Source organism: Bidens hawaiensis, unplaced genomic scaffold, assembly GCF_021521415.1.
Source record: "Bidens hawaiensis isolate Kalapana, Puna unplaced genomic scaffold, B.hawaiensis_p1.1 tig00027376_1, whole genome shotgun sequence".
In the NCBI taxonomy this organism is placed as follows: domain Eukaryota; kingdom Viridiplantae; phylum Streptophyta; class Magnoliopsida; order Asterales; family Asteraceae; genus Bidens; species Bidens hawaiensis.
In genome coordinates, this window is record NW_027494439.1 from 109,721 (window position 1) to 181,809 (window position 72,089).

The 72,089-nt window shown below is 38.4% G+C and overlaps 2 protein-coding genes and 2 pseudogenes across 2 annotated transcripts; all 4 read right to left on the reverse strand.

Annotated features, from left to right (window-relative positions):
• Positions 1 to 19,213: 19,213 nt before the first annotated feature.
• On the reverse strand, positions 19,214 to 21,451 carry LOC143575428 (ricin B-like lectin R40G3). The gene is made up of 3 exons (XM_077059812.1): positions 21,221 to 21,451; positions 20,572 to 20,694; positions 19,214 to 19,479 (listed from the first exon to the last, which is right to left on the reverse strand). The coding sequence occupies exons 1-3, from the start codon at positions 21,449 to 21,451 to the stop codon at positions 19,219 to 19,221; spliced, it is 615 nt and encodes a 204-aa protein (XP_076915927.1). The 3' UTR covers positions 19,214 to 19,218.
• Positions 21,452 to 31,430: 9,979 nt separating this feature from the next.
• On the reverse strand, positions 31,431 to 32,968 carry LOC143575429 (pentatricopeptide repeat-containing protein At5g15010, mitochondrial pseudogene; annotated as a pseudogene).
• Positions 32,969 to 35,799: 2,831 nt separating this feature from the next.
• Positions 35,800 to 38,805, reverse strand: LOC143575418 (apyrase 2-like; annotated as a pseudogene).
• Positions 38,806 to 43,791: 4,986 nt separating this feature from the next.
• Positions 43,792 to 56,763, reverse strand: LOC143575412 (apyrase 2-like). The gene is made up of 9 exons (XM_077059803.1): positions 56,473 to 56,763; positions 55,410 to 55,538; positions 55,262 to 55,318; positions 45,836 to 45,928; positions 45,528 to 45,733; positions 45,246 to 45,337; positions 44,947 to 45,162; positions 44,635 to 44,826; positions 43,792 to 43,967 (listed from the first exon to the last, which is right to left on the reverse strand). The coding sequence occupies exons 1-9, from the start codon at positions 56,743 to 56,745 to the stop codon at positions 43,852 to 43,854; spliced, it is 1,374 nt and encodes a 457-aa protein (XP_076915918.1). The 5' UTR covers positions 56,746 to 56,763; the 3' UTR covers positions 43,792 to 43,851.
• Between the last annotated feature and the right edge of the window lie 15,326 nt (positions 56,764 to 72,089).

Below are 72,089 nucleotides of genomic sequence, written 5' to 3' on the forward strand. Positions count from 1 at the left end.
CTACATTGAAAAGATCAAAACTCATCACGATGATGTAGCTAATCTTAGACTTGAAATTTTTCGAGAAAAACATAATGTCATTTATTATAAGGATATAATTAATGATTTAAAAGAAGAGATTAAGAAATTAAAACTCGAAGTTTCTGATAAGAAAGAATAGGAAAAACAAGTCGAAAGGTTTGAGGCATCATCTGAGAAATTAGATGATCTTATTGGAGCACAGAGAAGTACTAAAGCTAAAGCAGGGTTGGGGTACGATTACACTGCCGTACCACCACCATTCAATGATAACTACACCAGTTTGCCCCACTTTAGCTATAATACTTCTCCTGATGAAGAAATGGCCTACGATGTTGGTAGGATACCAAAACCTGTGACATTTATTCCCGCAGTATCTCAAACTGTTGCTCCAATCCAATCTTTTGACAAATCTAACATCAATGTGTCTTGTGAAGTAGGTGCTATAAACAATGGTGATTATGGGAAAGTTAATCAGGGTTTTAAGCAAAATGGAGGATTAGAACCACGTTTGGAGTCGTGTGTGGGTCTAACAAAAAGTATTAATAACCCTGTCTGTAACGAAGTTTGTGAATCCATGTTAGGATGTTTGATGTCGAAATCAAAAACTGTATTTTGTGAACCACTAGTGAAGAAAATTGTAATGATGTGTGTAATGAAAGTGAATGTTCTTCGTTTGATTCTGAGCGTGAAACAGTTTTTGATGAAACAAAAGAAGCTAAAGTTGATGTACATACAAGTTCTAGTTGCTCGTCAACTGATCGTGATTTTGAGGACTTAAGAAAACAAGAAACTGTCTTTGAAAATGAAAAACCAAGCACGTCGTGTAAATATGTGCCTTCAAAGAACACTTCATTTTCACAAAATACTAATAGTAATAGCTCTCAATTTCATGATCAATTTGATAGTATCTATTACTACTCTGGTCAGAAACCTAGGCAATCAAATTACTTTGCATCAAATCATTCAAATGTGTTCTCAAATAGAAGTAATCAAAATGTTAACCCTACCACATCACCTCACCCCACATATTTCAGTGATCAACCTGTCTATGACTGTAACAAAAGAAAATGTTGTTTTGTGTGTGGGAATCCGTCTCATCTTGCGAGACATTGCAAGAACTGGCATGTGCAACAAAGAGACGCTAAAAGTAAGTTTGGTAAGACATTTACTAAGTTAAATGTTCAACCTAAGAAAATGTCTTATCAAACTTATACCTCAGCCAGTAAGACGGATTCAAGAATTAAAAGAACCGACAAACCCAAGAAACCCTTCTGGCTAACACAAAGAGAAAGGAAGCGGTTAGCCAAGGGGTCAGAAGCTGAAAACCCTAAAAACCCCTCTAAACCGTTTTCCAAAGCAAACACAGAAGATTTGATGGTTAAATTCAAACCAAAACGAAGGCAATCAAGAAAATCTTTTCAGAACCGAGAAAATCTTAACTCAAGTTCCTCGAGTGATTGCAGTTCAGATTCAGATTCTCCAAAAGATTACATTTTTAAGAATCATAAAATAAAGTTGGGTGATTTTCTGTTTGCTTTTCCCGAGACAAGTTCGTCTCGGGACCCTTCTACTAACTAGCTGCTCATGTATGTAGGGTCAGCCTGAAAGACCTGTCAACAGTATTTGGTACTTGGACAGTGGCTGTATCCGACATATGACAGGAGATGAGTCCCTGTTGTTTGACATATAACTTTTCGATGGTGGACATGTTTCCTTTGCTGGTGACATAGGAGGAGAAATCACGAAACAAGGCAAGGTCTCAAATGGAAAAAGTGCTTATCGTGTCTTCAACAAGAAATCCCGAGTGATTTTTGGAGTCCTACAACATTGATTGGCAAGAACTAAACCCTACCGATGCACACAATGGTGCTGATTGGATGTTTGATTATGAAGGCTTGTTCAGGCAGTTTCGAGGAATGTATGTACCACCTTCTGCACCAGTGATGTCTCCTGTTGTTTCTGCACCAACTCCGACAAATGTTGATCAATCAATCTTGATGCACGCCGTTGTGAAAGGTCTGACAGATATTCAGATTGCTGCATCTGCACCCGCACTTAATGTTCCACACGTGGCTAATCAACCAGTCCCGGTAGTCAATGTGAAAACATCTGCAGAATCTACTGAACTACCCGCTGTCGAAGACACAGATGATTCGGACTCCGACTCATTTATGTCAGCTGACAATGTGGAAAATGTTCAGACCAATCAAGCGGTGGATCAACAAACCCACCAAATGGAAACTTCCCCAGCTGATGATCCAAGTATAGTTGAATCAGTTCCTACACCTTCCTCTGACGAAGACATTCATGGATCTGCTGAGGAAGCTATTCAAGAGAATGTGCAGAATGACACAGTTCCTATTGGAACTTCTCGCAGCACTGACTCATCGTCGGTACCTGCAATCGTCGTACCTTTCTACGACAACCTATGGGAAGGCACCATCGCTCAGGAACATTTGGTTGATCAAAAAGAAGATTCAAGCGATCCCCAACCAAATGCTGCTGTCGATGTGACTGCGGTCTTTCATCCCATAGAGAGCTTGACCATTGAGCTTGAGGCAACACCAGTCGAGAGTGTCGAACAGATTCCACAGTTACCGATCCATCGCCGACATTCAACTGAGAACATCATTGGAGATCCGTCCGCTGGCATCCAAACACGCAGCACCTCTGGTAACATTAACAGATGTCTTTTTGCTTGTTTTATTTCACAGGTAGAGCCCAAGGACTACAAAGTTGCGTTGAAGGAGAACTCTTGGGTTGAAGCAATGCAAGAAGAACTGTTGCAGTTCAAGAAGCTAAACGTTTGGAGGCTAGTGAAGAAACCAGATCACAAGAAGCCGATCGGAACAAAATGGGTGTTCCGTAATAAGAAAGGTGACAAGGGAGTGATTATTAGAAATAAAGCTCGGTTAGTTGTGCAAGGTTTTTGGCAACGAGAAGGACTTGATTACGATGAAGTTTATGCACCGGTGGCCAGATTGGAAGCAATTCGTATTTTTTTGGCCTATGCCTCGTACATGAATTTCAAAGTTTATCAGATGGATGTGAAGACTGCTTTCTTGTACGGGAAAGTAAAAGAAAAAATTTATGTGAGCCAACCACCAGGTTTTGAAGACCCAAATTATCCTGATCACGTTTACCAACTTGACAAAGCACTTTATGGTCTTCACCAAGCTCCTCGTGCTTGGTATGCCACACTGGCTGATCATTTAGTAAAGAACGGATACAAGAGAGGCATTGTTGATCAAACTCTCTTTGTCAAGAAAGTGAAGGGTGATTTGATTTTGGTTCAAGTGTATGTTGATGATATTATCTTCGGGTCCAAGAATGAGACTCTGTGCAAGGAGTTTTCTGAGATCATGCAGAAGCGATTTGAAATGAGTTCCTTAGGGGAGATGACTTTCTTCCTGGGCTTACAAGTTGAGCAAAAGAAGGACGGGACTTTGATTCACCAAGAAAAGTACGTTCATGACATTGTTCAGAAATTTGGATTCAAGGACTCAACAGCTTTCATGACACCAATCGCTACTCGTCCTGTTCTTGCTCTTGATCCATCAGGAAAACCAGTCGATCAACACCTTTATAGGTCAATGATTGGTTCCCTGATGTATCTCACTGCAAGCAGACCGGACATCATGTTCCCTATTTGTCAGTGTGCCAGATATCAGTCAGACACAAGAGAATCCCACATGACTGCTGTCAAGTGTATCTTCAGATACTTGAAAGGGAGACCACGTTTGGGTCTTTGGTATCCAAAAGATTCTCCCTTGGAATTTCATGCTTACACCGACAGTGATTATGGGGGATGTAACTTGGACAGAAAATCCACATCTGGTGGATGTCAATTCCTGGGAGATCGGTTGATCTCATGGCAGTGCAAGAAACAAGTCACTGTGTGTACATCCACAGCCGAAGCCAAGTACATAGCCGCATCCAGCTGCTGCTCTCAAGTGATATGGATCCAGCATCAGCTGCTGGATTACGGTTTGAATTTCTATGGATCAACAATCAAATGTGATAATGAGGCGGCCGTTGCTATTGTCAAAAACCCGGTCCAGCACTCAAAGACTAAGCACATTGACATCCGGATACATTTTATTCGTGATTGTTATGATCGCAAGCTTGTCGACATAAAACGGGTCCATACTGATTTTAACTTTGCAGATCTCTTTACAAAAGCTTTCTGTCATGCCCGATTTTTGTTTCTCGTTGAGTCATTGGGCATGATTTCCTTTCAGTAAATTTTTATCGTCTATCTTTTAGTTTAAAACTGTAAATATTTTTCAAATGTGTCACACTTTTAGAGGAAGAAAATGAGTTAACCTTAACTCACCAAAAAGATTTTAAATTTACTTTTAGTAAAACAAAAACAAGTCATTTGACTTAACAAAAAGATTTTATTTTTATATTTCAAGTAAACTCAAAACAAATTATCCCGTTTAGAGGGAGCTCCTGCTTAGAGGGAGTCGGATATTTAAAATTTCCAAATATAATTGATCCAACCAATGGAAAGTGATAGTACATTGGTTTGTAATGATTCTAGCGCGTTAAAAGAATAGAACAAAAGGCAACAAGGTCATTCATTGATGTGTAGGTAGGCTTGACAAACAAGTAAGTGTCGGGTGATATAAACTTAAAATAATAACGGTACTAGTGGATATACAATTATGAAGCGGTTGCTTGATTTCGTAAAGTCATATTCATGAAGGCAAAAATGTAACTATACATGTAATACCCAAGCCTCTCTTTACCTGATCACAGTCGTCTTATGAAAGTCAATGTCATTTTTAGTTTTCATTGAGTCAAGTAAAAAGTCAAGAAAAGCAAGAAAAAGAAAACAAAAGAGTCAGAAACACAAAAGAAAAGAAGTCAGAAAAAGAGTCAGTCCTAGGAATTTTAACTTCTGCTTTATTTCTTCATTTATTTTTGACTCAAGCCTTGGACTTTCTACGTTTGTAGTCATACAAGATCTGATTGTTCAGGCCCTGAGTCTTCTGCCTTGTTTTATTTTCTTTCTTTTGTTCAAGCCTTGGACTTTCTCTGCGCGATAATATGGTATTATCCGACTTGATTGTTATGGCCTGAACTTCAACCTTATTTTAATATTTCTAGATCGAGTCAAGTGTGCAAAGCACAAAGTGTCATATGTACAGTGTACAATAATTCAAGTTTGTTAATAAGATTATTGTAATCAACCAAGAAAGGTCTAAGTCAAGTTGAGGTGATATGTTAACACAAAGTAGGCCGGAGATATGATGGAATCAGTAACATGTCCGGTTAAGTGGGGACCACATAAGCACCGTGCCTAATTGTACTTTAAATGTATCACTTCTGGCATCAAAACACTTGTCAAGTTAAAAATGAGGTCAATATCTATAGTTAATGATGAACTTGTGTCACAATAATTTCAAAATGGAAATGCGATCTAGGGCTTTGCAAATCAATATGATTCCATATCGTGATCATTCTTTGAGAATTAACCAAAGAAAATTCTATGTAAATAAATTTAATATTATTGATTTTAACTTTAAAATTAATATTTTCAATTTTATTTTATTTTAATTTTATTTATATTTTCTTCTTATCTTTAATTTTAACTCTAATTTTAATTTTATTTTAGTGTCTTCTTTTATTATGTTTTGTTTTGACAAAAGAGATCAATAGTGCAACTGTTAACAATTATGGACCAACAAAAGAAAATATTATAAACAATCAAGTGCGTGGATTCGGTGGGTAAATGTTTTTCGGGTTTGAAAATGCAAACATTATTAAAGACCGAGGACTGAGAGTGTATTTTCGGTGAATACTCACGATGTTTTGACCTTTTCGTGAGATAGGCTGACCCTATATATAAGGGAAACTTAAAATATCTTTCACTATTCACCAAACACTTTTGAGTTTTTACTCTCTTCTCTCTCAAATCTTCAAACTCTCAACCCAGATCTTCTTCCATTTTTCAAAGAATCCGGCCCTCTTAATCACAAACGTGCCGTTGAATCCAGAATATCCACCTTTGGTATAACATCAAAACACCATAAATCATTTCATCTTCATGTTTCTGGGTTCTCGTGGATCAAGACGACGGTTCAGAGGAACCGTCGGCTAGATTCATGACTGGTCTTCATATGAAATTGGTTCATATGTTATGAATAGTCTGTTTTTGGAATTATTGATCTTGAGTATCATCTTTAAGTATTAGAATTAGGGTTGTTTGTATAAAGTTTGTAGATTTAAGTTTAGTTCATATGTTCTAAGGACAAATTGACATAGTAATCAAAGGAGTTTCAAGCTCAAACTTTCCAGAAACCTAATTCGCATATAGGCGACCTTGTGTAAAGAAAGGGATGGATCAAACAGGGGCTAGGTACTGGTCTTCGCATGAAAGGGTCTTTCGCTTCGCTTGACCATGCAAAGCGAAACACCATTCTGTTTCGCTTCGCTTGACCATGCGAAGTGAAACACCTTTCTGTTTCGCTTCGCTTGACCATGCGAAGCGAAACACCTTTCTGTTTCGCTTCGTTTGACCCTATGCGAAGCGAAACAATGTCCCATGCGAAAAACTCATACTTAGCTAAATTTTCAGGGTTTCAAACAATTTGCTACTGATCTGTTTTAATATACTGAACTGTCTGGTCTAGTGGACTGTTCTTAACTTGATCTTTGTACATTATGATCTAATTAACTTATAGATTGACTAAAATTAACTTATTAAGTTATTACATCTAGAATGTACATAATGGTGGTATCAAATCTAACTTATCTAATATGTACATACTTAATGTCTATGTACATATCTTGTTTGTTTTGTTTTGTCTTAATGATGATTCTCATGATCTTTTGATTTTCAATTTCAGGGTCATAACAACTTTTGTGCTCTAGAGTTGCCTAAGGCAAAGGGTGACAAGGTGTTCACTCCTATGGTCAAGGGGCTGAGGCAATCACCCCTTGCCTATGCCATCACTGCAAATTCAGCCATTTACTACAATTGGGTCTTAGATTTCTGGGCATTCGCCAGGATTGCTGACGATTCTATGTCCTTCACCACGACGGTTGCAAGACAGGGATTAACTATCACCAAAGATGACATTAGAAGGGTGTTAAAGATTGATGACCAGCCCGATTACAAGTATGAGAGAGGAAACAAAAAGAAGCTAGAAGATTTCGTTGCTCAGATGGGGTACGACACGGAATGGAAGAGCTTAGAGAAGAACCATCTGTCACCATACTGGAGATTTCTCTTCCACATTATTACTCATTGTTTCACAGACATTCGAGGTGGTTTTGATAGCATGAGTACGGACTGGGTTCGTATTATGTCCGCATTGACAAACAAGGAAAAGTTCAACTACTCAAGAGGGATATTTTTGTGCATGCTTGCGAACATCAAGAGCGGGGCTACATGGTTGATGTACCCAAGATTCGTGCAAATGTTGTTAGATGACCTGATTCCGGATATTCAAAGGCCGGGATTCAAGAAGGCAAAGGACAATAAGTCACACCCCGAGCCATTTCATGTTCACGAGATTAAGATATCAGTTTTTGGTGTGTTGTTGAGCACCAAGGGCAGAGGTCATCAGTATACGGGACCACGACCTGGGCCCAAGTTTGGTTTGTTTGAAGAGACAGAGCCTGCTGGGGAAGAGGCGTCTGGTGAAGGTGAAGGTGATGAAGAACCCATAGTTGAAGGCAATCAAGATTCATCTGATGAACAGGCCGAAGATCGAACAAAGGCCAAGCATGACTTGAAGAGAAAGGTGGCGGAAAAAGGGAAATTGATAGAACTTGAGGAGGAGGAAGAAGACTAGCCACCCCTGAAGCGCTTGAGGAGACTTGGAGACTCCCAGAAGTCAACCAAGTCTCATGTCAAGTCTCCCTCACAGGACAAGCCCTCAGACCAACCAAAAATAACCAAAGAAGCCCTGGCCCAAGCCCTCAAAACCCTAGATGTGACTAAAATACAAATCCCTGCCCAAAACCACCAAAAACCAGAAAGAAAACCAAGACCCTATTTCATGACTCACCTGAATCCTCACCTGAACCCTCACCCACAGACCAACCAATTTCAACATTCCTACCCCAAATACCTTCCTTACCACACTCACCACCACAACAACAAACCCAACCTGAACCAACTCAAGCCTCGACACCACCTGCACAACCAACCTCATCCATATTTACTTCGTTAGTCTTTAGGTCCCCAATACAAACAACAAGCATATGGAGCAAAACCGTCCTTACTTCCCCAACCCAATCCGTCACACCATCTGCAATAAGACCAACACCACCCACCACTATAACTCCACCAATCCTTACTCAAGCCATCACCTTACCATTGCCAACAACTTCACCACCCACAACAACCACCACCCCACCATCCACCATTATCTCACCCAAACCCATCTCCCGAGGGATGTCTTCGACACCTCCAATGTACGTTGATCCTATCCTCGATAGGATCATCGCACTGGAGGAATCAAACGCCAAACGGGCGGAACGAGAGATTGCGCTCCTTAAACTTATCAAAGATATGAAGCAAAAGGCTCTCGAGGATGAAAAAGAAAAGGCGGATCTGAGGGAAAGGATCCGGGTGTTGGAAGAACAGAAGGCAGCAAGTGATGAAATTGCTAAAAATCAATGGTTATTGACCAACACCTTCCACACCCGAATCCAGAATCTACAAACGTTGATGAATCATGAGGCCTTTGAGAACGCTAATCTAAGAGCCGATCACACTAGACTTGGAGATAGACTGGCCACACTTGAAAGAGACTTACCAGGTGCTAGTGCTCTCAGATTAAGCGTAAACAAGAAGATTGAAGATGCTACGAGAAGGTGGGATGTTGAAAAGGAAGCTACAAACTCAAGAGTTGCTGATTTGGAAAATCAACTTGCTTCCTCCACCTCTCTCGATTTGCTCAGATCAGACATGGAGGCCATTAAAGAAAGAATCAAGAAACAAGACCGTCTGAATGAGCTACAGCTCAAGACTAATGAAGAGATGGTGAGCAAGTACCAGGCGGCCTCAAACCTCATGGGCATTCAAGAAGATGAATTTCACGGTCTGGAGGATAGGCTTGACGCTGTGTTTAGAACTTGGAGAAGGTTTGCTGAGACTTCTCAAGTTGGTGGTTCACAACCCGCCGCAGGTCCTTCTGTGACCATGCGAGGCGTACAGGTTGCTGTATCAGAAGGAGAGGCGACTGTTGGTCAGTTAGTACAACAGGGCGCCATTCTAGCGGTATTGGTGGTGGTTATGATGGTGATGAAGAAGATGATGGTGATGAAGAGGATGATGATGATGATGATGAAGAAGATGAAGACTACGATGAAGTTCATGATAGCTTTGATGATGATGATGATGACGGTGACAACGGTGGTGGTGGAGATGGAGGGGCCGGGGCGGCAGGAGGTGGAGGTGGAGGTAACACTCAATCACCTCCACACTCTCAACACGATGCTCAAGACCCTGCTAACCCCGGCTCAGCCAGCAAAGTCAGAGAGGATGATTCACTACTTGACAGCTTGTACAAAGATATCATCTCTTCGACTGACAATACAGGTGTGATCGTTGATTTTATCAATGCAGGTATGAGCTTTGAGGAATTCATCGAGGGAACGGAAATGGAGAAGGCTGTAAATGAACAAGACGATGACATTAACTACTCGCCAAATCCAGATACTCCTCCCGCTCAAGCTTCACAAGCTCCTGCAACCGATCCTGTCTTTGCTCATCCGCCAAAGAAGAAGCTAAAGCCGCACATTGTCTCAAGCTGTGCGTCTGCCCGCATGCTCAACTATCCATATCACGACGACTCGTTGATCGTATATGCTAGGTATGATCAGCGGAATAAAGTTTGGGCCATCAGATGTTACAGCAGGGACCTCATCTATCTCAGTCATCATGAGATGAAGATTCTACCTGAGCTTGATCTGAACTATCTACAGAAAGCTCTAGGTCATGGTGCTACTGGAAGTACGTTGAAAAGTTGGGTCCCAACTTATCTACAGCGTCAATTGAGAGTCAACTACAAGGACTTCAAGCCGAATAAGGGTCGCATATACAAGAACCCAAGAGAGATAAACCCGGCTACCGGAGAACCTCGCACTATGTGGAGATACAAGGCGCCAAAAGAATGTCACGAGATTTATCATGGCGAGCCTTATCTTCCCAACACTCTTCGAGATTTCATCGATTGGGAGTTTGATAACACAACCGGCGAGGTTGTCATTCACTGCCGTGATATGTACGAGATCAGAGTGTTTGACGAGCTTGAGCTTATGGGACTACACATTGAAGATGTGAAGAAGCTCTACAACAAGCCGCTGGGAACCGTCGAGGATTTGGGACGTCAGAATACCGACCGGATAGTGGAAGTCTTCAACAAGTTCGTGCGTAGACTTGTTGAACTTCCACTAACCGAGGAAGAATGCCTGATATACGACACCGACGGGTTTCAATACTAAAGACTAGAGGGAGATTGTTAGGCCCCGTTTTATATTGTTAGTCTTTTGTATTGATTAAGTTATGTATTTAGGCCGATAGGTCATTTTGTACATTGTTGGGCCACGGTCCATTGTGGTTTACTTCTCATGCATGCTTCCCTATAAATAGGAAGCATGCCATGAGAAGTAAGGAGTTGTTGAAGTTTGATATACATATAGAAAACCTTTTGAAAAACCCTTTATCTTCTCATCTCTCTCTCGGCTCTCTCTCTCTCTCACTCACTCTCCTTTCCTTAACCGAAAATAAATTCAAGATCCGAGACCTCTTGGTTGCTTAGTGTGATTTCCGCTAGGACTAAGTTAGGTTGATCCAAAGACGTTGTTAGATCCACCCGAATAGGGACCTACAGATCTGTAAATATGTAATAGCATGCACATAAGTTCACTAAAAGTTACAAACACCTAAACCATACCACCTAAGATCACTCGAATATCATCCTTGATTTCATCAAAAATATTTACTGCAAATGAGATGAACGATCTCACGATTATGCAACCAGTTTCAACAGAAACCAGTTCAACCTTTTAATTCATTTTAGAACAGCCGACTCACAGTGTAAAATCGATATTCTCTACTTTACGTACTTGTTATTGATGGAGTAATCTACGTCCGGCTCATCAGCTCATAACTGAACCAATATATACCAACTTAACCGGTCTCGGTCCAGTTATCAAAACATCTATAAAACTAATCGAGTAATGATTTCCAAATATGTGGTAATGTAACATTAAAGTAATTTTATTCCTTGTTATGAAATACGTACGTCATTTCCAACCGTTTACTTTGTTTTCTAAATTCTTTGTGATATTTCTTGGATGATGATGCCTTGCAATTTCTTTTATCATATCTTATACTCGCTCGTTTTAAAAATTGATGCAACTTACATTGAAAGATTTAATTATTAGAGTTAATTACGTCGATAGAGCATCTGGTTTTTAAAAATTACAATATGTGGTTAATATGAATTGATGATTTCGATATATATCGCAAGTATACTTGAAAAGCTTACTTTTTGTGACACCGTGAAAATACCCCATCTAGTTTTGGGCCAAAAATGTCAAGATTAGAAGTTAAGGGGCTAAAAATGCCAATTTTGAAAGTTTAAGGACTTAAAATGAAAATTTTGGGTTTTTAGACCCATCACGCTACGCGATGGTTTCCTGACTAACTCGGTCGCGCTACGCGACAGAGAATCTCACATTTCAAGAAAAAGGTAGGCGTCGCGCTACGCGACGAAGAAGCTCACTGGTCTCATCGCGCTACGCGATGACCAGGTTAAGTAACTCAGGACACGTGGCCAACCACGTGTCAACACGTGGCAGCTTCTGATTAATTGCGGCGTCGCGCTACGCGACGGCCTTGGGGAAAAAGCCATTGCGCTACGCGATCGTCTGCAAAACTCGCCTATAAAAGGGCAGCTACGGGTTCAAGCCAATGCATCTCATTTTCACCTTCATTTCACACACTTAACCTATGTAATCGTGCCAAGGGTGTTCTAGGGTGTCGAGGGCTGTTTTCGTGAAGAACCGAGGTGTCATTACACTGTTTAACGCGCTGCTGATCTTGTAACGAAGTACAAGCTGAATTGGTGCTGATTTGTTAAGTTCTTAAGTTCCATCAAGCCGATTAAGTTAGGATTAAGGTTAAGTTACTTTACTAGTTACTTTAAATACATAAGATATAGCTTAGTTAAGGGTATAGTCGTTAAACTATAATTATTTTCCAATTAATGTTTTATAATGCAAAGACATTGCTTCCACGTGAAGTAATGTTATCAAAACTATTATTTTGACGGGCATGTAGTAACTGGAAGGGGGGTATCATTAGTAGACTCTTCTTTCCTAAGGAAAGCAATTCGTACAAATCCCAATCAACCGCGGGACCCGTTTGCTTACCTGGAGAAGTTTGCCAACGGGATATCCTTTATTAGGCCAAAGCGTGCTATTCCAAACGTCATATGTAAATTCAAAGTATTTTCATAAAACGACTATAATTATACTAAGGTTAGGTCAGACTTAAGAGTCTGCTGATCAGACCTCGATGCTGAACTGAATCAGACTTCAAGTCTGCTGATCAGACCTCGAGTCTGTTGAAACTGTAACAGACTTAAAGTCTGCTGAATAGTATCAACTAGATACTTATGCATGCCTATTATGAATATAGGTTGTTAAGCATACTGAGAAGAGGAGTTTGATATTATCCACTGATATACAAGGTGAATACGTTAACCTTTTACTGTCTGAACTGATTTTACTCTTGTAGTAGACTGGTTGTTTATTACAAAGAGTCTGATAAATGTTTGCATGAGATATAGTCTCTAAAATCGTTATAATACAAAATAGATAATAAAAGCAACTCAGACCGAATACACATGTGTCTGGATCCAAACATAACTGATAATTGGCATACAAAACCAAGTCAGTCATAACCAGTTCTCCAACAGGGTTACATAGCCTAGGGGAAGGTTGTCTCCGAACAGGGGCTATGTAGTCGGGGAACCTTTGAATTGTGTGTGTAGTGCAGTTGTACAAATCCCGGGAATGGACAGGCATTCCTGCTGAGATTGTGAACAGAAAACTATGTTTGTATGTAACGACTGTTATAAACTGTTTTATCGAGTCAACGTTTCACCAACATATAGCTGACGTGTTTTTTCCCATCCTTGCAGGTAACTAGATGATAATAGATGATATACAAGGATTGGAGTCATAGAAGATCGCTCAAGATGGCTTGTTTTTGAATATTACAAATCCTTGTATTATTAATATCACGGTTTTGTAAAACTGACTCGGGTGTTTAATTCCCGAGTAGTTTTGATAATGTAAATTAATATTTTAATATTTAAAGACTTCCGCTAAAATGAACCCGCTACTCTGATATATTTACAAAACAGGTACTAACTGATGGTCACACTCCTAGGCCCTGGATTGGGGTGTGACACTTTTTGTTAATTTTTTTTTGTATAACTACGTTGAGAAATGACAACGAAAAAAAAAAGAAAGAAAAGTTACGAATAAACCCATGAAACAAAATATTGGTACTTCGTCATCCTTTTACGTAATCGCACACAAAGTTAACAAAAATCTAAACTAAACTTTGTGAGTATACTTAGATTTATATCGAAATAATCCTTTCGGATTAGTCACATATTATGATCGTAATTGGAGCTTGACGTTCTTGAATGACGGTATTGTGACGAAAATGAGCATGGGTTTTTAAAAGGAGTATTTATTTTAAAAAAAAATGCTTTATTTAATTTGGGCAATTCAATAAAAAATGATGGGGCTTATCAATTAAGTTTTAACCGCCTCTTAGCGTTAGTACCTAAGTATGTTCAAAAAGTAAAGTATAATACGATACCCAAACATGTTCCTTGAAAATCTTAATAATGTTCAAACATGGTACTTTTTAAAACCACAAGCACTAACTACTTAATTAATGTATGTTTTTATCAATTTTATGTATATTAAAATTACTTTTATATCATTAAACTTTGAATTAGGTTATATTTATTTTATATATAATAAATATTGTGGATCGCTAGGGGCTCCGTCTGTCCGGACTCGTGGCCGGCTCGGGCTATCTTTAGCCAATGGGGACCGCGTACGGAGTATCCGGCGTTACTTAGTTGGTCGTTCAAAAAAAATTGTTTTGTTAAAATGAAAAAAAAGAAAGCATCGCGCCTTTTACTTTCAATCGTTGTTTTACGTATCAATATAGAGAGATCATATCTTTCATTTTAAAAAACTTTAACAACACTTATATTTTTTAATATGTGTTTAATTGAATTAAACATATACAGAACCAAATACATGTTTAGATGTTTTAATCGAAAATACAATCATTATTTCTTGTTACTTCCTATCACCTAAATTATCGGAACAATCAGAATGGATTTTAGGTATCCATTGTAAGCATTTCCTAGTATGAACATCGTTCATCATTTTAAGGCTATGTCATTTTAAGGTGTTACTAAATGAATGGATCTTATTAACGTCCATGTATGATAAATCATAGATCTATCCCATTGTTTTTCACATATCAATACTAATATATTTTTCTTTTTAATATTATAACATGTTTCTTTTTTCGAATTATGCATATAGTTAAAACTGAATGTGTTCTAAATGATTCGTAAAACTTAATTTTTGACGACAATATAGTATACTCCCCACCACTAGACTCGTCGACATTCAAGATAGGAATGATCACCTTAGTCCTTATAGCACATGAAGATATCATTTGATCAAATGGTTTTTGATAAATAGTTTTACTATATAAATTACCTTAAGTAAAAAAAAATGTAAAATTATGGAGTGTTTGGATATACTTAATTTTGACTTTATAAATATTTATGAAAAAGTTATGAAATCGATCGATAGAATTATTATTTAATAAATAGTTGTGAGTTTATCAAACTTTAAGTTTATGGATTAAATAATGCTTAAGCTGAAGTAAACACATCCATACGCTATTAAATTTTACTAAGTTCACACATTAAACTATGTTTATCCAAACAATTCCTTAGATAACATATGTACTTGAAGGGTTTTATTGGATTGTTTTCCTACTCGTTCCAACATTCTCGATAAAGGTTTTTGCATCATGTTTGCAATCTATGACCTGAGTCGAGTAATCATATCTTTGGTTATTGCCCTTCGATCCTTGGGACATGAAGTAAACTTACTGCTAACTGGCTGGGTATCACATTGCCATTTGATCGGGCCCATTCATCTCTTATGGCTTGGTTTGGCTCATTTGGTGTCATCTAAAAAAGATCTATTGGGATCAATTATTTTTATCACTGGGTTGATTACTTGAAGAATAAGAAATGACATTGTCTTCCAATCGAAAGGAATCAACGAGTGACTTTTTGATGACATCGTTCATCTTTTTTTTTTTTCTTCTTTTTTTTTTGGTGGCATTATAGTTCTAGTAAATGCTGTGTTATTTGGATAGAATGGATGATGAACTCCCTGATGTACTTGTAACGGTTGTTCTGTACTTGGCCCATCTAATTTCTTATTAGTCGTGATTTTACCAATAGTTCTAAGAATCATACTCCTATTTCACCTTTATCATAGAATTCATTTGAGGACATTCTTCCTCACGCACCACCGTTGTTACATTATACTATTGTAGATGCTTTGCATATTGGCGTTATTAAGCACAAAACACTTTTACTTGTCATATAAAAAGATTTTAGCGAACTCAACCAGCTTAAAGAAAATCAACATATTATAAAAGCAAGAGACCATATAGACTCATAATCTAGTGTTTATAAGTAACTAACGTTATTGTTTATAAATGGTGTTTTATACACCCGTTTGGAGGCTTCCTTAAACACGAATTAAAGTGTATGACCAACAAAACACCAATATTATTTAAAATCTAGTTGTATTTTTATATATTTTCGTCCTACATTATTTTGAAGGTTTCCTACCGTATTATCTTAACACAAGCTTGCATAATTGCATTTACTATATAGTTGTATTTTTGGATCCATTTTCATATTGTCAACAAACATTAATAAACTTAATTAACATAAAGAAAAATTTACGTTAATAATCTTGTTATTTTGCGTTAAGTCAAAACAATCATGAATATTGAGGCAGATGACGTCAGCTTACCGTCATCCGTACATGACTTTGATAAGTCAACGCGTTTCTTTTTCTCTAATTCTGAAAGTTTCCCCTATTTTCGTGGGGTGAAATAATATTATATACATATAAATTAATAAATAACTAAATTTAAGAGGAAATTGCTTTCATTAGAATCCGAGCATTGGTTCAAAATGAGCTTCTACGTTCAACTCCCGGAATTGTTTCCGTGTCATCCGTACCACCCCATCAGGTTTACAAAACGACGTTTTAAGCCCCTTAGCTTTTCCAAAAAGAACAAAAATAGATCTTTCTTTTTAACCTCATTGTTTCCGCGTCATACGCATATATGTCCTGAATTATACGCATATATGTCCTGAATTAAAGAACTTAATGATTAGCATGTATTACTTTAAATAAGATGCACTTTAAAATATATTCAAACTAGCTAGATAAATATTGACTTGCATGTATTCACTCCAAAAAATAATAATAATTTATAAATTGGAGATTCATCATGAAAACTCATATTTTCTGAAATATTTGGTGATAAATGTTTCCCTTTCATGCTTATTTGAACTCTAGCTTGTTCCTCGTCCACAACATATATATTATTAAATTTAGGAACTAAACTATATACGAAACTTGCAATTAATTTGAAGATTAATTGTATTCGTTACCTGAACTTTGAGATTTAATGATGAACTCTTCTGCATGCTTCTCAAATAATCACTGTTGTGGTGATAATCTTTTTAATTGCATGTGTTTAATTATAAAGGAAAAGATGGTGTAGAACAGTAACGGATCTAGACCAAAATCTCAGGGGTAACGTTCAAAAATATTTTTTTTTACCATATTTCATGAAATATAAACGGATTTTTTTTACCATATTCATAAAATAACCGCATTTTTTTTGCCGTATTTCATACAATAACCTTCTTACCGTATTTCATGCAATAATTTTTTTAACTTGGTGTTGACTAATATCATCGTTTTCTTGGTTCGTTTAAAAAGATTGCTAATAATATTTTGCCGTTTCATCTTCCAAGTTCCCTAATTTTAGAAGAAACAAAATTTAAACAATAAACCCATAATCAATTTCAATTTACACACAAACCCTAAATCTCTAATCAATTCCAATTTAGATATAAACCCCAAATTCTTAATCAATTCCAATTTCCAGTTTACATTATCAATATATCCAATAAACCATAATCAATCATTCAAATATTCAATTGCATATAAACAATTCCAAATTAACAATTTATATAAACAAATTAACAATTACAATTTTAGATAAGAGTAGAAGAACACCTAAATTGAACAAGTAGAAGTCGACCTGTAGAAGAGGGACTGAGGGAGCATCGGACATCAGCCACTCGGCTGTAGGGTGGGGGTCCGATGACCAAAAGAGGGCAGTAGAGGCTCAGGGAAGCGTAGGGTGAAAGCCGCGGTTGAATGATTTGTTGAATGCTAATGTCTGACCTAAATCGAGCGTCCAAGAATCAGGGAACAACGAATAATTTTTGCTTTGAGCATTAATTTGGTTGGACTTTAATTGATTTTAGCTTTTAATTTGGATGGATTTATACAAATAGGGGTAATGTTATTTTTTTAGGGGTAATGAAATACAAAAACCGACTAAAAGATTAATAAATTTTCACTGCCGATGAAAAGTTGAGGGGTAGCGGATGCTACCCCTGCTTACAAGCTAGGTCCACCACTGGTGCAGAACTATCTTCGGAAGGTGATATGCCTATGAAATGTGGCTACTATAACAAGTGGTGGAATTTTGATTCATGAATATTACTAGCTGGCACAAGCTTTTTACCAGGCTTTCCTTTAGAAGTTAGAAGTCTTTTTATTTACATTCAGTGTCGTAAAAGTCGGATTCCAAGGCCGACTAGTCGGTCCTCGGACCCCTACCTTGGAGACTTTTTCCAAGTCTGTCTGGATTAGTCGAAGGCGGTCAAAAGTCGGACTAGTCGGGTTAGGCGGTCAAAAATCGGGTTAGTCAGGCTAGGAATTTCTAAAAGTCGGCAAAAAGTCGGGCTAGGTGGTCAAAAGTCGGGCTAGGCGAGCTAGGGTTCTCTAAAAGTCAGTTAAAAGTCATTTAAAAGTTGCTGAGTTAGCTAGAGTACTCCCCGAGTAATCCAACTACTCCCAACTCCCCAATCGTCCGCCTAGGGTCCACCTAGCAACTTTTGCAACACTGTTTACATTACTGTTTTTTTTAAATAAAATCTATTTATTACCCTTTTTTTTTTAAATGTATGAGTTATTTTAGTGGAATATTGAAGAAACTTGCTTACGGTTGTCTTGAAATATGTTAACATCGAATGCAAGAAACCGAAATCTCTCAAGTCCACATATATTATTCTCACACATTTATATCTATATACAAACAAACAACATAAACATTAATAGCTTCTCAAGCAAGTACTAGCCATAGTGTCGATCCTTGTAACGGGTCGACTATCATGCTATTTAAAATACACCGCCACAACTTTAAATAAAACATCATTCAAACATACACATCATGAGCATCACTGTGGGCATGAACAACACACACGATATATCCTGCATATATGCATAGAACATACAATCAGAAGACCATAAACCATTCATTCGTCTTGTAGCTCCTATAAGTTAAAAACTGTTCAAATCATTTGAAACAGAAGTCCAATTATAATTATCAGAGAAGTTAACATTTATTAGGCCAATCAAATAGTTTTTAGCTCACTTAAAATCGATCTTTAAAAATAGCTGAAAAAGCTCATTCAAAACCAGCTTATATATATAATTTTCAAGCCGACTCGAGCCGACTATTATTATTATAAATCTGGAGCGGACGTGAGCTCACTATTTGGCCTGCTTTATAAAAAAATCATCACCTTCTCACTTTTTATGTTGTATCTATCATATCTGAAAAATACAAAATAATTAATATTCTAAAAATATATATATAAGTTGGCTCGAGCTTATACCGAGTCAAGTTCAAGCTCAGATTTCAGCTCGTTAAAGAATTTTTAAGCTCAAACCTAAACCGAAGGTGTCTCGGCTTGGCTCGCTTGTTAAGCAGCCCTAACATTAACACAACAGTCTCGAGTCACGAAACTTACAGAAAGGCGCGGTGGTCCACCGCTGGTTATCACCCTTGGTCCAACCCCAGAGATAAATTTTGGTGCCATCATGAACACCACCATGATCTTTATCACCATTAAAGGCATCCACATTGAGTTTGATCTTATTAACCTGCCTCACTGCATGAAAACCATCACCCAAATCCTTGCTCTGGCTCCAAAGAACAGACTCATCAAGCTTATCTGGATTGTATTCCACCAGCTCAACCTGCACAAACATTCATAAATTGATATATCAGGGGGTGTTTGGCATTGGGCTTTCAAAATGATTATGAAGCATGATATGGTAACCAAACAAGGCATCAAGAAAAGAGTGCTTGAAGACGTGATCTAAATGTACAAACACTTTCGTTCATGTTTCTGTTGTGGATCAATTTTATGATTCTCCAGGATCCCTAATCTCGCCGAGATCCTGACTTCAACTTTTTTTAGGATCCTGAGTGCTAACGGTTTATTTCGATATTAGCCTTGACTTATTCTTGCAGGTGATCATTGGTGACTTAATTAACTAAAAAGACTTGTTAATAACCGAAGACAAACGTGTGGAGTGGGTCCATAACGACTAGGTGTAATGAACAAGTTAAAGTCCTAGTAATCAGGTGGGATCCTCGGAAGCAGCTACATTTATTTCATTAGATATTAATTACTTTTATAAAGGTGACTATAAAGGTGACTGCTATAATACTTATTTTTACGGAAGACTTAATAGCTGGATGAATAAAGGCACGTGAAGAATGGTCTATAACGGCTATATGAGTGTTGCCGAAGCTGAAAACCTAGCAAATAGGCTAGATTTTCGGGATACCAGCTATTTTCCTTCACTATATAATAAGGCTCATGCATGACTTAGAAACACAACACTTTTGCACTCACAACATTTTCACTAGTGCAACTTAAACGCCATTGCAATTGTCTCTCGATTTGTAAACTTTTTCATTAATAAAATCTGAGTCATGTGGATAATTTTCCCCTCAGGAGGTTTTTTGCCGGAGATCCTCAATAGGATCAAGGGTTTTTCCTTGCTATAGCTTGTTTCAACCATTTATTTTACTACATTTACTTGTCAGTTTTCTGAAAAACACACTACCTCACATTCTAATTTTGATCACTTAATTGTTTCGGTAATTTTTGACCAAAACAGTTCCTTCGTCTATAAATATACGAATTTCCCTTGAATGGTTCGGTTCATTAACATAATTATGTCTAATACAATTTTTGGGTCTACAACCCATTTAACACTGTTATTTAGGTTCCGATTCAAATTAACTTGATCTATTTATGAGCGTAAATAAATTCATACCGGTTGCTCGGCAGCGGCAGAGTGTTTAATTGCCTGTCCAGTAGCTTTGTTGACCAAAGCAAAAGAGGGGAAACCCTCTTCGTCCTTCACTTTCGTGCTATACTTCTCATCTTTTATCCAATGCTGTGTAGGAGTTGAAAAACAATGTCAACCAAACCAGAAATAATTAAAAAGGTTCCCAGTAAACTCGAACATGTTGGCAATTTCGATTTAAAAATGGAGGACAAATAGTTTTTGGTTAAGATAATGATTGATTCAAGTTGTTAGGGATAATTTTATTTGTCAATTTAATTCTTATTGTTTAGATACAAACCTGTTTATATTATATTTGATCTATATAAACCATGCAGGGTTTCAATATTATATTTAAGTTTTGTGATAGTTTCTTAATATAGTAAGCATCTGGGTGCTTGCCAACCGTTTGTATACCAATTGGTATCAGAGTCATGGGCGAAGTTTAGTTCCCGGGCCCTCCGTGTTTTTTTTTTTTTTTTTTTTTTTTGCAGTTGTGTAAATTTACCTGCTTTTTGTCAAAAAAATTTATGCGTTGTGTAAATTTACCCATTTTCGACTTGTCCAAGCTTTGCCCTTGATCAGAGTCAAGATCAAGAAACACTAGATCAATGAACCCGTGATTATGAGAGCATACCTGATGATGATCTGAAGCGTTGGTAGGTGCGAGAACGACTTTACCATCGCGGATGGTAAGCGAGTAATCGGTTTTGGCCTTGCAGTAAAACCTCACAGTGGGTTTGTTGTCCGTGTACTTTGGGGTGTGGGTGCTGTTGGTGGTGTGGTGAGAGTCATGATGGACTGCAACCGCAGCTTGCGGTTGTTGTTGGTGGTGGTGGGACTGCACGTTATTGTGGTGGCGATCCATAGTGTGAAACCTGGTTGAGCCGTGTGTTGGAATGTAGGAGTTACTTATATAGAGGAAGTAGATATATAAAGAGGTAGTTGGAAGATCTTTATTTTGGCCGGTGTGGAAGTGGTGCCCGCGATTAATTGTTTTTTTTCAATGGCATGACCACGTGTGTGGTCTTATGATACGAGGATTGATATAACACTAAAACTCTAAAAGCGCGTAAAAAATTACAATAAAAATCTTGCTGACTATTGTTTTAGTGTATGCGTAGTGGGGCGACAAGTTGGTGGTTTTTGGGTGACTTTGGACGATAACGGGGCGATATTGGGGCGGTTTCAGGGAGCGACATACTTTTGTCGCCGTTGGATTAAAAAGAAATATGTTTTTTTATTAAATGGGCAAGCGTTTTGGGGGAGGGGGGGGTGATTTTTGGGCTACAACACCGCTACACCTCTAAAATGATAATAACTCATCTACTGAAGTGACACCACGTGTCGAAAATCTTCTCATAGCCTTATATGTGATCTGATTAACAAATAAGTTGTGTGATAAAATGAAAATAAATTTTATTTTGAAGTTTTATTTAATGTTCAATTAATAAGAACAAAACAAACTTTTTTAGAAAGGTTAATATAATAAAAACCGAGAAAGGAGAAAACAAAACAGGTTGTCCTAAATTCATGCATGTATTAGTTGCCACATTTATTTTTTTTAGCTGTATTTAATTTTGTAGTTGTGTAACGATGATAAAAAAAAAAAGCTAAAAAGAAAAAAAAAATCCTATTTGTCCGTTAAAATAAAATAAAGCTAAAAAGAATATTAAAACACATTGCAATTTGCATAATATCATATTTTCATTTTAAGACTTGTGTTTTTAATAAAATCTTAAGTTTAATCTACTCAAACATTTAAGAACACTGATTTTTTTCACATGTGGTAATTAAAATCAAGTGTCTAATCTTTACTTTTTTCGCACTTATCGTATTATTGAAGAACATACTACCTCACTTAACGAATTTGTTCACAAAATTGCTTTGCTAATTTTTGATCAAAACAATCTGTATGATGTCTGATCCAACAAATAGATTGTCCATGTCATATCGGTCATCAGGCATGTTGCCTAACTCATACGACCTAACTTGACCTCCCAATCAAATGATCATACGCCCATATTTAAACAAACAAATGAGTATCAAATCATGTGTTTCTTATTAGATTTTCATAGATCATACGCCCATATGAAAACAGAGAGATGAGTATCAAATAGAGTTTTTCTTATTAAAAATTTATACGTCCATATGAAAATTGAAAAATGAGTATCAAATAACGTTTTTCTCATTAGATTTGTCATTTATTTGATACCAGACAAATGCCTGTAAATTATCTACCGCGGCTTAAGTTTTTGCCAATTATATGATACGACACAAGATTCCATCAAAATCTGCTATAAAAACTTTACGTTTTTTTAGAGTTTTTCATCGCTTCTCCCTACACATACATTTATTTATAAAAGTTGACCAGATACATAAAAATGTTCGTAAATTCTTAATAACCAGCAAACCTGAATTGCATAATAATTGATAAAGTGATGGCCGACTCGAATATCCCAATCAAACCACATGCCTCCCTCCACGTTTATATAACAAATTCAATTCTAAAACCATTTCAGTTACTAGTTAAATTACCGAACGCCATGTGCCCATCCTTGCAAGTTGCAATGACAAAGACTAGTCTTCTTTATCACACATAATCAAAACTCATCAACTCATTTGGTGTGGAGACGAGCACACACTTATTGATATATACTACACCTTACACATTATACTATAATACTCCTAAAAACAAGCATGCCACTTTTCTAAATTTTGTTGTTACAATCATCGAAAACGAATCCAAAAAATTCCGTTGTGAACCTCGGTAGTAGGCATACGATCACGATAATTCTTCATATGACCATTGTTGAAATAAATGCTTATTTAGAATTCAGTTTCAAACATATTATGTTTTACAAAAGTTCTCTTAACTTTTAATACCATATTTTATTTTTAAGATAAGTTGTTGTTGGACTTTAACGAGCTTTGACTACTGCTTGGTTGATTCGCATGGGCTTAGCATTAACCAGTGGCGGAGTCAGAAATTTTTTCCTACAGATTCGGGATTTTTTGGTGCTCGGTTTTTTCCAGCATCAAAGTTTTTGGGCCCGGATGGGTCGGGTCGGTCATTCGGCCAAACAAATAAAACGAAATATCACTATCATAACAAAAGTATATCGTCATTGTTTTCAGGCCCGAACTGCGAAGGAGGCGATAGTTTAGACCTCGTCGACAGAAAAGAAATTGGTCGGTTGCTGTTTTTGGCTTTTTTACTATTTAATTTTTATTTAAATATTATGTTTAATATTAATTTGTTGGGCTTATTAGCCCAGTCTGTTAATAATAATGGGCTTCTTTTATATATATATATATATAATTAGTTATTTTGGCTTATTTATACTGTTTGTTAGTAATTTTTATAGTTTTTTAAAAGCTTTTTATATTTTATAAAAATATATTTATTTCTAAAAAATTATTTAACTCAATTTTTCATAATCAATGGATTCAAATATTTTTATAAAAATGATACCGGGTTCTATTTTTATAAAAAATGATACCGGGTCCGATTGCCGAAAAACAATGGATTCTCTTGTTAATCGTATCTATAGATTATCTATATAGAAGTAAAATTGACTTGTCGGCGCCACAAGATTATCTTTGACTATTTTATTGTTTTTTTTTTTTGCATTTCAAAATAGTTTGTTTTTTTTTTAAAGTTATGCTTATACCCAACGAACGTAACAGATACTAACCATATTTGTGTCTGCTTGCTGTATGACGCTCGGTATTTTAATATATATTAGATATTTGTGCAATTAAAATAGCTAAGTTGGTTCTGGTCCGTTGGCTTTGGTTGTGTTTCCTTGAGTTGGAGTTTACCCCGGTTCGATTCTTGCTACAAGAAAGTGTTTTCTTCCTTTCTTTTTCCCCATAAATTTCACATTCATCCAACCATTTTGTTTGTTTTTGTTTTCTTAAGTTTTGGTAATGGTAAATTGTACGTCAAAAATTTCTTTTACCTTATTTTTTGTTTTAACCGATCGAGTTCGCGTACTCTCACCGTCTTTACGTCCGGGATCGACAACGCTTGGGTTTGAACAATGCCTGGATTTAGACACTCTGAGTTCGCGTACTCTCACCGTCTCCAAGCCCATGATCGACAACGCCTGGATTCAGACACCACGCCACACCATTGGTCCACCTCAATTTATATATTTTTTTCACTTTGGTTCCTGTATCGTGACGAATGTAACCGAACAATTTCTTTTGGTCCCGGTGATGTAGGCTGCCGCGGTCTAGTCAAACAATCAATTAAAAAGACTTAAATACCTATAATAAGTACGGTAAGTAAGGTCGTCTCCACAGGAACTCAAGGAAAGTGTTAATTTAATATTACTAAGTTAATTATTAAACTAAGGCGGACAAACGATGTCAAACGGTTTTTAGAAAAAGATTTAATTAAAACTAAATGATTACTTAAAAAGATTTGTAAACAATATTAATTAAAAGCATTCATTCTAGGTTCGGGTTATGTGTTCCATACGTTAATCACAGATTCTTTAGTCTTTAGTATTATAATAATTGCTAGTCTTATGGTTTGATTTATGATGACAAACGATACCCTAACCGAATCGTTGACACAAATGAACTCAGACTCCACAATTGTCAAATCTATGTCTAGGACAACTAACTCAATGATAAGGTTTGATGATTTTAGTTCAATGACACAAGAGTTTAAACCCTAAATGTTGATGAACAACCAAACAAACGTTACACAAATCAATAATCACAAACACAACCTTTAATCAACCAAATAACTAATTAAGCAAGACAAATTCATGTAAAATCAATCAAGCTCTATTCATTAAGCACAAGAATCTGTTCTCAACAGTATTTCACACAAAACCTTAGCCTAGAACGAACACGGGAACTTAGCCGAGCATCGACATAATCGTTAAAATACTTATCTTGATGAACATAAGATCTTAGGACAAACCGGAAGCCTTGGAACGGTGGAAAATCGTCCTAAGCAGCCTCTTTTGCCTCTGGAAGTCGTGATATCCGAAATAGGGTCGAAAAATCGTTTATATAGTGAAAACCCTAACTTTTGCCGACTTTAAGTATCTTCGCGTATCGCAAAGATGCATTTCCAGCATCTTCGCATATCGCAAAGATGCAACTGACTTCATATTCAGATTCGTCTAGTCAAGAAACATGAAATTCATATATTATGAGTCCCGTAACTCATTTTCTAGGCCGAGATATGCCCGTTTTACTAAAAGACACTTTCCTGGTAACCCATCTTGTTCAGTTTTCACTTCGGCTTCAAGTTTCTCATCCAATCCTTTCCCGAATCCTTCTTAACCCTCAATACATGTTTCCCCATGCTTCCATCATCTTGAGGCTTGCTTAATCTTCATCTGGATGGCTCTGAATTAGCTCGTTTAGGCTCCTTAACTTCCAATGTCCTAAAAACACATAACAAGGCTTGAAGTACCATTGTTCATCCATTTATTAACCTAAATATAACTAATTAATATATAATAATAACTAACTTTTACCCAACCATCACCCCGGCACCGTAACGAGCATGACGTAAACCGACCAAATTCCTGTAGCTCGCCACCTCAACGACTGCAACCACTTGGGTTTTACCAACACCCGATTTTAACAATCGATGCCACCCATTGGTCCACCTCAATTTTTATTTTATCTTTGTTTTAGTTTTCGTACCATAATTGTGACAATCGTCAATTTCAGGTTAACTCCGTTAACTCAACTCCGTCAATTCAAACTTAAGATCACTGAATCTATAACGCACACTTCATTACATTTAAACTAGGGTTTAAATGACGCTTAACACTTACTACATGTGTAGTCTTTCGGGAATTGCACCGAAACGCAAACGAGTTGACGCAAACGATTGATGAATAAACGAAAAACGTCAAAACAGTAATTATGTGATAATTATGTGTTAGACTTATGTGTTATGTGATAACATGGTTATAAACGTTAACTCAAGATGTAAACAAGTAAGTTAAGCTAGATAAGTAATACTTAGAAGTGGAAGGGCCAAAGTGTAACATAGTATTCTATAAATATTAATAATAACTAAACCCTAACTATTATTTTCTTTCTCCCCAAGACCCCGATCGGAAACCCCACCCCCTTGCTCCTTGGCTGCCGTCGACTTACACACACATATACAACCAAGAATTCAAGTGTTTGATTGAAGAATTAGGTGCTAGAAATGTATAATCGATTATCCTATGCATCCTTTATACTTGATTTTGATGTTTGGTGGGTTAATTGAAAACCCTAGATTGGCCGATTATGTGTGTATAGGAAGTTAATATGATTGTTGATTTGATAATGATATGATAACTAGTATTGATATTGTTACACGTTAATTGTTGTGTTTTTGATTTGAGTTCAAACAAAAACCCTAATCATGTATGTAATGTGTAATTTATGTGCATGGATGGTGTTTATGGAGTCTAGAGTGTTATATGAATGCATGATAGTTCATAGATAGTTAATATGTTGAGTTTGGATGCAAACAGTTTCTGGACAGAATGTGTTATTGATGTTTAAGTGACTGTAACGAAGTGTAAATTTGAAAATTGGTTGAGATTATTGATACTACAGTAAACTAGGTTGAGTCTAGTTTCTAAAGAATATAAACTTGTAATTTTTGGACAAGTAGAAGTTAACTTTTATGATTTTACAAAAACGTTGTGCAAAGCTGAGCTGTTAGACCTGCTGTTAGGTTGTTTTGTAAATGTTATATCTCATGAACTACGAGACCAATTGGGTTGGTTCCACTTCTGGAAGTTGACTCATTGAGTTAGGAACCTAACCCAAGTGGTCTTGCATTTATTGGACTTTTCATTTAACGGAAATTGCAAATAACATTCTGTTACGCATGAGTTTGACTGTTATGAGTTTGCTGTAATGATTTGATGATTGTGAGAAAACTATGTGGAATAAAAATATAATAAAATATGTTCTGAAAACCTAAGACATATATGCTTCTGTGATGATTTTTGGTAAATTAATTGAGATGCTATGATCGGTGAGATAGTACAATCTTTCAAGTAGAATTTCTGTCTCGGTGAAACTAGCTGCTGAGTTTTGTGAAAATGCATGAAACATGATACTTGCTAACTTATTATCGTGTTTTGACCAAATTGCCCTTGAGGGGAATGATTGCAAGTTAATTGTCATGTTTTGACCAAAATGCCCTTGCGGGGAATAATTGTTAATTGATTGTAATGATTTGACCAAATTGCCCTCGTGGGGAGTAATTGCTAGTGATGTACTTTATGAATACATGACACGTAAATTATTGCTTACACATGTAACGTATAACAAATACATTTGTTAAAGTCACACACAATTCACAAACGAAACACGAAACATGTTATATGCATAGGTATTATGTGCCGGGTCTAGAGACTCGATAATATTCCGACACTTAGAAAAATCTCTTTGTTGTTTTAGAACGCTAGAGAGTTTTTCTGTGACGCGCACCTTGGTGATTTAATTTGGGAATATCTTGGCAGACAGTGAGTTTCACTTTCCCTTTTAAACTGTTTTAAATGCTTTTCTCTTGGGGGAGATAACATACTCCGAAACGCATTTAAGATTTTTGTTAAAAAATTATATATCACTTGTAAAGACTAAGTGGCAAACGCGTTAACTAAAGTCCTTCATAACATCGAACCGGTTAATATTTGGATAATAGCGAGTCACTGTTGAGTAGTACTACTGGGTTTGACAAACCCCACCCAACGCTAAACTCGACTGGAGGTCGAGCGGGTGTAATCTTGGCTAAACACATACCATGGTCTGGATGACCTGGTGGCAAGGCAAATGATAAACAGTCAGCTTCGGTGTCGAACACTTAGTGATACTTGTTTTATAGGCTAGCTACCTATAGATATATAATTGACATAACACTATCTGGTAACGCAAAACGCTGTAAAGCAAAACGTTGTAACGCAAAACGCTGAACGCAAACGCTAAACATTTATTTTTATATAACTTGTGAACTCACCAACCTTGTGTTGACACTTTTAGTATGTTATTCTCAGGTAGCCGAGGCGGGCGCGCGGTTTAGGAACATGCATTGCTTGAAACATTTTAATTATGCAAACTTATTTTTAAACTGTTATCATTGGGTTTTAAGTCGTCCTGCGTGACGTAACATTGTTTTCTATGGTTTTACGCTTCCGCATTTAATTACTCGTAAACGTTTTCATGGTTTTGAAACATTGTTTTATGGTTTGATTATAACTAATGATTGCGATCCTGTTAGTTCACACCCTCTGGCGGTAAAACTCCGTTAGTGGATTTTGAGGGTGTGACAATAATGAACGCAACGGAAACCATAACATGCACGACGAAAACTGGTCGAATTCGCGTAGACTTACAGCCTCAGCGTCCAAGACATACAACGCCGGGTTTTACTAACGTTGCTTATACCTTAATGAACGTAACTAACACAAACCGAATTCACGCCAACACACCGTCGTAACACTAGGGTTTTACCAATGTACGGGTACCAATAGCTAGGTTTTGCCGCTACTTTTTTTTTTTGTTTTAATTTTAAACATGTTAATTTAACAAACTTTTTTTTGGTTTAGTTCCAATGTCGTAATGAACATAGCAAATATTCACCAAATTCGTGTTTAACTTTCCGTTACTACGCTTGGGTTTTACTGAACGATTTCCCGCTAACGTTGCTTATACCTTAACGAACATAACTAACACTGACCGAATTCACGTCAACACACCGTCATAACACTCGGGTTTTACGAACGTACGGGTACTAATAGCAAATACTCACCGAATTCGTGTTAACTCTCCGCTATTGCGCTTATATTCACCGAATTCGTGTTAACTGTCCACTACTACGCTTGGGTTTTACTGAACGATTTCCCGCGCAATGCGCTGGTAATTTACTAGTTATATATAAAACCGAAAATTGACCGGGTTCGGCCGGTGAATGTATGTGGCTCCGCCACTGTTAAACGGCACAAGTTAATGAGTGGGCTTGGCCCTTAAGTGATTACATGTTATGGGCTCGTGTCTTGATAAAGAGGAAAAGGAGTGCATTTTTGTGTGCATCATCGTAACTTCATAAGCATACCTTCTCAATCATGCTGGACTTAATTAGCACTCTTGTCTAGACGTGCACAAAAAAACCGGTTCCGGAACCTAACTGGTGGAACCGAACCGGAACCGGTTCCAGTTCCAACCCGGTTGGTACAATACCCGGTCCGAAAATCGTACCCGAAAATCGTACCCGGTTCTCCTATTTGTATGTCAGTATCAGTTCCTACCCGATTCTTAATTGGAACCGGTTCGGTTCGTACCTGGAAAAACCGGTTCCGACGGGTGTTTTTTGAAGGGTCAAACAAAAGTCAAACTAGCCGTTGGAACCGGTTCCAACGGTAATATAGCCGTTGGAACCGGTTTTTTAGACACCAATTAGCCGTTGGAACCGGTTCCAACGGTAATATAGCCGTTGGAACCGGTTTTTGAGACAATAGATCCGTTGGAACCGGTTCCAACGGTAATATAGCCGTTGGAACCGGTTTTTGATGCCCAAACCTATATATAACTTGTTTCCACCACTTGTTTCACCACCAAACTCAAAAACAAAATAAAATACTACTCCTTTAGTATTTAGTTTTGATTTGTTTTATTATAATTACTTTTGTTACTCATGATTAATTTTTGTTACTTTTTTAATAACGACGAACATTTTATTTATTTAAAAAATAACTATTACAAACATTATTAAAACATAAACGATACTAAACATAACAACTAAAACATAAAAAACAAAGTCCGTCGTTTTAATCCGGGAATACTTATTTTTGGGTTGTAGAGCCGGACGACTCTCCCACTTCCGTTTTTTTAGCTTCCAACCTTCTTTTCTCTCGACAATACTTACTCGTATGTTTTCGTAATGTCGAGTTGGACCCTGCTTTAAGAAACTTCGAGCAATATTTGCAACGTGCCAACTCATGTGAGTCGGTCATGAGACACAAATCGTAATGAACCCAAACATCGGGGCATCTTGTTGTTTCGATCACCATAACAACGTCATCATTAGTTGCCATTTGTTGTCGGTTTAAGGTTAATTGTGGTTTGGAGTGTGTTTTATAGTTTTGGAAGTGGTTTAACAAGTACACAAACAAACCTTGCTATTTATAGTAAGAAAATAACCTATTTGTAGTTAAAAAACCGGTTCCAACGGTCAAAAACGGCTATATAGCCGTTGGAACCGGTTCCTAACGGCTATAATATTTAAATTTCAAAAAAAACCGGTGGAACCGGTTTTTACGTACCCTACCCGGTTCTTAAAAGTTAGCATATCTGGGCATCGGTTCGGGTCGGGAACCGAACCGGTTCTTGATTGGAACCGGTTCCATTTTACAACCCGGTGTGAAAAAACCGGTTTCGAACCGGTTCGGGTTTTCCAGATGAACCCGATTTGTGCACCTCTACTCTTGTCCTTAATCGTTTGATTTAATTGTTTGTATTTTTTCATCTCGTCACATCGTTCAATTTAGATTTGTTCGTTTGGTCTTGTATTATAATATCACCAAATTGGTAGAGACTTGGAGTAGAAATTCTTTATATGTGGGATGCTCATAACTTTACTGCTCTTATGTTTATATATATGTATCAAATTCATGTTTCTTGACAACCATAAACTCTTCTACAAAACTTTCCCTAAAATATTAAGCAAACTAAACAAAACCTAAAACCTTAAATAAATATAACCAAAACATCAAAATAATCCACACCCTGAATATTTTACAGAACTCAGAGTCAGATATCACAATCACATATAAAACTATTGTCTAAACAACACGCTACCCGCTACTACACTGGGTTCATGACTCGATCATTGACTGCTTTCTTTCCCGCTATCCAAGCTCGCATTGTTTCTTCCATCTCGGGCTCAGGCAACAGCCCTTTCGACTTCATTTCTAAATAATACTTATACGCTTCCTCCAACTTTCTATTTAAAAAAAGCCCGTTTACCAACGCCACATAAGCACTCCGATCCGGGTCAAGCCCATTTCGAACCATCTCATCCCATAACTTCCAGACGTTCTCAAAATCACGCCATCTACAAAACTTCCTAATCAGCATAGTATACGTATCATGATTCGGGCAACACCCCATTTGATTCATCTTTTGCAAGATCAAAAGCGCCTCTTTAGACGTCCTACACGCGCGGAAAAAAACATGGTATGTTTGAACAGTAGGCACCAACCCTCTTTCAAGCATATCATCGAACACCTTAAACGCATCCGAAGATTTCCCCTTTAATCAACAAGTTGTAAGTAACCACATTTGGACGAATCCCCTTTTCCTTCATCGACTTCATAAGCTCACGCGCTTCCGTCTCAAGCCCGGATTTACAAAACGCGTGAATCACACCGTTGTAAATCCTTATATCCGGTTTCACATCTGAACCTTTCAACTCGTTAAAAATCTTGATCACTTCTCTAACTTCATTACATTTAGAATAACAAGTAATAATCGTCGAATACGATGCCACATCCCTCGGGACCCCTTTATTACACATCTCCCACCATACCCTTCGTCCCTCGCGTGGACTGCAAATAAAGTTACACCATCCGTTAAGAATAATATTATAACTCTTCGTTGTCAAAGCGTACACATCTTCGTTACGTTTCAACAAAACCTCGGCTTCTTTAACGTTTTTGTACCGACAAAGCGCAGATAAAAGATCATGAAACTCGTGATCACCGACTCGGAAGTTAAATCGTTTATACGCATAAAACGTTTTAATAGCATTGTCTACATCATGAACAGCTGAATACCTTCTGATCATGATTAACAACGTTTGCGGTGTCACCATCGACGCCCCACCGTTTCCTCCACCCTTGTTCATTTCACTTACTAACGCCCACGCCGCATTGAACCGTCTCATTTTCCCCAAAACCGAGATCACGCAATGGTAGTCACGGTACGAATGCGCGTAATTCGGTTGTTTTCGGACCCATTGGAAAAACGTAAACGTGGCTTTCCAATTATTCCTCACCTGAGAAAGAACTTCTGTTACCAATTCCGGCGAGGCTGCCACGTCACATTTCGCAAGATTGGACCTCACAGACGCAAAATCTCGACCCGGTGGTCCGATTATGTCAATTATTAACTTCACTTGTGCATCAATTTCATGTCTTTTGACAGAATCTTTAACCAAAATTAGATCATCATCGGAATCTGGGTTTCGTAAATTAGGGGGTTTAATTGAGAAATTGTGCAAGGGGTTTGATGGATTAACATGTTGAGATAAGATTCTGCAAGTGGTTGAACTGAAACTGTTGTGATTTGAAAGTGATAATAATAATGATGATGGGCTGAATTTGGTTCTGTATATCCACATTGTAATTGTAAATGTAAACCTAGTTTGGGAATGGAAGCATGATGGTGTCATGAGGGTGATTGGGTGAAGTGGGTTTGAGTCGAAGGAAGCAATATGCGTACATGAGCAGAAGTAGAGTTACAAGAAACAAAGTACAGAAACAACACATACCAGGTGTTCGATGAAATGCCCCAGAGAGAACTGCTTCTGTTTTCCTATAAAACCTAGAGGGCGTTCTTGCCTCTTTCCGCAAGTATTTAAGTACCAATATTTTTTTATTAAATTATATATTTTCCATTTAAGATAATTGAAAACTAAATATCCTATAAAATGTACCATTTCAGGCGGTGTTTTAAATACCGGTTCATACTGGCGGGTTGAACCGGTAATACCGGGCTTCACATATCAGGCCGGTATTTTGAGCCTGATATTTTTGACGGTTTGCTAGAACATAGAACTGACGGTTTTTCCTAAAATACCGGTTTAAACCGGCAAACCGGTTTAAAGTCTAAGAGATTTTTGATATTTTGTGGCCTATAATATTTAAAAATTACTTTTAACCTAGCGATTAACATTGATACGAGTAGGGGTGTTCACGGTCCGGTTTTCGCGGTTTTTGGGTCAAACCGTGAACCGAACCATTGGTAACGGTTTTTGATTCTTGTAAACCAAAACCAAACCGTTGAACTTTTAAACCAAACCGAACAAAACCGTTCATTACGGTTCGCTTCCGGTTTGGTTTCGCGGTTTGAGACGCGAATAATTTGAAAATGTTTAACATATATAAATACAATTCGCCCATGATCATGTTTAAACACAATTCGTCAAGAAATTGAAAATACATCGGAATAAGCGGCTTGAGTCTGAGATCATAAAGTATATCTTGATTTAAGGTTTAATACTTTAATGAAGAAAATTTAAAGGCCGATTCACTGCAACTTGCTACTGCGTTTGGAATTTGAGCTCAACCATTTTTCAGTTAGTATTTAGTTAATAGTTTAATATGCATGTTATATATTCATTTGCACTATCAATTCATATTTAACACAATTATTGATATTATATATATATAACATAAAATATTTTTAAAAAATATATAATTATATTTTACGGTCCGGTTTGGTTTTGTATGGTTCGTTTTTTATATAAACCGTAAACCAAACCGTTCGCTCCGGTTTGAAATTATTGAAACCGACCGACCGAAACTTGAACAAAAAACCAACCGTTAAACCGAACCGATGACCGGTTTGGGCGGGTTCACGGTTTCGAACCGAACCGTGAACACCCCTAGATACGAGTATACTTTTGGATTATTTTTTAAAAAAACAAGTAGTGTGGTATTATTTTTTAATTATGGATTAACTATTGAATTATATTTTATATGGAATCATATGTTTTTGGATTATTTTTGAGTTGAAGCTGTAATTATATCAAATTACAAGGTAAACTACATAACACGGTTGAACATTCCGGCACAACCGGTTCAAACGGTTGTACCATTTTTCAGCCCAATCCGGTATGAGTAAAAAAGCGGTTTTTAAAACATTGATTTCAGGTAATCTACGTAATATGTGCATTATACGTTACAATATTTTTATTCTATTAAGTCCAGGGCATATCTTAATGTTTAGGGCGTAAAAGTTGAGTTGACAAAGACAAGAGGCATACCCCACAATTCATGGGTAAAGGTGTGTTAAATGAAAGACGGACTAAAATGTTAATGGGCTTTAAAATCCTCTACAAACAGTTGTTTAAAAATCAATTTTTCATTTAAGTAAGAGAGGTAAAGGGGGTTAAACAGTTTCCTTAGATTGAGGTGGAGTGAAATGGGGTAAAGTAGGTGATGTTGTGCTTACATAGAGTTAAGGAGCGTGGATGTATAACCCATGACCTTAGTACTTCAATAGAAATTTAATCATAAAGTCAGTCACATATAAATATAATGTGGATACATAATTACAAAATGTGTATATAAAAACGAAATATAATGGTTAAACGGTCTTTTTGGTATACACGACAAACAGTAGAGTTAAATCGTCAAAATCAAGTTAAAAGTCCTATGGTGTTATCTCAGTTTCCACTTGGTAAGGGTTGATTGGCTTAAGTTCATGCGAAGATTGCTAGTGTGGTACTGCTGATATTGTTTTTAGGATTATGTTATGTTTGACTTCTGAAATCTTGATGTAAAAATGTATGATGATGTCTTTGATGTACTTGGTTCATGATTTCTCACAAGGCATTGTAAAATTTTATAGTGTCACACCAGTTAGGTAGCCGATTGCTCATTATATGTTAGTTCGTAGGCATGGATGATCCTCATACCTCATTATATAAACTTATTTGCTTAAAACTTACCCTTGAGGAATCCAAATCTCATACTTACTCAAAAAAGCGATTGGGAAGTGTAGTATTATTAACAATTTCATTTTTAAACCTGTTTAAGTTTTTAATTACTTTCAAGTACTATTTGTTATATATATTTTTTAAAGATTATGTAGTTTGTTGAAATATGTAGCACATAAATCAATATGAGATGGATTTCGGGTAGCTGATTGGGTGTCATCTAATACCATAATTATCAAAGACCGTAAATTTTTTAATAATTGATCTCAGTACTAGTTATAAAAAATAAGACGACCATGTTTTCAAATAAGTTCAAAGTCATGGTTTCGTGGTTGCAAAGATTTGTGTGGTATCATTAGGAACATCCAAAGAAGGTCAACGCCTTTTATCAGGTGTCATAGGTATAATACGTAAACCGAAACTTAGTCAAAACCGTAGTACAAGCGATGCTTTGGTTTACATTAAAATCAAGTAGCACACGTCGATACAAATGAAACCTACTTCATGTCTCACTCGGCTTCAATTACATTGTCTAATGGCACGGCTTCAACTGCACTGCCTAAGGGCCACGAAACTTCAACTAATGAATCTTGATACTAATCTGTTTCACAAGTGTAATATCTTTTTGGGGTTGCAGGCCTGTTCAAACAACAAAAAAGAAAAGAAAATAATACCCCTCTTTGGCCATTTTTATTAATATTGCATGTCACAATTTCAACCCCTTTTGGCCTCTATTTACAAAATGCCTTGTTTAAAATTTCTCTTTGAACTCCTTTTGACCTGTTAGCCCGAATAGAGTAGAAGGTACAACTTACCAAAGCCATCTACAAGCAAAGTGTATTGATACACAAGATCCATGCATAAATAGGGAAGGTTAGCGTGGTGCGTATGAGGATATGTAGATTTGGCATCTTGAAGCGTCGTTTGACAAGCACGTTGGGCCACCACCTGGAAATCTTGTGGACGAACATTGGCAGCAGGATTACTTGCATTAATAAAGCCGACCTACGTATGTAAGAAAGCATAGTTATAGAACGTCACTAATTTTTGAAAACTTAAAGGTGTGTTTTAATAATAGTAATAGTAATAATAATACCTCAGCAGCTTGATAGAAGAAAAAAGAAGCCGCAAATAGATGCTTTCGACCATCACCGCCACCACCATTCCATACACCACCAAAAGCGCATTTCATGTGTGTGCAAGTTGAGTCATTTACTTTTAGAGCTTTTAATACTTCTGCCTTGCACTTGTTCATGTTTGAACCAGAAGTAGGTGCTGAAACTTTGTATTTAGTTCCTCCATATCTATAAACCCCTAAAAGACAAGACACTATAACTATTAATCAAATACAGAATGACCGAAGTTTAACTGGCATTAGTGCTAACCATTATAACCAGCCAAGATGCATGGGTTGTCAGCCTCTTCTGCAACACCAAGGATCTTAGCTCGAGCTGCAAATAATCCATAGTTCAAAAACTGCAATGATAAATATTAAACGTCAAACGCTCATGAGCAAATCAACATGACCGGATGCAAAAACATACATATCCAAATTGTTATTGTAATAATTAATAATACTACATTTTAACTTTTTCTTTCGGTATTTTTTTATATGCATCTGAAGGCAAACCTGTGAGCATAAAGGTAATATTTGGTTCCCATGAGAAACATTTCTTTCACATAAGGATCCTCCCCTTGTGCTACCGTCGGTGCCTTGGCCGCATCTGCTTCTGAAATAGCATATGCCATTTGTACCGATCCACCACCAAGATCAACTACCCCAACAGTGTCCGAATAATCCTTGCCTATATTTTTTAACAGATAATTTATGGCCACCTGTAGCCATTAAATTTTTTTAATATACGAAACACTAATATGATATAATAACATGTAACATACGCAACTTACCCATAGGTATGAACCTTCTTGGCTTCCATCCAAAATAGTTATCCAATCATCATTTGTCTTGAGGCTGCTCCTAACTTTTAGAAAATCTTTCACCTAAGCATAAATCCAAATTGAAAGTAATACCGAATAAATACCAATTTTATTTGCAAGAGGATTGTATTTACAGATTGCATAATTCTTTCAGATACATTGTCTCCCAATTGACTCAAACCAACCGTTACCTACATATAGATGTATAATTTAGATATATAATCCAAAAGCACTAGCAAACTTATTAGCCATATAAATCACTAACCCCGACTTTAACTGGTGTGTTATGGTGCATATATAACAACATTTTCGGCTTGCTTTAATAGAGGCACAAGGGAATATGCAGCCGCTTTTGGGTTGGCTGCATATGCACTTAACCCTGGTTTCACCTACAACATGAATGCATCATTTGAAAAATCTTAATATCTCATCAAACAGAAAGTTTGGATGCTAATAACAGGTGAAAGAAAATATATATTGTGCAACACCCTAGGCAAATCCTACATCGAATGTGCATACCAATAAATGCTCGACCTCAAATATCATTCGCGCGATGGATATGAGAGAAAATTGCAGTTTAAGCGTGCTTTGGAAATGAGGAGCTAATCCAAGAGTTGGAAGGCGGACTTTTATGACTCTTATTAGTGCAAGCAGGACAAGGGAAAACTTAGCAAAAACGGCCCGAACTTTGCACATGCTTAATATGGCCAATAGCTGGAATTACAAATAAATCTCGACAAGCAGGATCATGTGGCAAATGAAGGTGGTTTGACCCAATTATTAAACCCCGATTCTTAGATTTAAAGCTCTGATTTCGTCAATTAAGTTCACCCCAATTCGGTCAATCTTTAGTACTTTCCCTTTTAACCTAAAACGCGTAAATCACACATCAACATGATGTCCGTGTCTATTTATGTCTTATAATTTAAAAAATTTAGAAAGCCTTTCAATATAGAAGATCCCTATAAAATGTCTACTTTTATATTGGTTTAGACATTCAGTTTTTATATCAATATCTTTTCGAGACTTATTCTATGATATTATTATTATTATTATTTCCGCTCTGCGTCCTTTGTCTGTGATGACATAAATCCCTTCCTACAACTCTTGATTTAAGAATTCTCACAACAACAAGGTCTACTCGAGATGATTTGGGTGTTAAATGAAACCTTTTACACGTAAACTATCTGTTGATAGACATGAAATAAATTTAAAAAAAAAAAAAAAAAACTCAACAAATCAGAAACCAGGGCGTGAAGTACCTGCATTAAAACATAAAGTCCTATGCCAGTGTGTACAAGATCCAAATTCCGATCAAAACTGAACACTTGAACTCTACTCCGTGAACTACCCGCATCAAAAATCACGGCATACCTATTCTGCAGGACATTATTTGTCGATAGCCTGCGGTGGCGGGTTGATAAAACACCATCGTTTGGAGAACGCGCAGAAGTCATCATAAACAACACAAATGAAATAAGTAGCATAGGTATTGAAAAGATCAAAATAACACCGCGGTAGCGATGGATTTTCCTGGAGAGGGACTCGTTCTGCGGTTGACTATCGTGTTTCATCATTTTGTGGAATTGATATGCCAATGTTTCTGGCTGCAGCTGCTGAATTATCTTCCCTTTGTCCTTATGAAGGAGGACAAAGAGGAAGAAGTTGACGGTTTCCATTGAATTTGAATGCACCAGGGAACATCGTGACATGCAAAAAGACAATAGCTAGTAGCTACCATTTAACGGTGTGATCAAGGTCATGGTTACCTAATTCGCGGTTCGCTCCGGTACGGGTTCGCAGTTCGGGTACGCAATTCACTAAATGTAACGTATTCGGTAAGGAGGGGTAGGCTCATTTCGGTACAAACCGGTTAAGTGTACCATGTAGTTCGGTTCGATATGCCCAAATTAAAAAATAACTATTTATAATTTATATATAATTGTATATATATCATGTTAATTTTGTATAAACTTATAGGTTTTAAGAATGAAATATAAACAGTGAAAATAGAGGGAGTTAATTGTTAACAAACACAAACTAATGTTACTACTTTTATTGTTTTTATGTAAACATTTATAAAGTTTAGGGACTAAATGTAAGCTGGTGAAAGCTTAAGGGGGAATAAATGTCAAATTAACCAAACTTTTTAAAACCTATAACAAAACCACCAACGTTCTTAACTTCAGATTGCCGCCGTCGCTTCCAATTTCCTCCTTTCCGGCAAAAATAGCAGCACTACTATCAGAAATTGACATAGCGTACCGGAGCGCAGTGAATTTTGTTTGGGTTCATTGCGAACCAATTCGCAATTCGCGGGTCTTCCGGCGAATTCGGTAACTATGATCAAGGTTCTGTGAGAAGGACAGAAAATGTGATATTGATATATGAGTTTTTTTTTTGAAATGATTATGAGTGTTTTTTGGAGCATTAGAAACGATTTTTAGCATTAACTATATGAATATGAGTTGAAAATCATAAATTTGAATCAGATTTTCCGAACTAAATTCTCAATTCGGTTTTGGAATTGAATTTGAATTTGAGAATCCGGATCTAAAGAGGCCGGAATAACCCGAATTCGATGTTTTCAGTTTTCAACTTTTTTAGTTCGAATAATCCGAACTAGGTATTTCCCACGCGTGCTACACAATAAACCACACAATGGGGCTGAATTTTAAGATTCTTGTGTTGTGGTGGTTAGTTCATGGAAAAACAAAGGTAAAAAAATTGGCATTAAATCACGAAATACTTAGCGTCTTTGACGAAACCGTTAAAGCTATAAGCGCAACGTGAACAGACACAATAAAAGAAACGGAAACTTAGTTAAGAAAAATAAAAGAAAAAAACCGCAAGAACAAAAAAAAAACATGAACCAAACACAGTTTTGTAAATTCCCTAGAAACTCAAACTACCTATACATCAAGCGCGCAGCTTTTCCAGACCAATTAACCTACAATTTGTTAAATATCTCAAATTAAATTATATTTACCCCGTATATAAATCGAATTAAACAAAAAAAATAACAATAACAAAAGCAATGCAATAGCATGTTGTACTATATGCTTCATGGTTGGCATCCGACTACGGTAGTTAGAAAGGGGAGCCTATGTTGTACACAAACTAAAACACATTCACTCATTCAGCGACCAAAACGAAACCTTTTTAAAGTAAATGACTAAATATGTACAAACTAAAACACATTCAGGGACCAAAACGAATTTTAAAGTAAATGATTAGATATGTAATGTACATACTCTACTGTAGCGCTGTAGATTGCTATAGTGTTGCCGTCGTTTTCCTTTAATATATAGTGTACTAAACAATGACCCAATGACCACACATACTTTTACAGAAATTTAAGAGCTAGCTAGTTGTAATGAGAAGCAAAATAATGTTGAAAGTGAAACATAACTATTTTAAACTCAAATATGGAGAAAGTATACATAGATATGGAATTGTAGTTCCTTTCTCAATTGATAATAAAACCATGCATCCCTTTCATATAAATTTTACCATAGTTACGTTAGAATCAACAATTAATCATAATTATGCAAATGTCATGATGGTTGTATTCGTAACATGTTGGTTTCATAGGGGCGTTAAGGAAAGTTTACCGTATTATGCTTGCAGGTTGCTTGAGTGTATTTGCTACCACAACAAACAAGTGTTGAAGGGGATTGTACGGGATTATATGAGAGAATGGTTCCTTGTCTGGTTTAAAACCTGCTAAGATCTAACATACTTTTAGTCACACTGTATAAGGGAGTTTCCTACGATCAACCTCAATTGTGAGATTAAGCTCAGGTCTTTTGAGAGAATAACCAGTGGCGGAGGTACTTTGGTGGTAGCGGGGTCGGTCGACCCTGCGAGAAAATTTTTTTTAGTGGTATATATGTGTTAAATTCCGGTCGACCCCTACGAAATTTTGACACCAACCCCTGTGGATTTGAGAACGACCACCAAAGAGAGAGAACTTGAGATGAAAAGAAAAGAGTAAACCAACCATATTTTCCGGCAGCCGGCGTAAAGAAGTATTCTCATGTTGAAGACTTGAAGTTAAAGAAGAAAAGAAAGAAAATGACCTAATTTAACATTTTAAAGATGTAATGACCCTTTATTAACTCTCTTTCACAGCCCATTATTTTACCAAAATTTAATAGGAAATGCGAAAATAAAGATAATGTCAACAAAACATTTATTTATTTCTGAGTTAGTTTACTTATAACCTAATATATAATAAAAATCCATATGTTTTTTTTCCCAAAATTACTTGCCCATATATTTTGTATATGATTAATTAACTTTTTAACTTTTAATAGCATTTGTTTTGCTTTTATATTTTTTTAATATATGAATATCGAACGAATGATGTTTTGATTAGATACCAAAAAATAAAAACTCTTAGAAAACAACTATAAATTTATTGTATTTTAATCATGCATAACTAATGACGTATCATGTATTTTTTTTGGTTATATAGTAATATGATATGTTGTGTGATTATCTTTTTTTTATATGACCCAGCCCGACTTAAACGACCAAAGCGGATCAAAAAAAGAAATTATATACGGATTTGACCCGACCACTAAAGCCGAACCGAACCGAAGAAAAATTTTTATAGCGATAAGCAACTGAGTACTAACCCAAAAGTGTTCCAACCCCTGCAAGAAAATTTTCTGAATCCGTCACTGAGAATAACAGAGAAAAGATAGCGTATATTGAATTGTAGGGAATTTGATGGATGTCTTAAGGCCTCCATTATTCATCATGCAAATACTTTCCTTGGTCTGCATATATGAACAAATGTTGGTTGTTTGACGTTGTCTCCACCGATTTAATGAGGACCTCATGCCTTTTTCTCTCTTTTTCTAGGTTTTTTAGTTGATCCTTGGAAATGCTAACCATTATTCCTCATGCAAATACTTTCCTTGGTCTGCATATATCCAACTACTGTCATCAATATCCATTTATTGCTCGTTACATATCTTTGTAAACATTTTGAAAGCATTCAAATATCTATCTATGCTAGCCCGTAATTTGGATTTGGGCTGATCCATGGAGCTCATGATGGATTGGTGCAAGTGACTAAATCGAGCATATATACGATTTGGGCTACAAGGACTCTTTTACTTGATAAATAAGTTGAGCTAATGACTTAGATCACAAGAAAGGTTTTTTTTTCTTAATAAATAATTTATTCGAGTCGAATTATATTTTCAATCTTCATTAGTATATCTACCCGAGCTTGTGGGTTATATCCAGGGGTGTGCCTACTATATGGGTAGGGGTTGGCCGTCCCCTATGAAATTTTTTTAGTAGTATATATGTGTTAAAAAATTTCGATTGACTTCTGTGTAATTTTGGTACTGACCCGTATGGAATTTCGAGAACGACCTTTGTGTAATTTCGAGAACAAGTGAATGGCCCCTATGAAATTTCGAGACTAACCCTAACAAAAACTAATTTACATATTTATATTTATAATTATATAAATGTATATAACTAATTTATTCAATAAAATTTGAGTTTAGGAGAAACAATTTTAATACAAATTTAAGCTCAACTACCCAATAAATCTATACCAATTTTTATGCGTAAGTCTAAAACCCTTAACCCAATCTATATTTAACATAAATAAAAAAAAAAGTGGGTCCAAATTAATTGAAGTGAGTAATCGACGACCGCTGTCCTCTGCCCGTTTGGAATCAGAATCATTGAACGACAAAATCGCGTGTCCGTCCAATTGTCCAAACTCCAATTGACAGTCATCCAGGCTTCAGCTTTATACTTTGATCAATGTAATTTTGTTTTCATTTAAGCAATTGCAAGTATTTTTAAAAACAATTTGACATGATTCACGTTACTATGTAAGTTAAATATTTTAGATTAAATGCTTAAAAATGGCTAATGAGAATTTAAACGATAATTTTATTTTTTTCATTGAAAAATACTTGCTTACGAGTGTTAAACGATGATGTCGTGGTTGGATTTTAAAAAATGAAAACACGTGTAAAACAACTTTACACACACACACATATATTCTAATTACGATATTTTGTTCGATTATCTTTTTGCCAGTATGACCCGACATGGTTCGGCCAAAAACCGAAGTGGTCAAACCAGACACACACACACACATGGATTACCTAATGTGAATCGCTGAATCAGATTGAGAGAAAAAATTATATAGCGATAGTCAACTGAGTAGTACCGACCCAAAAAATTCCCGAAACCCTTGTGAGTTTCTTGGGTCCGCCACTGGTTATATCATTTGTATTAAAGGCAGTTTCAGTTTTTCTACCATGTCTATCGACTACTAAATTTGTTCAGGTATATGTTATGAATGGTATGGTTTGAAACGTGTAAACAAGGTTAAACTATCGGGGGTGTCAATAAAGATCGACCACTTGGTATTTTGAGGGTGTTCGTAATCTAAAAGTGATCATCATATTATTTTGTAATCCAAAATTTCGGATATCGAAACCGAAACTTGGTTAAAACATAACCACGAAGCCAACACACTAATGGTGTTTTATTTTACATTCGGATTAAATAAAACACGTCAATACAAATGAAACATTCGGATTAAAAATTAGAAAATAACAACCATTATGTGGTGGTGGTTAGCCAGCTACCGAAACTGCTTCAATTGCACTGCCTAATGGCCATGCAGCTTCAACCAATGCATCTTGGTACTTTATTCGAACCGCGAGTGTAATAGGTTTCCAGGGTTCCCGGCCTGTTCAAACAACACAAAAATATAAAAAAATTATGTAGTTAATGTCTTTACTAATATTATGTATCATAGTCTCCACCCCTTTATTCATACATCCACCTCTTTATATTCATATATAAATACTCCAAATCAAGTCACTCAATGAATACATGTAACCTATCATATCTCATACTCTATATCAGTCTTCATCTCTAAAATATGAATGAAACTATAGTTTTTCACTTATTTAGCTTCCACATCTTTTTTTTCATACTCCAAGATATAGTAAATAGTAATATAGTAACTATTTATATTTGAAGGGTAACTGTTCATTATTCTATATAATTGTGTAAGTGTGTATAAAAAAGAAAAATAAAATAAAATTAGTGTATAGAAAGAGAGAATGAGATGTGATATATTTTAAAAAATTTAAAGAAATTTGTATTTCAGCTAAATTATATAGATAGAGATAAAGAAAGGAATGTGAGTTCTCCTAAAGGATTTTCCTAAAGTTATATGTTATTACTGTAATAATTTTGAATTGTAATCATAATTAACAAATTCATTATTATTATTTATATAACTTTTAAAAAAGGTTAATAAAAAAAGCAAGTCAACTACTCTTTTGACTTGTATTAAAAGATGATCGATTTTAACCGTTTTGCCAAATAGGGGGGAAGGTACAACTTACCAAAGCCATCTACAAGCAAAGTGTATTGGTAGACAAGATCCATGCATATATAGGGTAGGTTAGGGGTGTCCGCTGCAGGATATGCAGATCCGGCATCTTTAAGTTTGGTTTTACAAGCTCTTTTGGCCGCCAACTTGAAGTCTCGCGGACGAACTTTGGCAACCGGTTCACTTGCATTGATAAAAGCGGCTTGTATAGTTAAAAAAGCATAATTAGGGACAATCATCTTAGTTTCTGAAGGACGTGCTTTAACTTTTAACAATAATAGTAATCGTAACAGCAGCAGCAGTAGTAATATTAATAGTAATACTTCTTCAGCTCGATCGTAGAAGAAAGAGCCCACAAATAGATGGTCTTGACCATCACCACCACCTCCATTCCATATACCACCAAAAGTGCAGTTCTTGTGTGTGCAAGTGGATCCATCTGCTTTTAGAGCTTCTATTGCTTGTTTCCTGCACTTCTTCATGTGTGAACCAGAAGAAAGTGCTGAAGCTTTGTAATCAACTCCTCCATATGTATAAACCCCTAAAAGACATAAGTAAACAAATAACATAGCTATTTTAGAACTTAAGATTCTCATTTGTAGGTTAAATGACATTAATGCTAACCATTATAACCAGCCAAGATGCATGGGTTGTTAGCGTCTTTTGTAACATTGAGGATCTTAGCTCGAGCTGCTAATAATCCATAGTTCAAATAACTGCGAAAATAGTAATAACAATATGTCAAAAGTAGAGCAAATCAACATGACTAAACTAAGAAGCAAACCTGAAACAAAGTCATTAGAGTCCCAAAATGCACATCAAATCATCAAGATATCCATATACATTGTAGTAATTATTAAAAATACTATATATATTGCATTTTGTAAGTTACACATGGAGGCAAACCTGTGAACATAAAGGTAATATTTGGTTCCCATGAGAAACAATTCTTTTACATAAATATCTCCATCTTTTGTTGTCTTTGGAGCCTTGGCTGCATTTGCTTCTGAAATAGCATATGCCATTTGTACTGATCCACCACCAAGATCAACTATCCCAACAGTCTCTGAATATTTCTTGCCTAGTTGTTTTAACAGATAATTCATGGTCACCTGCATGTAGGCATAAAAACAAAGGTTTTTAATATATATTTTTCTTAAAAATTTTATATGTTTTTTGAGTGTAGAACAAACATATGTAAATGAGTAGCTTACCCATTGGTAAGAACCTTCTTGACTTCCATCCAAAACAGTTACCCAATCATCATTTGTCTTGAAGCCACTGTTAGCTTTCAGGAGATCTCTCACCTATATTTATATAAACATAAATCCTAATTCAATGTAATACAAAATAAATATTGAAAAGGTAGGTCCCAGCAGAGCCCAGTTGGACTCGCAAGACTCACCTCAAAGAGGGACGTCTGCGCAGTTGAACCCGCAAGACTCACCTTCAACAGGGACGTCTGCGCAAAGGCTAAACTCGCAAGACTCACCTTGAAGAGGGACGTCTGCGCAGAAACCAACTGGATCCGCAGGACCCACCATGCTCAGAGACGTGACGTCCTTACGCGCAGTACGCAAGCTGTTCCCGCAGGAAAAGCCTCCCAATGGTGAAGTACCCCGCCTGTTCCCGCAGCTGCAGATACAAGCCGTCAGGGAAGGCTACCTGCGCAGCAAGGCTACACGCACAAGGCACTTAACTCTTAAATAATTCAGTAATGTCACCTGAAGAAGGAGTGAGCAAGCCGGGAACACTCCCGCACAAAGCCGGGAACACTCCCGCACAAATGAGCCAGTCCGTACGATACTGGAGGATCTTTTGTACTGTACCTGACGAGATATGGACAAAAGATCTGACCAAAGATACGACAGCTCACTGACAACAGTATGACGAGCAGCACGCTCTTGTACTGTATGTCACTATCAGCCGCTGCCTACTCACCAACCTGTCGGAGGACGTGCATAGCCTGCAGTTGGTGGAACAGGAATAGTACACAGCCAGCCTGGTCACTATCAGCCGCTGCCTACCCACCAACCACCAGCATAGCACGTGCGTAGCCCACAGTTGGCAGAACAGGACTACTATTCAGCCGGCTGTACCTGCTTGGAAACCTACATTCGGCTATAAATACTCCAACACCTTGGAACGGTATCATTATCTCATCTCATACCATCATATCTGCTCTAGTCATTTCTCTTAATATACACTTATATTCAAGAGCAATCTAGTCTGATTCTCACGCCAGAGGGTGGTCACAAGGAGGTACCCCCCCTTCTCAGTGACAAGCTCACGGTGTCTGTTTTGCAGGTCATCAGAAGAACCATCTTTGCCGGACCTAACCCCTCGTGGGAAACATCTATTTAACCCCCAGATTATCCGTAATCTCCCCGGGGTCGATTAATGTTTCTTCATTGGCGCCATCCGTGCATAAAAGCTAGAACTAATTCTCAGTTTTTTTCAAAACCTCCGAAAAGATGGTTAACGTTACTCCGGTCCCCAGGCCAGGGAGTAACCAAGAAACCCCGGTAACCACAACCCCAGCTACTGGGGGGAACAAAGCGAATACACACATTTTACGAACACTACCCCGATTACCCAAGCCGGGGCAAGTGCAGTAAATTTTACGAACACTACCCCGGTTACCCGAGCCGAGGCAAGTGCAGTAAACAATCCTTCACTGGGATTCACCAATACCCAGTTGGAGAGACAACAGACGAGGCTCCCCCGCCAAAAACTCGAACAAGTTAAAGCGTGGGCGGAAAAACGTCAAAGGGAATTCCAAGCTGAATTGGATGAACGCTTACGTTCACTCCAACAGGCTGACGAATTCGGAAGCACTCGACAACAGCTCAACATGAGCAATGAGTGCGAGTACTTGGACGATGATTCGGAGGAATCCGACACCGACGTAAACCCTCGCCATAAGGCGAAAGGGAAGCGTAAGGAAACGGACTTCCAACCAAGAAGGAATTTTGGAGAAACCTTCAAACCAAAAAACACGGGTGGAAACCCACGAGACTTCTCTAAAACCTTCTGACCAACCGCTGCAAATGCGGGAACCTCCAAGTTTGCAAGGGACATTGCGGAATCAATCGCCCCAAGAAGTGCCAAACAGATGTCCAACATCGGCACCTATGATGGTATATCCGACCCAGACGATCATTTAAACAGATTCATAGCGGGGGCAACCGTCAGCAACTGGACGGAACCCACGTGGTGTTATATGTTCCAGATGACGTTGGCTGGAGCAGCTAGAGCGTGGTTTGACCGTCTACCGGTCCACCACATCTATGATTGGGCAGACTTCCAACAGAAGTTTAGCCAACACTTCAGCCAACAAAGAAAGTATACCGAAGAGCAATGGACAATCCTCAATTGCATTCGAGAGGAAGATGAATCTTTGCTAGACTTCATCACTCGCTTCAACTCAAAGAAGCTAAGTCTGGGTAATATTAGCGAAGATCTTGTTCGCGCTGCTTTCATCCAGGGCACAAAAGACCCAGAGCTCATCCGCACCTTAACGGGTAAAGATGGCATGCCATCCACATGGGATGCCATCATGACAGCAGCTAAACGCTTCGCGGAAACGGAAAAGCAACTGGGTAGAGATCTTCCCCAGAGCACAAACCTCTACACCCAGAAAACAAGAGAAAACAATGTCCTTACCGCCCGATTAAACAAAAAGAGGAAGCTAGGCATTTGGCAGTCAAGGGTAAACTTTGACACCTCATCCGGCTCGCACCCTCGGTTAGGCGGAAAGGATAACATGCAGTCGTCGAACCGGAACTCCAGATGGACGCCACTCACCAAAAGCGTCACCGAGATATTCGACACCGAGAGGCTCCCATGGCCAAAGGCTCCAATAATCCGAGAGCGTCACAACGCTGATCAGAGCAAATTATGTGACTTCCACAGGACAAGAGGCCACAACACCGAGGAATGCGTAGACTTGAAGGACATTGTCGAAGCATTTGTCAGAGATGGGACGCTCACGCACCTCGTGGCGTAATGAACGCTGAGCAGGCTAATGCGTGTAGAACCCCAGTTGGGGAAAACACGAATAAAACTGCAGCTTCAATGTCGGAGACTACATACTGTGTAAACAACGAGATTCCGAACCAATTGATATCGGCTCGAAAGGCTCGATGACACTCCCAAGAACATGGAAGGGAGCTCAATTACACAGTCTGCATGTAGATCAATTCCAAACTTGTAAAAGAAAAGGCCCAGAGCCACTTCTAATGGAAATGATTCTCCTTATCACATTGACGCTGATGGTCTTACATTTATACTTAATGAACTTTCCACACTGATATGCCGGTCTTCACCGCATACATAAGTGGGAAAACAAGTCGTTGCGTGTGGAAGGCAGCAAAACCCGCATAAACACAAAAAACGGCAAACCTTCACGCAGGTCAGTCATAGGTAAAGTTGGGTCATCTCACTAAATGAAAGTGACGGTTCTACCCGCACAAATCATGATAGAGGAAACCGAACTAACCTATTGACAACCGCGCGTCGAACGGTTAATTATTCAAAACACTGATGCCGGTTTTCACCGCATAAATAAGTGTGAAGAGAAGTCGTTACGTGTGGAAGGCGGCAAAACCCGCATAAACACAAAAAACGGCAACAATTTCTAAGGAAAAGATGAGGAAAACCTTCACGCAGGTCAGTCATAGGTAAAGTTTGGTCATCCTACTAAATGAAAGTGACGGTCTTACCCTCACAATCATGATAGAGGAAACAGAACTTTAACCTATTGACAACCGCGCGTCGAACGGTTAGCTTATTCAGAACACTTAGAAAATATCTTCAAGGAAAAAATGAGGAAAACCTCCACGCAGTTCAGATATAGGTAAAGTTTAGCCATCCTACTAAGTGCAAGTGACGGTCTTACCCGCACAATCACGAAAGAGGAAGCAAAACTTTAACCTATTATCTGCCACGTTGATAGGTTAACTTATCCAAAGTACTTAAGAAATTGCTAAGTTAAACTAAAATATGCACAAGCGAATCATATATTGTTTATGCGGCAAAACAAGTGCCAAATTAAACTATAATATGCATGAGCATGTCGTATAACGTTTATAAAGCAAGAGTGACGGTCCTACCCGCACAAAAGATTTACATTCCATAAAAATTCAAGTGTTACAAGAATGGCCGGGTATCTACCCGCCTACAAGAGTGTAAATCTATACAAAAACATAAACCTATCCTAACAGTGGGAAGGGATCTAAAGGTTCAAGCTTCAGGACCACTCCCTCCAAACCCACTTGTACCCGCACCATCAGTTGGCTGTGGCGGTTCAAGGAAGGTCTTGAGAATGGTTAACCCATCATCAGCAGCAGCAACTTCGTTCACCTTCTCCACCACTGGATGCGGAAAGGCAGCATACTGGTTCACTGCTTGGTCATAAGCAGCTTCAGTATCCCCATCATATAAAGGGAAGTTGGAAGGCGGGATGCCCTTCTCAACGAACCCTAGACCAAGCAGGAAGCCAGCCTTTTCCCCATCCTCATGAGAAGCGTTGAGGGTTGCGCTCATGGCATCGTCATATGATGTGTCCGTGAAAACCCGATGCACAACCTACAAGAAAAAATACAAGTATCAAAACCTTTTCTTAGTACAAAGAAAAGCGTAAAGACGTTATGAAGCTAAGCTTACCTGCGACAACGCTTCTCGTAGAAGCCATTCCTTGGTAACCAGAGCCTCCTGGAGGGCAGCTTGAGCTTGGTTACGGGCGCGTTCGGCTTCACTTTTGTTAAGGTTGGCAAGCAACACTTCTTTAGCCGCAGCCTCTTCGACGCCCTTTAGCTTACGCTCAGTATGGTCAAGCACGCCCCTCTGGTCCAAGATCTCTTGGAGCTTCTTGGCGTCTTCCATGGCCAAGGCATCATGAGCCTGTTGGAGCCTCTCTAGTTTGGCTTTAAGTTCCTCATTCTCGAGGCGTAGAGGCTCAGCAACAGCTTCAGCCTTGGTGGCCCTCTCAGTTGCGTTCCGTGCAGTTTCCTTAGCCAGCCGAAGCTATTCGTTAACAGCTTGGGCAGCCATGGAACGGGCCTCGAGACGGGCCTGAACTTCAACCTCGAGGGCCTTGAAGGCCTTCTCCTTCTCCGCAGCAACAGCGGAGAGCCTCCTGTTCTCCTCTCGGACAGCCCGCGCCTGAGCTACTTCTTGGATACGAGCTGTCTTTAACTTGTCGTTTTCACGACAAAGCAGCTCGACGCGCGGCTGCATCCGAGCTAGGAGAATCCGGAGCTCATTTGTCAGCCTACCCTCCTGGTAGCTTGACATTGCTTCCCCCAGCGCCCCACTTGGGGCGGCGTGGCGCGCCCACTCGACGCAATCCACAGCCGTCCGAAGGGTGGTTCCCCGGCGGATGTTCCACCGCGGAACAAACACCTCATTCGAATCCGACACTGCAAAAACAGCAGTTAGGAAAAGATGATAAAAAACAAAAATATATATAAAAAGGCCAAAATAACCCTACGCACCTGTAGGGTCGACGACAGGCCTGTAGCCGCCAAACCCATCACCCGAACCTAACGGATATCCATCCAAGAGGTCAGGCAGATGGGAAGGAGGCAGAGATTGGCTAGACGCCGCAACCCCGGACATACCTGAAGGACCGGCCGTAGTCGTCGGCGCCGGAGGAGGCATGGCTGAGGCCGCCGTGGTAGAGACCAACGGAGGTGAACTCACCGGAGGTGAACTCACAACCACGGTCGTTGCTGCGGAAGAGACCACAGAAAAACTCACTGCCGGCTCAGTGAAAGAATCAGTGAATATGGCACTGACAACCGGCGGAGACGTTGTCACAGTTGGAGCAGTTGCCTCAACCGAGTGAGCAACTGAACCAACTGAAGCAGGCGCAGCTGCCTGGGTCATCGCCTCAAGTAGGTTGACCAAACCTACCATCATGGGTCCGGAGGTGCTCCTCCCCGCTCCACCCTGGAATGCGGTAGCATCCACGCCTACACGAAGACAAGATATATAAGTATAATGGCGGAAAAATATGAAGTTAAATGTAAAGGAAGTTTGTACATACGAGTCCTCTTGAGCTTGAAGGTACGAACAGGCGGGGACAAACCCGATGGAACCGGCCTCTTTACGCCGGTCACCGTCGCTGTACTGGGCTGCCTGGAGGTGACAGCCGTCTCACCCTCCGGAGCAGTGATCTCAACACCACCAGGGTTCCCTGCCACCTCCTCGCTTTCGGTCTCTGAGTCAGACCGATTCACCGGATCGGCAGTGGAGGCAACATTCGCCTTCCCCTTCCCGCCAGCAGCCTTCTTCTTCCTCACGAAGAATGGACCATCTGCGGATTCCTCATCAGAAGATGACAAGATTAGAGGAATTCCACCAGAGGTTTGAGCATTGACAGGTCGAGGGTTAAACAACTCCTTACCTGGCCGCGTGGCGCTTAGAATCGGGTGGCCCGGCGGGTAGACCTCCACGAACCGATCCGCCGTTTGCTCAAGGATGAGCAAATCGTTCTCATCTAGAGCACGAGTACCCATCCGAGCGAGACCATCACTCTCCCGCGGCTGCAGGAGAGACTGCAAGTCGTTTCCCTCTGAAAACAAAAAGAAAAAACGGTTATAACAAAAACCCTAAATTAACGGATAATATGAAGCATACCGTAAGGGACAGAGTTCAAACCGTATTCGAGGACGATGGGAATCTGTGACGCCTCCTTCCACACCCGGCTCATCCCGAGCATCACCATCCCGGACTCCGCAAAGCGGTAAACCGGAGACTGGATCCGGGAAACCTTGGAGAACCATTCCGCCTCCTGGTAGTTGGAGGCGTGAACGTTCGGGAGAGCTCTCCCGTTCTTGAACGTCATCGCTATGGGGAGGACGCGAGCGGAGATATAGAAGAACTCCCGCTTCCAAGATCGAAGACTGCGCTCGGTAGCACAGATCTTCAAACCCTTGATCCGATTGACCAAGGTATACCACCCCTGGATGCACCTCCAGGAATAGAAGGTCATCAGGCGGTCAACATGGGGCTCCACACCCAGAATGAGACACACCCACTAAAATGGCGGATCTTGGCGATCGCCATTGGGTGTACCTCAGTCAGATGCACACCGTGTCTCTCCAGAACACGGTATACAAACTTCGTCAATGGGAACCTGAGATTCCCATAGACGAAGAATGCAGCGTACACCCTTATCTTGCCCTTGGGGGCATCGTACACCGTCTGATGAGGTGCAAGAAACTCAGGCTCGAAAGGCTCGAGCATGAACTTCCTAACGACGTACTGATAGAGGTCGGCCGGAAGAGCACACTGGCACTCGCCAGCAGTACTCTTGTCATCCTTGTCCGACGTGGACGACGGATTCTCGGCATACACGTCAGACTCCTCGGCGGTAGCCTCAAGATCATGAACATAAGACATGTTTTGGATGTAAAGAAGAACGATTTCAGGAGAATGCTCGACAGAAAAGTTAGAGTATTCGCCGGAAATCGTTTAGAAGAAGAAGAGAGGTGAAACTGTGAGTTGAGATGCAACCTCTCCTCCCTTTATATACTCATCGCAATGAATGCGATGAATTTAATGCGGAAGAGAGAGGAAAACACTGGTGCAATGAAACTATGACACGTGGAAAAAGCAAGCTGGTAACAGCTGTTGACAGGACGCGTGCCGTAAACTTCGCGGCCACGCGCCCGAAAACTCGTGCCCACGCGCCTGAAAAAGCGTCTGGAATGACCATATACTGTCACGTCGCCATAACTTCCTGCACGTCCTGACACTGCCAGAAGAAACCGTCGGACAACGTTTCAACAGTTTGGACTGTTCTTATCCTTTCACCAACTCTTCGAATTTCAAAAAGATTCAAAAGTAAGCGGGACTATACCCCTTACCTTGGCAACCAAGTAACTATAAGACAGGTGCGAGTACAGTGTTAAGGCAAAACCCTTCACATACTTAGCACCTGCAGGGAATTGAAGCCAAGAATACCTCGGCAACCAAGAAACTATAAGACGGGTGCGGGTACGGTGTCAAGGCAAAACCCTTCACATACTTAGCACCCGCAGGGAATTGAAGCCAGGAATACCTTGGAAATAAAGTAACTATAAGACGAGTGCGGGTACAGTGTCAAGGCGAAACCCTTCACATACCTAGCACTCCGCAGGGAATTGAAACCAAGAAGGATCTTCTGGGCCATGCTTGCGGAAAAGGGAATAACATCCCCGCATAGCGGGAACGTCGAGAACTAGATTGTTTGAAGCTCCAAGATGGAATTGGTTGTTTTAACATAATTGATCACTATGTTCAAAACTACCAAAACCTCAGGGAGAATCTATACAAGTTGAACTCAACGCTCCTGACTTGCGAGGAGGTTACAGACCTACCCGCATCATACCCAAAGATCAAGCAGAAAAGTCGGGAATTTCTGCACGTGACATTAGGACTTCCGCGGGAAGAATCCCCATGGAAAACCTTAAAACTAAACCCTTTTCAAAACCCTTTCCTTAAGTCCAAAAGTTCACCTCACTTATTAACAATTCATGAGAAGAACATTGGACTGGGGGGACTTGAAGAGGTAGGTCCCAGCAGAGCCCAGTTGGACCCGCAAGACTCCCCTCAAAGAGGGACGTCTGCGCAGTTGAACCCGCAAGACTCACCTTCAACAGGGACGTCTGCGCAAAGGCTAAACTCGCAAGACTCACCTTGAAGAAGGACGTCTGCGCAGAAACCAACTGGATCCGCAGGACCCACCATGCTCAGAGACGTGACGTCCTTACGCGCAGTACGCAAGCTGTTCCCGCAGGAAAAGCCTCCCAATGGTGAAGTACCCCGCCTGTTCCCGCAGCTGCGGATACAAGCCGTCAGGGAAGGCTACCTGCGCAGCAAGGCTACACGCACAAGGCACTTAACTCTTAAATAATTCAGTAATGTCACCTGAAGAAGGAGTGAGCAAGCCGGGAACACTCCCGCACAAAGCCGGGAACACTCCCGCACAAATGAGCCAGTCCGTACGATACTGGAGGATCTTTTGTACTGTACCTGACGAGGTATGGACAAAAGATCTGACCAAAGATACGACAGCTCACTGACAACAGTATGACGAGTAGCACGCTCTTGTACTGTATGTCACTATCAGCCGCTGCCTACTCACCAACCTGTCGGAGGACGTGCATAGCCTGCAGTTGGTGGAACAGGAATAGTACACAGCCAGCCTGGTCACTATCAGCCGCTGCCTACCCACCAACCACCAGCATGGCACGTGCGTAGCCCACAGTTGGCAGAACATGAATACTATTCAGCCGGCTGTACCTGCTTGGAAACCTACATTCGGCTATAAATACTCCAACACCTTGGAACGGTATCATTATCTCATCTCATACCATCATATCTGCTCTAGTCATTTCTCTTAATATACACTTATATTCAAGAGCAATCTAGTCTGATTCTCACGCCGGAGGGTGGTCACAAGGAGGTACCCCCCCTTCTCAGTGACAAGCTCACGGTGTCTGTTTTGCAGGTCATCAGAAGAACCATCTTTGCCGGACCTAACCCCTCGTGGGAAACATCTATTTAACCCCCAGATTATCCGTAATCTGCTCGGGGTCGATTAGTGTTTCTTCAAATATCAATTTTATTTACTAGAGGGTTGTATTTACAGCTTGTAAAATTTTTTCAGATGCATCAGCTCCCAACTGTCTCAGACGTGCAGTTGCCTACATATAAATGTGTAATTTAGATATATAATCATAAACTTTTAGCAAAATATATAACTGTTATTACTTATGAATCACTCAAATCACTAACCTCGAGTTTAACCGGCGTATTTTGGCGCGTATTATGTGGAACAACCTTTTTGGCATTCTCTAATAAAGGAAGAAGAGAATTTGCAGCTGCTTTGGGGTCGGTTGGATATGAACTCAAACCTGGTTCCAACTACAATAAAGAAGTATCATTTGAAAAATCTTAGATCTCTATACCACTTAACAAAAAGATAGAATGTATATACAAACCAAAATTAAGCAACCATTGATTGTGTAACACCTAGCGGTTGTAAATAAGTCGAGCCAAACGCAGACTGGCCGGTTTAGACTCGAGCTCAGCTCATTTAACTGATGATAGCTTGAGATCGAGTTCGGCTTGTTTAGAGCTCCACTTCTAAAACTCGAGTTTGACTTATGGATAATATTTCAAGCTGAGGCTTTATTATTAATTTATTTATTTATATGCATTTGTATTAATTTTTATGCATGCATTTTCTAGTTATAACTATAATATATAATGTAGTATATATTATTTAATTGTTTGTATTTAATTTATAAATAGTAATTGATATAATAAAAATATTTATTATATTAAATAATAGTTATATAAACAATAGGCTCATTTAAATTTCACATGGATAATATTTCAGGCTGAAGCTTTATTATTAATTAATTAATTTATTTATATGCATTTGTATTAATTTTTATGTATTTTCTAGTTATAACTATAATATATAACGTAGTATATATTATTTAATTGTTTGTATTTAATTTATAAATAGTAATTGATATAATAAAACTATTTATTATATTAAATAATAGTTATATAAACAATATGCTCATTTAAATCTCATACTGTTAGTTCGAGCTCAATAAGTGAAGTTTGGACTCTTTTGTTAAACAAACTTATTTTTATGCTCAAGCTTGGGCTTGGGCTCTAGCTTGTTTAAGCTCTACTTGATTCTAGCTTTTTGCAAGCTAATATCGAGTAGCTCACGAGCCCTTTAGCTCATTTGCACTGCTACTAACACCCTATGTAAATTCTACATCAACTATGCAGATATATTGGGCTGGCTTATAATGCTCAAAATGGTGATGTGAAGTACCTTCTCAAAAAACTCAAGTTCTTTGCCAATGTGCACAAGATCCAAATTCTGATCAAAACAGAATACATGAACTCTACTCCCTGAACTACCGGCATCAAAAATCACGGCATACTTATTCGATGATGAGTTTGTCACGGTAGTTGCCAAAAGCTTCCGGTTGGTTGATAAAATGCCATCATTAAGAGAATAAACAGAAGGCAATTGAAACAAAACCAACGAGACGAGTAGGAGAGGTGCCGAAATAACCCCGCGGTAGCCAGTATGGTTTAGCATTGTATACCGGATCTGAGTGTTTCGGACTGTGGAGTTTTCTATTTAAGTCCGTGACCGACAGAATATAACTGACAAAGGGACAGCTAACGTTTGTTTTTTAATCATGTTAGTTTGAAAATTTGAAACAAAATCTAATTTTTTATGTCACGTTTATCACGTGTTATTGCCTTTTTATATTATAGGTAGTTTTATATTCTTTTATCGTTATTATACTTTTCGAGATCTTTCTACATATATGCATGTGGATGGACATGCATAATCCAATAATGGAATGCAGAAAACAATAATTGATAATACTGATTCAATACAAACAACACATTAAATGCATAAAAATACTACAAAAGTTATAAAAATACTACAAAAGTTAAAAGAAAAAAAAAAGGTATCTGTTAGTGATGTTGTGGACCAAATACGAGGCACCCAAAGACTCGTTTAAAATGAGACGTCTTGGTGGATGCAAGATTGCAAGATCAGTTAAATTAGGAGTTAGATGGTGTAATTTTGATATATAATCTGTAGCTTGTATCACTTTTGTCTTCTTGGGTGGCTTTCTTTTTCTTGCCTCCCGTTTTAATACATCTCCGTTAAAAAAAATAATAATAATAATAAAAAAAGGAGATATTGATTGCAAGCCTACTTATAACCTAAAAACAAAATAGGGAGTTTTAGAGGGCTAGGAGTTTTCTCACCTATGATGAGTTTTCTTATAAGTATGGTCTCTTTATACTCGGGAAATGAAGATGAATGGGTAGGCTAGCGCCCCGTCTATGATCTCCAAAAAAAATGTGGACCAAATTACCAATAATACATTTAATCATATACGAAGTGAATGTATCGGGTTTTACGTTTGGAGAAGGAAAACGAAAGTTTGGACGAAATAGTGAAGTGACAAAGGGACAGCGTAATGCTTCTTTATTTTTATTTTTTTATCCTGTACGTTGAAATACAATTAATATAATTTCACACAATTCACGTTTATTGATTTTTGCAAGAAATTTTATATTATTCTTTCGTTTCTTCTTTCAAGATATATTTATGCATATATCGGTAGGTATAATAGAATAATTGATCTTCTTTAATTTTCAATAGGATGCAGTGATAGAAAGTTTGAGTTTTTTAATAGACACTTATGTTCATTTATCATAGATAATATTTTGAAAAGATATGGGTGGCTTAATGAAGGAAATCTGGGATCCATAGTGAATTTTAGTTCGATTCTAAGGATGTCCGGGTTTTACCACTACTGGGCCTTCTAGCGGGTGAGTTTTCCCGAGAAATGAAAAAAAATTTGAGCCGAATGGGAAAAATATATTAGGCCTTAAGTAAAAAAAACATTTTGTTAGGTAACGATTTAATTTTTAAATTGCCTTCCTTCATTATAATTTGGGTTGTGTAAAAAACCAATGTATAAAAATAGGCTTAAAAATCTCTCAAATGAGACTAGAACCCATAACCTTTTGGTTGGGAGTCATACCCTTTGCCACTAGACCAAGTTAGTTGTTATGTAATTTTGTTTAAACATTAAATATACATATCGTTTTTCTAAAATACATATAATATTTAAAAAAAATTCAGGCCTAGCGGGTAGTCAGGACTATGGTCGTCAACCACTCGGCCCCATGCCATGGCCGGCCCAGCCTGGAACTGGAGATAACTTGGATGCGCTTAAGAGCTCCGTACAACTAGCTTGGGCTAGCTGCCAGTGGTTTTTTGTCATTGGGTCTTCCGTACGAAATACATAGACAATTCTTTGTTTGTTAGTTGTTAAATAAAATAGAATAATTGATAGTATTTTTGAATTTCACATTAATCACGTTTATTGACTTTTATGATGCTTGGTGCTGGGCTGGTAATGGTTGCAAATGATATAGTAGACCTAAAAACGGGGATTTGGTTAGGCTTAGGTTAGTCATATACCAAGGAGGTTATTCACACACCAGGAGGGCCTATACGAGTCGTGTAGGGCCTATACAACTCGTATAGGTGTAGTGCCAAGTCATTTTCGGTCAGGAGTGCCGGTTTTTATTTATTTGCATCGTATAGCCCCTATACTGCTCGTATAGGGCTATACGACTCGTATAGTATTTTTTTTATAGATTTTTTTAAAATTAAAAAATATTAAAAATAACATCTGAGTTGTTTACAAAATAGAAACCTGTAATTTAAAAGTAAATATTTTACTATATACATAAAAGTATACGAACAATATGAGCGTTTTTGGGTAACGACTTTTCATATGTGGTCATGCAATCCATTTTGGTTGACGCCCATGTGAGTTATCTAAGCTTTTGAAATATAACTGCCATAAAATAATTACGTTTGGAGCAAGAAACACTGATATCTGGCATGAACAGGTCGTATACCATCTATACGGCTCGTATAGACTATAAAATAATTATAAATATCTGGCCAAACTATAGCTGCATGCTGTCTATATGAGTCATATAGACCCTATACGGCTCGTATAGGTTTATACAGCTTGTATAAGGTCTATACGGCTCGTATAGACTGCAAAAAGCTGCCACACTGTTACCTCCATACGCATGTTAATAAGTTAGGCCTATACTGTTAGGGCACGGATTTTCAGTATCCTCAGCAAACAGTATTCAGAACGAATCCAGGATGTGGTATCCTCTAAGGTAACTGGTATCCTAATTACATTATGTAACTAACACGATATTTGCTACTTTTTGTGTTTACCAGGTCAAAGACCGTTGCTTGATCACCCGAAGACTCTCACTTTCAGTTGATAGATCGTGGCATAAAAGGAAACGTGTTGATTAAGAGATTAACGGCTAATTAGATTTAGTCTAAGAGTTTCCTAAATTATAGGCAATAGTTGTTAGACTTTGTTTATTATAAATAGAGCTCTAAACAAATGATCAAACACACACTCTAGCACTCGAGGACTTACTAGTACTCGCATCCTTTGTAATCATGATCAAGTTTGAGCTCCACACTTGTAATCACCTTTATTATTAATAAACCGGTGGTGATCGTTTTCACCACCCGGGGTTTTTCGCTTGTTATCCCAAGGATAACGAGTTTTTTCCTCGCAACAAATCTCTGTGTTCATACTATTTTTACAAGCACCTAGCCCGATTCACTAAATTGGTTACAAAATCACTGTTGTTAATTTTTGACCAAAACAATTTGGCGCCCACCGTGGGGCTAACGGTGCTTTAATCCATTAAATCCGTTTTGTTATTTCACTCACCTTCATTCCCTTGACAATGGACTCACAACCAAAAACCAGTTCAGTCTTTGCTCCGGTGGTCACTACTGCTTCAAGTATCAAACCAGGACCTCCACCACTACCGAAGAAAAATACTCATCCCAAAGGAGAACTTACACCATTCGCGGGATCCTCTACACGGGTAGACCCGGTCATTTCTAACAATGATATTTTTGCTTTGATGAAACAGGTCAAAACGTACATGGAGCAGCAAGAGAAGACCAACTCAAATCTATTCAAGGAAATGGAAGGAATCATAAAGAAACCAGGGCAGGAGGCCACTCCACTCATGCGCAGGGTCCATAATTTTGATTCTCCAGGATCATCAATCTTTCAGAATCCCATACCCTTGGGGACGCAATCAGCAAGGATTCTATCGCAGCAGCAATCAGGATACTGGGGAGCTTTTCCTTCGGTATCCTTGGAGTTATCCGGACCAATGAGGCCAAGGTCCATCGACATGCAGCCTCGCTGAACCATGCCAGCCGGCATATTCTCGTCAGGATCCCCTATGGTATCCTCGGAAGTGCATGTTGGAGATGACATCCTTATGCATGCACCACCTTATCCTGGGGATACCATCAATGGATAAATTAACCATCCAAGCTCAGGATACCAGAGACCTAACCAGACTCTCGGTAACAGTTTACTTAATTCTAATTTATACACTAACCATGGATATGTGCAGGATAAGGGGATATCCCCCGATATAGCTAGGGAATTATAGAAAATGAAGGATATGATTTCCAGTATCCCGGGAATAATCCGTCCCGTAGCTGAAGTTCCGGTAGGCAGTCACAGATTATCCAGGTTCACTTGGCCCATATGCGACATGGAAATCCCCAGGAAATTCCAGACGCCCAACATGAAACTTCATGACGGCACTACGGATCTTGAGGAGCATGTAGCTCAATACAGAGAAAGGATGGAGGTCAACCCTATCCCCGTAGAAATCAAAGAAGCCTGTCTATGTAAAGGGTTTGGTTCAACACTAACAGGGCCGGCCCTCAAATGGTTATTAAGTATTCCTTCCAATACTATCACTTCCTTTGCTCATTTAATTAACTTGTTTAATAATCAATTTTCTTGTAGTAGATCTTTTGAGAAAATGATAGGTGATTTATATAGAATTGTTCAGCCTAATGATGAATCCCTAAGGGATTACATAACTAGATTTAGCAGAAAAGCTTTGGAAATCCCCAACCTTGATATGGCAGCTGTTGTTGAAGCCTTCAAGATGGGACTTAGGAAGGATCCTCCTTTCTACGACGACCTCGTCATGACTCCATGCAAGAATCTTGATGAAGTCAGAAACAGGGCATTGAGATACATCCGGCTGGAGGATGACAAAAAGGCTCATGGAGGTTTGGTTATCCCGAGGTATGAGTCTACCAACAGGAAATCAGACTCTCCCCAAAAGTTCTTTAGGCCGAAGCCTTATTGCAAGCAGGATAATCCCAAGATCAACGCTGTGGAAGAAGATGAAGATAACGAAGAATATCCTAAAATATCTGAATATTGCTTTAACCTAGATATTGGTGGTGTAATTTGTGCCATGCAGGATATAGGTGACAAGGCTAGATGGCCTAAGAAGAATGAGAAGCTCGGATCCAACAAAGACAAGTCAAAATGGTGTGCATTCCATGAAGACTTTGGTCATCGAACAGATGATTGTATAGCACTCCGGAGAGAGATAGGATACCTTCTCAGTAAGGGACACCTGAAGGAACTGTCGGGAGGATCTGACATCTGTGGGACCTCGTATTCAGCAGCCAAGAAACGTTCCAGAGAAACAAAGATGGACAACGGAGAAAGACCTCTCTGTACTTCCACATTGACAACTCAAAGGATCATATCCTTCGATGAGGAGGATAGATGTGGCCCTATGGATCCCAACCACGAAGGTTTGGTAATCACTTTATGTATAGCTAACTGTTTTGTGCGCATGATACTCGTTGATGGAGGAAGCTCTGTAAACATTATCCAGATGGATGCCTTGAAGAGAATGGATATCCCGGAAACAGAAATTATCTCGAAATCCTCAGTCCTTGTCGGATTCGGTGGCAAAACCAAGAACACCTTGGGGGAAATCAAACTTCCAATATATATTGAGGGAACTAACTCCCTACAAAAGTTTTGCGTTATTGACTCTCTGTCTTGTTGTAATGTAATTTTAGGCAGGCCCTGGATCCACAGCATGAAGGCAGTACCCTCAACCTACCATCAGTGTGTGAAACTCCCAAGTCCTTGGGGAGTCATCAAAATTGAGAGTGATCAAAAAGATGCCAAGGAATGTTATGCTTCATCAATGAAGTGGATTACAAAGCCTACTCAAGCATAGCAATTACAGAAACAACCAGGGAAGGTCCTGCAAGCAAGAGAGCAGGATGTAAAGGAAGTATTGTTAGGATTAAGTATTCCTGAGGATATTGAGATGGAATTGATATCCTTTCTAAAGAAAAGAGCTTCTACCTTCGCCTGGAAACATGAAGATATGACAGGTATCTCTAAATCTATAATCACTCATAAACTTGGTATAGATAAATCTTTCAAGCCAGTACATCAAAAGCGAAAGAAGTTTTCTCCTGAGAGAAACGCTATCATACAAGAAGAGGTGCAGAAGCTGCTCAAAACCAAGATGATAAGAGAAGTCCAATATCCTAGATGGTTGGCCAATCTAGTCGTGGTCCAGAAGAAGAATGGAAAGTGGAGAGTGTCTGTGGACTTCACAGACCTGAATAAGGCCTGTCCAAAAGACCTATTCCCACTCCCGCACATTGACTCAATGGTGGATGCAACTGCTAGCCACGAGCTGCTAACATTCATGGACGCATCCTCAGGATTTCAACAGATTCAAATGGAGCCTTCAGATCAAGAAGACACGGCCTTCATGACTCCCACAGGTATATACTGTTACACTGCAATGCCTTTTGAACTTAAAAATGCAGGTGCAACATACCAAAGTCTCGTCAACATGATGTTCAAAGATCAACTGGAGGACACGATGAAAGTCTACATAGATGACATGGTTGTGAAGTCAAAAAAGGCCGAGGATCATCTCAAAGACTTGGCAACAGCATTTGATATCCTAGATGAATACAACATGAAGTTGAATCCAGCCAAGTGTCACTTTGGGGTCAAAGCAGGAAAATTCCTGGGATACGTGGTCACCAAGAGAGGAATAGAAGTAAGCCCAGAGCAGATCAAGGCTATCATGGATATCAAATCACCAAGGAATGTCAAAGATGTCCAAAGTTTGACCGGAAGAATAGCTGTTCTCAACAGATTCATCTCAAGATCTTCAGAGAAGTGTAAAGACTTCTATGATATCCTAAGGAAGAATCAAAAGTTCCAATGGGGGGAGAAGCAAGAAAGGACATTGGTATCCCTGAAGGCATACTTATCCTTAGCACCACTTCTAATGAAGCCGGTCGATGGTGAGCTTTTATCCCTATACTTAGCCGTTTTTTGGAGTGCGATTAGTGCCGTCTTGGTCAAGGATCATGAAGGTCAACAACATCCAATATATTATGTAAGTAAAAGTCTACTAGATGCTGAATCCAGGTATTCTTATCTTGAAAATTTAATTTTAGCACTTATAATGGCTTCTACTAAACTCAGACATTACTTTGAAACCCATGCTATACATGTAAAAACTAACTATCCTATTAAAGCTGTTTTGAGAAAACCAGAAATGTTAGGTAGGATGGCAAAGTGGGCTGTAAAACCTAGTGCATACGATATCTTGTATGAACCAAGGACATCCATAAAATCTCAGGCACTTGCCGACATTGTGGCTGATTTTAGCCAGGATATACTTGAAGAAGTTAAAATGGAAGTTCAACAATTGGAAGTAAAGGAAGTTGGACTTTGCACACCGATGGTGCATCCAATATAAGAGGAACGGGTCTGGGTATCCTGCTAAAATCGCTACAGGGGGACATAATACCTCTATCTATATCTTGTGAATTTCAGACTACTAATAATGAGGCTGAGTATAAAGCCTTAATAGCTGGTTTACATTTAGCTAAGGATATGAAGGTTAGATATCTTCAAGTTTATGTTGATTCTTTGTTATTAGCTAACCATTTCAATGGCTCCTATGCAGTGAATGTAGAGAACTTAGCGAAATATTTAGAAATAGTTAAGCAATTAGCTATGTGTTTCGAAACATTTGACATAGTGCAGGTACCAATAGAAGAGAACACTGAAGCAGATGCCTTAGAAAACATGGCATCAGCTCACAAGATACCAGGAGATGTCAAGATACCTATCGTGCATATCCTGACTCCAGCAACAAAGGAGAACCTCGAAGTCCTAGAGACCTCAAATTCTAAGGATAATCCAACATCTTGGACCAATCCCATAATACGGTATCTTCAGGATAACGAGATCCCAGAAGGGGAAAATCCCAGAGCTTTCCGAATGAAAGTAACCCAATACATTGTCTTAAATAATGTTTTGTATAGAAAATCACTTGCAGGTCCATACTTGAGATGCTTGGAATATCAAGAAGCACAAAAAGTTCTTAAAGACATACACGAAGGCGATTGTGAAACCACACTGGGGGCAGAGCCTTAGCATCCAAGATACTAAGGACAGGTTACTTCTGGCCAATAATGAGGAGAGATGCAATGGATTTCTCCAAAAAAATGTGATGCTTGCCAAAGACATAGCAACATATTGCATCAACCAGCCGAACCATTATATCCTATCATATCCTTGTGGCCATTTATGAAATGGGGAATGGATATTGTGGGAAAGCTGCCCAAAGCTCCTGGTGAAAAGGTCTTTATGCTGGCTATGACAGATTACTTCTCTAAGTGGATCGAAGCAGAGGCATTTGTCTAAGTTAAAGAAAAGGATGTGATCTCATTCAGCAAGCGCAACATCCTGACAAGATTTGGTATCCCAGCAGAGATTGTTTGCGACAATGGATCACAGTTCATCGGAAGAAGAACAACCAACTTTTGTGAAAGTTGGGGAATTAAGATGGTGACCTCAACTCCAGTACATCCTCAAGTTAATGGTCAAGCAGAATCCAGTAACAAAATCATCATCAGCAATCTGAAGAAGAAATTGGGGTCCAAGAAGGGAAAATGGGATGAAGAACTACCATTTGTTCTTTGGGCTGATAGAACCACTTCAAAAAGTGCAACGGGACAAACACCTTTCTCTTTGGTGTTTGGGGCCGAAGCTGTTATCCCTACAGAGATGGTGATCCACACAGCAAGAACCAGTATCCAAGATACTGAGTCTAACAACCAAAGCCTTACTGAAGACCTAGATATCATTGATGAACTCAGAGATCAAGCTAAGATCAGGATGGCAACATACCAACAAAGGATAGCTAATTCCTACAACAAGAATATTAGAATTCGAAGATTCCTAGTAGGAGATATGGTGTTAAGAAAAGTATTTCAGAATACCACTAACCCAGCAGATGGAAAGCTAGCTCCAAAGTGAGAAGATCCTTACCTGATTGATTCGGAGGCAGGAAAAGGGAACTACAGGTTAATCACTATGGAAGGTGTTCCTATACCAAGAGCTTGGAATGCTATCCACCTCAAGGCGTATTTTTGTTAGTATACTTAACTGGTATGATAGTATCCTTAAGATGAAGGTATGTTCCCTTATCTATTCTTACATTTTTAATTTTATTATCTCTAAATCAAGTTTACTGACTTAAGCATCGGAGGGGTGTTAGCCAGGCTAACACCCACCCCTCATCAAGAGCTTAGCGTTTTGCAGTTATCCTAAGGATACGTTATCTCGACAACAGTCAAAGGCTGATCACCTCCCACACGAATATGATATCCCTGATATCCCCAAAGGTTTTAAGGTCTTCACCTTTCCATCGAATGCCTGGAGCGCACGAATACGATATCCCGGATATCTCAAAAGGTTTAAAGGTTTTCACCTTTCTAACAACGACTGGAGCGCACGATGATTCGGATATAGTTCGAGACAGGCTGACCAGACCAGCTGACAATCCGTCTGTTGTTGGCTATATACCGGATCCTTAAGATAAGTGGCAGACGTGTCACACATATGGTTTATAAAATTTTCATGTTATCTAAGGTTTATAACACGCTCGTATTATCTAAAGTCTGGCATAATCATGCCCATGCGCTTGGGACCTTCCCCAGTTTTATCTCAAGTTAAGACATTTTCATGTCTCTAAAGTAAAGGCCTAGTTGCCAGTAAAAAGGCTTTATCGCCAGTTAATGGGCTTTGTCGCCAGAATTATCTAATTTTGTATTGACAGATCGCTAAAATCTATGAAGGTTACTAAGTTGTTTTTGACTTAGTAAAAATCCAGAAACATGACACTTCAAAAACCTCAACAATTGGGAACTTCATATGTAAGCTAACTAGATTTATAAATGATCTCCACGAAGGTACTCCTTACACTTAGTTCTATCACTCAATTTATATTTCAAGGTATGATCTTTTGGTTTGATTGTGATAACTCACACAAGACACAAGGATATATTATCCTTAAGATATTTTATATCAATCCCTAATAAGTCTTTTGATTATATTTTCTTAAAACGTAAAAGTATTTTATGTTCAGGATATATGATCCTCAGGATATTTTAAAGTCTTAAAAGATACTTTTTCTGAAACTATAAATATTCAAGAAACATGTTTTCAAAATAAACTATCCTCTAAGTAACTTATTTCAGAAAATTAAAGACATGTAATATTCCAACCAAAACTTATAAGTTACTAAGCACAATGCATAAAGCCAAAAGATTATATCATTACTAATCATAAGTGCAGGAAATTAAAAGGCAACACCCGGGTTTCATCTTGAAAAGCCAAGATCCCTCCACCCGAATATTGCCATATGTTCAGAAGTCAAGATAACATGGGCTTCATCTTGGAAAGTCAAGATCCCTCCACCCATGTATCCTATTATCCTAAGCTTACTTGTTCAAAACAGAACAAGTAAAATTGTTCAAATGACCATTACAACCCAACACCAAACACAAACACATAAAAATTGGGCTCAAGCTTTTTCTTTACCGCCATCACTGCCCAATTGCACCTCGTCACCAACCGCCTCTACTGCATCCTTGATCACCACTTCCACAGCCTCCTCTGCAAACTTCTCCGTACCACTAGGACCAGCATCCTCCACATTCTCACCATTAAGCTCGGCCAAGACTCTCTCCTAAGCAGCCACATCCCAAAAAGACCCCGCATCCTTAGCCTCCTTAGCCATCCTCAGTCGGGACTGGAAAATGGAGACAACAGCCAATTTCTTTGCTCCCTCAGTAACCTCCTGGATTTGCACAAGACGATCCACCTCTTGGTGGACTAGCTCCTTCTTGGCCAGCGAGAGTTCATGCTTCAAGTCCTTGATCTCTTTCGACTTCTTATCAAGAAGGCTGATTTTGGCGTTAGCAATCTTCGACATTTTGGCAATACGAGTGTTGGCCTCAAGAAGCTCATGATGGAGATCATTGAATTTGGAGGATATCAATCCTAGTCCCTACACAAATCATAATAGCCTCAGCATATGTTATATACAGGATACAAGGGTAAAACACAAAACATACCTGATTAAATTCAAGATCGCATGTCGGAGAGGAATCGGAGGTATCCTGGGTCTTCCTCTTTTTCGAAGCCTTAGCACGACTGACTTCGGGTTTAGGCTGAGGGACAGGAGCGACTTCTTTCTTCTTGGTGCTACGAGTAGAGACCATGCTGTCAATGTCGTCCAAAGCAAAGGCTGAAGCAAATTTACCTACGAGTATACATGTTAGTATACCTAATCCTTAAAATATTTATGCTAACATTTCAATGTCCCTTACCAGACATAATGGAGCTCTTGGACGGAGATGATTCTTGGAGACCAGACTGAAAAAGAAACGTTCTCTCTTCCTCGTCTATGAGGTAGAAAGAATTTAGCTTGCTCTCAGTTTCCTTGCCAGGAGGAGCGATTTCGAAGAACTTCAAGGCTGCAATAAGACAAGATAAAAGCATATCAGTCACAAGAATAACAACATATAGTTTCAAGACAACGTATCCTACTTTTGGTCACCCAAAGGTATGGAAGGTTTTTGGGGTTTGGAAGCGAGTCTCTCCTAACAAAGAAGAATTGCTTTTTCCATTGGTCATTGTTCTGGGTGTTTTTCAAAACTAGTGGGTTCCAATCAGATCTGGTTTTGAGAAGGTATCTTGAGGAGCCGTGGCTACGAAGTTCATAGATGGAGGCAAGCTTAGAAAGGGTAAGATCCAGAGCATGATCGGCAATTAGTCTCTCCAGGACAAACAATGTCCTCCAAACCATCGACATGGTTTGGACAAAACTAAGCCCAGTTCTGATGAAAAACTTCGTGGTAAAAGCTGGAAAGGGGTAAGTAAAGCGATCTTGAACGGAAAAAAAGGAAAACAAATCTAGGCCTTAGAGACAAGATCAGATAAGACAGCTGGATCAAAGGGTCGGAAAACGGTTCCCGAAGGGAAGCAGCCTCGGGATTGTAAGCTCGCAATATCATTATTATTGAACGTGCATATCTCGTTCACGGGGTTGGCAAGAAGATTTTGGGAAACGAAATCCTCAATACCAGAATCATGGAGCTTCGGACTCATGATTCCAGAATATAAAGAAGAAGAAAAAGAGTGTACCTGGATAGAAGGAAAGATGGATAGAAATGTTATTTATCCAAAGTAATTATAAGGCTGGCTTAGGGTTTACCCAAAGAACGGATGGGTGACACGTGTATCAACAATCTACCACATATGCGAAGATTTGTAATTCAAAATTCAAAAATTTTACAGTGTAGTGCATATCTACAGCCGTTAAAATTTGGGGACAATTGTTAGGGCACGGATTTTCAGCATCCTCAGCAAACAGTATTTAGAACGAATCCAGGATGCGGTATCCTCTAAGGTAACTGGTATCCTAATTACATTATGCAACTAACACGATATTTGCTACTTTTCGTGTTTACCAGGTCAAAGACCGTTGCTTGATCACCCGAAGACTCGCACTTTCAGTTGATAGATCGTGGCATAAAAGGAAACGTGTTGATTGAGAGATTAACGGCTAATTAGATTTAGTCTAAGAGTTTCCTAAATTATAGGCAATAGTTGTTAGAATTTGTTTATTATAAATAGAGCTCTAAACAAATGATCAAACACACACTCTATGTAACACCCCGGCTTAAGCGGAAACGCCCGAGTGTGACGTACAGATTGCTCAAACACACGTGGCACTATTAAGTGACCATAATAACATTAATTCATTTAATAAGCCAAGTAACACAAGTTCGAAAGTAACAATACAAGTTCAAACCAAAACATAACCATAACAATAGTTCTTTTATTGAAATACCCTAAGTAATCTAAGTGTCTTCAATACTTCAACCTCTAATCATGGTACCTGTAACATATGTATAAAATATGGTCAGCTATAAATATAGCTGGTGAGTTTCCACAGTTTAAATACGTACATAAAAACCATACAATTCATAGACATGTGATAAACGAGCAAGTAAGTCCTTTCCAGTTGGTACAACCAACGTACTTGGATAATCGCGCAAGTAAGGTCCTTTCCAATTGGTAACAACCAACGTACTTGGATAATGAGGCCCTTTTCCACTCGATACAAATGGACCAGAGTGCAAAGGGGGGGCGTATGATCATACTTAATGAGGCTTCCCAATCGTGCAAGTAATATTCGTGCAAGTAATACAAGTAACACACAAGTCCATATACGAATTGTAGTTTTGGTAATAGAAGAAATAATACTTGAATTTTTATAAGGATACATATGCTACCCCAAAACATTAAAACATTAAAAAGGGGTGGTGAAAAACTCACCTTAGTAATTGAAGTGAAAAAGGAATAAGAATAACTTCAAGGCGTCAAAGGAACCGAAGCAATCAATCCGTACGAACTATAAATAAGAATAAACATGACTTTTAACGGCTATTCCATTGGGATTTTAAGGTTGTTTAATTGTATGATAGTTTTAGAAGATGGTTATTATTTTATTACGAATCTTATGGCTCTTAGATTATTATATTATTATTTATGTTTTAACGACAACTTGGTTATTAGTACAATTTAAGAACTTTAATGGCGAGAAAACAAAGTTTATATGTTCGAAAAGCTTGAACTATTGTTTACAAGTCGAAAATATAATTGTTGCTTTAACAAAACGATTTTTAGAGAATTAAAGTTTACTTTGCGATTATTACACGATTTTTAATAACGACTTATGAAAACGAGAAACTTGATTTTTATATGTAAAATGGTGAGATATATTTTATAGTTAATTTACATAATTTTTATTTAATTTAAAAAGGTTTTTATAAATTTATTATGATTATTAATTGATTAAAATGATTTATTAATTAATAATAAACTGGAAAAATGTTTAATAATAAAAAATATGAGATTGACCCGGGTTCCGGGTCTTGGTGGTATAAGTTCTAGGTATTATCCAACTGCTCTGGTAACAATATTCGTTTATAGTATGGTTTTTAATACTTAAATATACTATTAGCTTTGGAATTGATTTTAATAATAATAATAACAATACAGTTTATTAAACCAAAAAAATGAGCATGACCCGGGTTTCGAACCCGGGTCTCATGGTTGCGAGGAATTGAGTTTAACCATTTGAACTAGAAGGATATTCGTTTAAGAGTTAAGAATCATTATATATATATAATACTTCAGGTTCATCTTCTTCACATGAGGAACATAAACCCTAATAATTCAATCTCAGTTTCTGTTTCATGTGTGTTTAAATTAGTATAGGGTTTTTGTTTATTGGATCAAAACTAATCAAAAACATGGTACAATTACCTCAAAAGGTGTTGATTTGGTGAAGAACAAGACTCGCCGGAGCCGAAGTTTTGCCAGATTATTACGACTATTGTAGAGAGAATTAGAGGGAAAGAAGGTTATGAGCGAGTTGTAACAAGGCTTAGGTCCCTATTTATACAACTAATCGGAGCGTCTAAGCGTTAAATGCCTTGATTTGATTACCTGGATTTTCCGGCAACGATTACGGGGTGATTTACGGATGTTAAACGCAATTAAATAGTTAGTTATTGTTTAGTGTTGACGGCAAATCATTTTTATATATTTAATTTGGAAAAAAATGTGTTTTAAGGGGGTGGCGGCCACCTCCGGCGCCGGATTCCGGTGGCCGGAGGCCCCGTCGGAAAAACGAACAAGGAAGGTGGGGGGGGCGACTAGGGTTGGGTATATTAATAATATAATTTGAATTATTTTCATTTCTGGTCCCTCAAGTTTCAATAACCATTTAAAAGATAATTTAAGTTCTTTTAAGTTTTAAATAAGTATTTGAAGTTTACATTTTTAACCCAAACTTTATAATTAAATTATAAAGTTTTCGGTTTTGGATTATTTACGCGTTTTACTCGCGCGGCTCGATTAACGCTAAGGTTCGGAAATTTATAAACAACGAACAACGAATAATGAACATTAAATGTCGGGAATCACTTTATTAAAATATATTTAATACATTGAAACGACCCAACGGGCCGGGTTTACAATATGAACACGAATCGAAAATTGACGAATGTCACACTCTAGCACTCGGGGACTTACTAGTACTCGCATCCTTTGTAATCACGATCAAGTTTGAGCTCCACACTTGTAATCACCTTTATTATTAATAAATCGGTGGTGATAGTTTTCACCACCCGGGGTTTTTTGCTTGTTATCCCAAGGATAACGAGTTTTTTCCTCGCAACAAATCTCTGTGTTCATACTATTTTTACAAGCACCTAGTCTCGATTCACTAAATTAGTTACAAAATCACTGTTGTTAATTTTTGAGCAAAACATCTACGACTCGTATAAGCCCTATACAAGCCGTATAGCCTTATTCACACAACATAGAGATGGTGTTTGTATATAACAACCTTTGGTTATTGTGCAATGAATGACCATGTTTGAGTGGTAGGCTGGTATCGTTCTGAACATCCAAAAAGGTCAAGCTATTTGGGGGTGTTTAATTTAGTGTTCTGTCATAAAAAATGATTATCATAATATTCTGTAAGTTAGGGGTTTGGTAATTGGTACGCAGTGATAATTGCATATCTCATAAAAGTATA

What these genes read in the sequence shown, in the direction of transcription:
- LOC143575412 (XM_077059803.1), bottom strand. Translation starts at nt 56,745, where the DNA reads ATGCTAAACCATACTGGCTACCGCGGGGTTATTTCGGCACCTCTCCTA. An exon ending in ATACGCCGGTTAAACTCGAG is followed by an intron (nt 55,319 to 55,409) that starts GTTAGTGATTTG and finishes ATTTATATGTAG; the next exon opens with GCAACTGCACGTCTGAGACA. An exon ending in CATCTTGGCTGGTTATAATG is followed by an intron (nt 45,163 to 45,245) that starts GTTAGCATTAAT and finishes TATGTCTTTTAG; the next exon opens with GGGTTTATACATATGGAGGA.
- LOC143575428 (XM_077059812.1), bottom strand. Translation starts at nt 21,451, where the DNA reads ATGGATCGCCACCACAATAACGTGCAGTCCCACCACCACCAACAACAA. An exon ending in ACGCTTCAGATCATCATCAG is followed by an intron (nt 20,695 to 21,220) that starts GTATGCTCTCAT and finishes ACTCCTACACAG; the next exon opens with CATTGGATAAAAGATGAGAA. An exon ending in CTGCCGCTGCCGAGCAACCG is followed by an intron (nt 19,480 to 20,571) that starts GTATGAATTTAT and finishes ATGTTTGTGCAG; the next exon opens with GTTGAGCTGGTGGAATACAA.